The sequence below is a fragment of the Diuraphis noxia genome, unplaced genomic scaffold (assembly GCF_037042655.1).
Source record: "Diuraphis noxia isolate RWA-SAM2 unplaced genomic scaffold, SU_Dnox_SAM2 contig0012, whole genome shotgun sequence".
NCBI lineage: Eukaryota > Metazoa > Arthropoda > Insecta > Hemiptera > Aphididae > Diuraphis > Diuraphis noxia.
This window is the reverse complement of record NW_028301722.1, coordinates 1,649,703-1,721,791: the sequence shown is the minus strand read 5'-3', so window position 1 is coordinate 1,721,791 and position 72,089 is coordinate 1,649,703. Positions and strand designations below refer to the sequence as shown.

At 27.8% G+C, this 72,089-nt stretch overlaps 1 protein-coding gene and 1 pseudogene across 1 annotated transcript; both read left to right on the top strand.

Annotated features, from left to right (window-relative positions):
* Nucleotides 1-23,282: 23,282 nt before the first annotated feature.
* Nucleotides 23,283-24,437, top strand: LOC149054061 (uncharacterized; annotated as a pseudogene).
* Nucleotides 24,438-25,132: 695 nt separating this feature from the next.
* On the top strand, nt 25,133-27,177 carry LOC149054060 (uncharacterized). Its single transcript, XM_089230650.1, has one exon. The coding sequence runs from the start codon at nt 25,151-25,153 to the stop codon at nt 25,814-25,816; it is 666 nt and encodes a 221-aa protein (XP_089086776.1). The 5' UTR covers nt 25,133-25,150; the 3' UTR covers nt 25,817-27,177.
* Nucleotides 27,178-72,089: the final 44,912 nt, after the last annotated feature.

The following is a 72,089-nucleotide window of genomic DNA, read 5'->3' as shown; positions in this document are numbered from 1 at the left end:
ATTTTAAAAGTAGTATACAAGAGGAAAACCATTACCAATGCTGATGATTCCAGATTATGGACAACGCTCATAAACAGTGCAAGTCCGTTCATAGGTCGCAGTGGTATTATTGATGGTTCTGACTATTTAGACATGTTCGATATTATGCTGACGTATCCGTATGATATGAATGATTTAAAAAACAGACAGTTTTTAAATTGCGGTGCCATCATAAACAAGGTTATCGAACATAACTTGTCGCGGCGTAAGAAAAAGAAAAATGTTGGCGGTGTACGACTTTCGGAAATATTTGAAAATGCAAATTTTTTTAATATTTTAAGCAAAAAAAAACGCTTACAACGGTGACGGCTGGAATAAAAGTTATCCGCAAAATTACGATAGCACGTTGCACGAAGGTCGTAGTAATAAAACGGCCCATTATATATCGACTGTGACTCGTGCTTCAAACGAAGCTTTTAGAAATTCTTCTGCTCTCGTGTATCCACGTGATGCGTTTAATTATCTGTGTGCCATGAATACTAAAGATTTAAAATCTGCTGGTGAACAAAATGTTTTGGCCGATTTTGTTATGATGAGCGAAGAGAGCGACGAACAATTAGTTTTTTCGTATATGGATAGTATCTCTATAAAAAACGGAAAGAATATTATTATTTTAAATGGATTTTTGATAAACCTCCGTTGCTCGTGGACATTTCAAGAGTTTTTGAAAATGAAGCGTCAAGAATCTTGTAGGCACGTCACTACAAAATATTATTACCCGTACGTGTATATTTTTACAAAAGATTCCATACCGATTAAATATTCATCAGAACACGACGTTTATTTTTCTCCAGCCGAGACGGAGGAATACGACATAACTTTTGAAGAGGGTGCACAGTTATCCACTACTGTTAAGTGCTTGGACCCTTGGTCTTTGATAAAAAATCCTCCAGCAAAGACTACAGTAGCTATAAACAATATCAAAGGCAGTGTGGCGAACGTGACGTCGGATTTCCACAAACAGTTGATGTGTTCGTCTTTGGGTATTACGTGTTACATAGAGGTGAACGATACAGTTAAAGCAACTATTTTAAATTCATCTACCCTGGCTACCGGGCAAAAACCGTTTATAGAGTATTTCAATGAAGTTGACCAAATGTTCGGCAGTCATGTGCCGGTTGTCATTGACACGGACAGAGGTAAAGCAATGAAATCGCTATTAAACATGTACGATTTGATGTTTACGATGCTTTGTGAGTATTTTAATTTAATTTATATATTATGTAGGAAATAGGTAGAATATTATGTTTGTCCACTTTATATAGAACTAGAAATCAAATAATTAAACAATCGTAAAGCATCGCTGTATGTTAACGGATCGTGGTGTATGTTTGCATTGTTTTTGCCGATTTTCGATCTATAAATCTGCATGTAATTAGCATGGTATACCCATATTAAAAATATTGTTATTGCAGAAGTGATAAGAACGAATGTAAACGTAAACAAAACGACGATGGACCAGTTGAGAGAAAAAGATGACGCTGTCAAAACGGTTCCGAGAAATCTTCCACCGGCATTGCTTTTGGAACAATTCATACCACTTCCTAAATTTATATGCGGTTCTGAGGACTTTACTAATAATTATTCAGATAATAGCAAGTTTTGTAAATTGTTAAATACTTACAGAGGAGACTGTTTAATTTCCACTATATATGAAGCTTTCGACGAGTTAATTACTCTGGGTGTAATACAGTCAGTTGATTCCAACAACAAGTTATTAAATATAAACAGCCGCAGGTTGTCTACATTGGGTTACGTAATTGTTTTTGACATATATAAACAGTCTCCTGTATTTGTAAAATATCAACAACTATCGTATGTTTATAATATTCGACCTTATATAACACCTATTGTACCCTTTACCGTGTTAGAATCATATTGTTTGATCAAAATAAAACAAGGCTGTTCGTTTAAAAAATAAATTTATCTATTAATGTATTATGTATTTTTTATGTATTATAATACACACACACACACGCGCGCGCGCGAGCGCACACAAAATGTTTGATTTTATTATTTTCGGAGCATTTCTACTGTACCACGCACACTTTTTTGCAATTTTTTTTTAGTGCGTCACATCTTCCAAACCAATGATCTGCGCTGATTTTCGTTATAATATACCTTATTAAATAAAAACAACGTAAAAACGATCATCATGGCGTATATCATGATAACGAATAATTTCAAATAAGCTCCAACTCTTTTTTGACAAATTAATATAATTATGGGTATAGTAGTCAATACGAGCATGGTGTACGGATACAGTATTTGTTTGTTAATTTCTGCTTCTTGTATCCAATTTTTAAACCGCGTGCTTAGATCCGTGGACACGTCATTGGTTGCAATCTCTACGGATCGCTTTAATATTTTATCCGAATAGTATTTATTTTCACTTTTAGCATAACGCATATTTTCCCCCGGAGTAGACATAGTATCCGTCATTATAGTATTGTAAATAATAATATATACTTGTTTTCTTAATTTTTTAAAATGTTCGATTGGAACAGATTACTCAATATCTCCGTATTCGTACTCACGGCTATATTAATAATAGTTTCTATTTATATATGTGAAACTACCATAAGCCCTCTGAATTATGACGAAAAAGATATACCGAAATTTTCAACAGATGTATATCTTACACCGTTTCCAAAAAGTGTGAATATCAGAAACGTTAGTAAAAATTGTAATTTAAATACGTTGGAAAAATGTTTCATCTCAGATCCCACTACTTTGTTCGGATGTGCCGAGTTATTAGTACGTTGTCATCATTTTGATAGAGACACAACATTTATAAATAAATTAAACAAACCTATAATTATACCGGAAAACGATACACCCGATGAAGGTTACGCATTGGTGCTGAGTAATTTGGATCACGCGTGTAACCCATATCATGGCGATTTAGTCATAACATTAAAACACTCAAAATCAAACGAATTCATCAATCTATTCATATGCAAATGCAAATATCCCGGACTTGTGGGTAACGATCACGTGATGGGTAATTGTACGAAACTGCTTATATGCAACGGTAAAGTAAAAGATTTAAATAAACCTTTGAAATCGTTGGAGTGTTTGTGCAATGTACACGAAACATCACTCAGGTATAATTCGTTGATACCTGTTTGTAAACCATTGACTATTTTGGAAGCAAATAAAAAATTTTCAGATTGGCATCATATAGTAACATGGGTATCCGATGATCTACTACCAATAAATGTATTTAATTCCACTGTACAGAGCAACATAAAATGTTCAAAATTATTAAACCCCTGTTCTCACGATTTACGTGATTCGAAATTAAGAATTAAAAATGGGATATACGATTCGATATACAACACTTGCATGTTTAAAGATACAGGTATACCCGTACGAACTGGAATACTGAAACGTAATACCGGCAAGGTCGGTGCTACGTACAATAAATTTGATACAATTGACGGTGCGATTTATAGTGGAAATTATTCAAAAATAAGGATATTGGACGGTGTTTTAGAAAAACGACAAATGTGTGCAATAACGGCACCTATCGATATGGCAATAACACCGACAAAAAATCCAAAAATATCATATACTGTCGCTTTAGCTGAAAACGTCAGTGTTGGATCACCCGGTCAAGTACATATGACGAATATAGTTAAAAATTTATTCGCTCCTATATGTGAGGAATCATCAATTACCAATTACCTGTGTTATGTGGGTGAAAATTTCTACAAAATTAGAAACGGTATACCGAGACCTGTTGTAGTAGATCCGCCTACATTATTCTTATGGGGTACCGATGAATGGGTAGAAACGTATAATACATACGATAACGGTGTAGTCAATAGGGGTTATGGTTTAGAGTTGAATAAAAATTATTTAAATAGATTCCAAGATAAGATGAAATATTATGGATTACAGTTGACCGATGGTACTGAAAAAACAGCCACACATAACGGTATTGTTGGTTTTTTGAACAATAATAATTACCGTTTTCATGCGAATCTGTTGACGTAAACCCATTTAACGGGCAATGGTTTCCAACCTCGGGAACACGGACTATTGCCGACGTCAAAGAGTTAAGACATCGTTTATTGAATGTAAAAGAAAACATAAATCACATTGAAATAACGGTGTATATTATATTTTTTTTCAATACAGATCACAGTGACGTTGCCAATAGTCCGTGTTCCCGAGGTGGGAAACTATTGCCCGTTAAAGGGCTAATGTCCAGTACATTATCAGTATAATAATATCCTGTATGGTATGTAGCGACTATTAGAACGCGTTGTGCCGTCGGACTCCGGAAAAAAAGAAAATGCAGTTTTACGAAAAACGTACGATCCAAAAAAAAAAAACAAACTAATAAAATAAAATAGTGATATTGTGATCAATCGCGTTCAAGTGATATTGCATAATATAGTGGCCGTTCATATCGTAAACGGTATGGATAACCCTGTAACGGTTAGAAATTTACCAGGAGCTCGGATAGTCAAAACTAAAAAAATAGAAAACGAAAATTATCTAGTTAATCGTGGTTTCGTAGATGACGCGCCACTAGAAATTACAGAAAACATAAGAGCGTATCTCGACGAAGTGTTTGGATCGCTAATGCACAGATTGTCCGAAGAACCAGACCCCATGGTGTTTCTATTTATAGGCAGTACTGTGGATTGTATATTACGATATAACAATATACATTTTAGAGAAGTTACAGTGTACGAAGTTAAAGAAGACTTTAATATGCCAGAACCTCTGTGGTTCGATTTAGATTCAGAGATGGGAGTTTTAGATAAATTAAATATTTTTCTCAATTTTGAATGGTATAAGACTTATATATCTATAAATACAGATGTGCCGGTAGTGTGGCAAAATGGTAATATAACTATTGAACGTTTTAACACGTCAGAACAAGATTCGCAAATCGCTCCAATGGAAATCGCTAAAATAAAATGTGTAGTTGCTTGTGATCACTTGGCACAACACGTAATACACAGATATCATATCGATAGGCCGCAATTGTCCAATTGCGATATTCACGATTCTTGGACACGTCACGGTGCGACACTGCATTCATTTTTAGATTTGACAATTATTGCAAACAACACACTTCACTCAGATCAAAATAGACTTAACGAAAACGGTTGTGAACACCCCGGTTACGGTGTATTGAGTTCTTTTATGAATTGATAGTGGTTAGTTAGATCCATGGTGTGTACATACACCACTGATATCACGGTACTGAATATATAATATGATAGATAACCCATGTACACAATGGAACGATTACAAAATGTAAAAACCTGCGAGACTCGAGTATCCACCATGCGTGGTACTTTTTGTACGTTTGATCATTATTTCTTAGTTATAGATAATACGGAATATCATCTGGGGTATTACCCTAAAGGCACTTATACCAAAAGGTACTACTAAAAAAAATAATGTTACATTAAACTCGTTGTAGATATAGAAACAGGAAAATATAAACGTAATTTCAGTTTTTTCCCTTTCATAAATTGTGAAAAACAGATCCACGGATTTAGCGTACAATCACTGTTACGTTTTATCTGTACCTTTTGCTTATAGTTTATTGTATTCGTGTAGACCGATATGTGCATTAATTTTATTATTGGTCACCATAATCCTTCTACTGTGGACAAGTAAATACGTTTCCAGTAGAATACGTTATTCCAATTGTATACATATACATGGGATCGGTGTGAGACCAGAATATTAAAATATTAAATAATAAGAATCACCCCTCCACACAACCCCCCCCCCCAAAAAAAAAAAAAAACAACAACAAAAAAACATCCATAATAATAAAAATAATATCATGTCAATCAAACATACTTTTATGTCTGTACTACTGATGTCTACGGTTTATGTATCTAATATATGGTATTCGGGTAAAAATATATCTACAAACAAAGGGAACAGCAACAACAAAAATGACATTCGAACATGCTTGGAATGTCTAACCGATTATATTCATAATGATTACGGTCGTACCATCTATAGTGATAAATTAGGAAAACATTGTCGCACGAAATTGAACTTGACTACTTTGAACGATACTTCATTATTATTCGGCGATCACGTGTTATTGGATGTAACGTATTATAAATCAAGTAACGATGATTATAATAATAATATAGAGCCTGAAAACAATATACCGTTTGAATTTGAGATTATCGATAAATTACCAACATTTGATTATTTGGACAAAATAGCAATACAACTGTCATTCGCATCACATACATATGACGATGTTTCTTCTACGTCAGATTAGTTTCGAATGATTTGAATATTTATGCAATCATAGAAAAACTAAACATAATGATTTTAACATTATCAGATGTACCAAAAGTATATCACATACATTATACGGATTCTCGTGTACACAATTTAGCTTACGAAAGCGCACTTCAAAGAATAATGGTTCACGAAACGGACTGTATCCGTTATGTGAATTGTTTTACACGATTCTTTTTATCAAAACGTAATTATTAACTATTTGTGTACGTTTTAGTGTATATTATATTTTTTTCTAGCAAAAAAACTTAATACTACGTTATTTATAAATACAGTTTAAAATTGAAAATTCATAATTTTGCATGAAATCTGGAATTTCAGCTTCCAGTTTTGAAACATTTCCAATTTCTTGACATGATTTCAAATCGCTTGCGTTAACTACCCTGTAATACTCCAATAAATTTTCAGAGATTTGGAAATGTTTAGAAGTATCTAAAACACCATCAGACGTATACGGTACGTATATCGTTTCAAAACCGAAAAGTGATGCGAATATATAATAAGCCATAAATTGTGCAGACACGTACTGTAGTAATCTTCCTCGTAATGCGTCTCCGTTCTCACATCGACGTAACATACGTTCACGGTTGCGACTCGGATATGGATCTAAAAACACCACTACATCAAATCCCGCATGATAACGTATAACCAATTCATTGAACGTTTTTTCGAAAAACACCATCAACTTGTTGACCATGTTATCTGAATATTTTGGGTTGCACAATTCCATTATAGCTGACCATAGAGGGTTATCTATCGGACCACGGTCACCAATAATGTGTGGTGCACCCGCTCGATAAGTGTGATCCAAAGCCGCATGCAATGCTGCTATGTGAGCAGGCGATTTACTTTTACCTCCAAAAGTGCCGAGGTCTCCACGACTTTTAATCGTCCACCCGTATCGCTTCAATGTGTTTAATATTGTTGTTTTACAACAACACGCCACGCCTGTAATATATTTCGGCTTATTTTTACGTTCTTCTGCGGTAGTTGCGTGATTTGTAAATTGAGCGAAAGGAACACTAAACATAGTTTTAACTCGAATCATTGTTTGAAGATACGAATCGTTCGGTCCCCAACATTCAGATTGCAAATGACGATACACATCTTGAAAATGTAATAACAAGTCTTTGGACACGTACCGTTGTATTGAAAAATACGGCATGGGTGTTTTCGACACCGTCACACCTTTGATGTCAACGTCGTAACGCAAATGTGCCGTTAATATTTTGAATATATGCAATAACATAGGGTAACCTTTATACGACACTATGTGGATGGAAGGGCATGTAGATTATGTAATGCATATAATTATTGTAAATGTAAATGTAAATCTTATTATAAGTAAAATTAATATTAGATAATTCCTACTAACATTCTTTTACTAACTCAACTCCTATTAACCTTTCTTTTTTTCAAATGGTTTCCTTTTGAAAAAATTTTTAATTAAAACATAAATTCTCTTTAACCTTTGCTTCTGAGCAACAAACTATATTTTAATTTTCAAGAATTATTGATTAATCATCATGTATGGTTAACCCATTAAAAATTTAACTGGGTTAATGAACTCTGATATTCTCTTTCAAAATAATTTAATATAATATCATTACATTTTAAATAAAACACAGGAGATATCCAGGAGCTAAATCTAATATGTTCTTTACACACATACGTTCCAAGAAATTATTTTATTTAATTTTACATTTTTTTGAAAAAAAATTATTTATAAATAAAAATGTTACAAATATTATTAATAATTCTTTCAATAACATGTTCTTTTGGATTTAATACAAATAGTTCTTCAGAATTGATGATGTTTATGAATATTATTCCAAAAAGGAGGAGATTTACATAACCATTTATCAGGAGCTTTATTTTTTGAAGATTATATTAATATTTATACAAAATTTAATTATTGTATAGATAATATTACATTTCAAGTAAGTAAAAAATTTTCAGATAATTGTAAATCCTTTAAAACTTTAGATGAAAATTTATATAATGAAATGAGTAAAAGATGGTCAATATTAAATTATAAATCTGAAGAAATAAATGTACAAAAATTTTTTAACATTTTTAATTATATCAAACTTCCTATAGATTGTAAGAAAGAAGCATTATTAATTTTAAAATCAAGAGCTATAAATGAAAATGTACAATATATAGAATTAATGTTAGATATACATAATTTTATAACACAAGATTATTCAAAAAATATAGCTCTTGATTTTAAAGATATTAATATTTTAATAAAATTATTTGATAATGATAATATTAAACAATCTTATATTTGTGAAGCAATAAAAACAATAAATAATTTTAATATAAGTGATGAAAATTTTAAAGTAAAATATTTAATAACATTAAATAGAGTTCTAAATCCATATTTATTTTTTGAACAAATGTATTATGCATCAAAAATATATAATAAATCAAAAGAAGTTGTAGGTATAAATATTGTAAACCAAGAAGATAATAAATATTCATTAATGTATTATGATATTCAAATTAAAATCATTAAATATTTTAAAGATTTATTTAATATAAAAATATCTTTACATGCTGGAAAACTTAATATGAAAATAACTAAACCAGAAAATTTAAATCATATATCTTCTTCTATAGATATTGCAAATAGAATAGGTCATGGTGTTGATATAATTTATGAACCAAATCCATTTGATATAATGAGAATAATGAAAAATAAAAAAATTTCAGTCGAAATTAATTTATCAAGTAATAAATTTATATTGGGAATAAAACCTATTGATAATCCATTAAAACTTTATATGAAAAATAATGTTAGTATCGTTATTTCAAGCGATGATCCAGGTGTTTTAAGAACAACATTATCAGAACAATATTATAGTTTAATGAAAAATTTTAATTTATCTTTTTCAGAATTAAAATCTATAATTTATAATGGAATACATTATAGTTTTTTAAATGAAAAAGATAAAAAAGATCAAATAAATATTTTAGACACTAAATTTATAGAGTTTGAATCTAAATATCATTCATTCATTTCTGTTAAATAATTCTAACTTTATAATGTATGAATTCGAGTCGAACTACTTTTGTTCACGTGTACGCCGTTTTCATCGTTTTTGATTCAGAATAAAAACGGACGAAAAATACTGCCGTGGACCCGGATTTCGATACGATGTCGAAAAATTTTTACAAAAAATACTTGTGACGTAATCCACCCCGCTCCCGCCTTAAAGTGAAAAATATTGGGGGTGAAGTGGCGGGGTGGAAATCGTGAGGCTGACGGCGTTTTCACGTTTACCACGGTATTCTCTGTTTGTAAAGTAAAACGAGTATCTCCCCCCCCCCCCTATATTTATTGCTATGTACTGACGTCCCGCTGAGACATCTAAACACGCATATACACATAGATATGTATAAGTGACCCTGGGGCGTATGATTTCGCCAACCAATTATATTGTGTAGGACCTCAATAGTTATATCGAAGGCCAAACTTCTAGCCTTTCCAAAATATTACCATAATTGGAATTAAATATACGAAATATTAAATATGAAATCGTAGTCTTGGCAGGCGTATATAGAGATATGATTAATTTCGTCGGGTTATGGAGATTACGTATCGCGAATAACCAGGATGTGGACCGACCGGTCGCATGGGCGTGGGAAGCTGCGATATTAAAATAATACACGCGTACGCTTTTGCACGACTCGGCCATGGACACATACGTATCTTATCGATAGGAGAGGAAATGCAGAGAGTAGGACTATCTGGACTATATAGGAGAGCCCCGATTAGACCCAATTCAGACGTGAGCCACCAAAGTCAGAACAAGCACCTTCACGCCAGACACCAGTCCAATTTAATTATTCGGACTTAGAATATTTTACAACCAAATCATTTTGTGCAGTAAAAGTGTTTCATTTACATAGTAATCAAATAAATATCTAATAAATTAATCAAAAATTAAGTTGTTATACTTATTACACCCAATCCATCTACCTCAACACCAGTCGTTTGTCCTCCTGTATGCTAGGACGCTACAAATTTGGCGCAGTCGGTAGGATTTTCCATCAACGGGAAGCTGAAAATTTTTTGTTTTCAACTTCACGGAGGCAACTCACCCAAGAGTCACGTTTGGAGGACTGATCACCTTCCAGCAACTCCGGGAAAAAGAGAATCTACGTAGCAAGCAGCTAGAGCAGTCAGGACAACAACAAGAGCAACAATGGAAGCAACTCAAGCAGTGACAGTATTGTGAGTTGTAATTTAAGTTTTGGGGTACTTATTTATGTAGGAATTTTAATTATAAGGCTCTGTCACGTCTCCTTTGGATCTGTTAGGACCATCGTATAAAATTTATTGTGAAGGTGTATATATATATATTATCTACTTAAAGAAATAATATGGTAGGTAATGTATAAAAGTGTAGGAAAATTTTGAGAAATATATATATGTTATCTACTTAAAGAAATAATATGGTAGGTAATGTATAAAAGTGTAGGATAATTTTGAGTATATAAAGGGTATATGTACCGATAAAAGTGTTATAAAGAGAATAAATGAGTATAAAGTGAATTTAAATAAATGTTATATGAGAATAATTTTGTGGTATAAATTAAATATGAAATGAATATAAGTGAAAATAAATGAGAATAATTTTGAGATATAAAAGTGAATATAATATAATTGAGAAAATAATAAAGAGTATATATATAATTGGAATTACGAGCGTAATGTCATATAATGCAATGTCATATAATAGATTGAATTGAAATAAAGAGATATTGAGTTAAAAAAATAATTGAGAGTTTATTAAATGGTAGTTAAACCATAATTTTTGTGATTTTGAGAAATATTGATATAAATAGATAATTGAGTTTTAAAAAGAAGAAATAAATAAGTGAATAAATATTTGAAATAAATGTGCGCACATACATTATATAAGTTGAATTAAAAGAGAAATACTAAAGAGTAAAATTGAATAAAGTGTAATTGAGAAAAGATATATAATAGAGTAGCTTAGGGGCCCTAGAATAAGCATTATATTAAATAAATTAGTGAGAAATAAATCGTAGTGAATATTGGAGTATTGGGTAATAAATATTATAGTTACTTTTAGTAAGTAATTAAATTAAGAATTTCAAAATAAATATTTTGAACAGTTACAGAATTAATAATAAATAGTGGATATTAAATAAATAGTGATAGAATAGTTAGCGACATTAGAATACAATTTAGGTATTTAAATTTTAGGTACATAAAATAAATAAATAATTTTATTTAAATAATTTTACTAAATGAATAAAATATACATTGATGAATAAAAATTTGGGAGATACGTCAGAGAATCCGACAGGGAATTTAACGGAAATAAATAACGATAGTACTGCGGACATAGGCGTACAGGTAGGAGAGGCAAGCGGTGCTAGCGTAGTAGCTGCCGAAACAAATATAGTAAAAATCGAAGAGTTAATCGATTTGAATAAAACAATTGAATACCCGAGTCCACAATATTCTGACCAAGATAGGTATTTAAGAACAGCTAAGGGAATAGCTTGGGTAGATTTAATTGAAACACCGAGTAGTTTACCTAGAAGAGGAGGAACTCTATCTGATCCGGGGGTAGTACACACGGAATTAGTCGCAGAAAAACGAACCAGAAAAGTTAGTAACGCTACACTAGAAATGGAATTCGATAAAGCTACGTCCCTTATACCGATATGTACGGGCGCGAATAATGTCGCGGAATTTATTAATACGTGTGATATTATTGTAAAAGCAGTAGATAAGGATAAATTAGACTTGTTAGTTAAAGTAATAAATTCGAAGTTAGCCGGAAATGCTCTAGAAGCATGTAAATACCGCGAGACTAGTACATGGAATAGTATAAAGTCAATTTTAAAGGGAGCTTTTGAACATAAGTCATCTGAGAGGACACTGACTTTAGGGTTACACTTTGCGCGTATGAAAGAAAACGAGTGCGTCGCGGAGTACGCGAGTCGAATCGAAGAAATCTACTATAAATTATGTACAATTGCAACAGAGAAATTAAATGAAGCCGAAGCCAAAATCTATAAAAGTCAACTTAAAAATCAGGCATTAATAATTTTTGTTAACGGGTTACCGAAACATTTAAATCTTGCACTAAAAGCTAGGGATCCAAAAACTTTAGAGGATGCTATGCAGGTAGCGAAAGACGAAGAAACCGAATATAATGCTAATTTAGATGTAGAAAAATTACGGAAAAACTTGGAAAGACAAGATTTAAACGGGGGAAATGTACTTGAAAATAAGTTTAGGAAACAAGGAAATGATAATAATAGTAACAAACAAAATTTTAATCGCGGAAATAATAGATATAATAATTATAGCAATGGTATAACGATTCTAATAGGCGAACTAATAATAACGTATATAATAATACATTCGATAAAAATTTTAATCGGAACGGATATAATAACGGAAGACAAAACCAGAGCAATTTTAATCAGCGTAATAATAATCAAAACAGGATATCGCCAAATAACGCAGGATGTTATATCTGTGGCGGCACAAATCATTTCGCACGAGACTGTAGGCAGGCAGGTCAAAATCTGAGACAAAACATTAATATGAATAGACAACAAATTCCAAATTTCAATCCGCGTAGAAACAACAATAGTAATAATAACGTAGTGGAACCACTGAGTTGCACCTATTGCAATAAAAGAGGACACGAAATTTCGAGTTGTTACACAAAACAGCGAAACGATAGGAATAACGCAAATTCGTCGGGAAACGCTCAGATGCCAACCTCGAGTGGGGTGAGATTGGTACATCAAATAATCGATTCAGAACCCTCACAGAGCGATGCTTACGCATTTCAACAGCTATAATTCAAAATCATATAATGTTACAATCACCTAGTTTTAATACAGAAAACGTTCAATTACTATTAGACACGGGTAGTGATTTAAATTTAATAAAAATAAATAAATTAGCTAATAACACGATAATAAATGAAAATTAAAAAATTTATCTAAAAGGCATAAACGAAAAAATAGTTCCTACAATTGGACGTACAATAATTACATTAATAATAGATAAAAACGAATTTAAAACTGACTTTTTTGTAGTAGATAAACAGTTTCCGGTCGATAAGGACGGAATACTAGGACAGAAATTTCTGATAGAAAATAACGCTATAATCGATATCGCAAATAGTACATTAACAATAAAAGATAAAAATGACTTTAACGAAAATAAAATATGTTTCACATTAAAACCGCGAACGGAAACGGTGGTTTGCATATCGATTGCAGATCCCGATATGGAAAATAAAAATATTTTAATAAATAAACAACAATTATCAGAGGATGTGTATTGCGCAAATATATATAATACGGTTAAAAATGGCAAGATTACAGTTAGTGTATTAAACATATCAGAAGTAGCACAGGAAGTGAAATTAGCGCAGATTAATAAAATATCATATGAATATGACGTGGATACAGATAATCACGAAATAAAAAATATAGTTCATGATAATGCACGCGTAGATAAAATAAAAAGTCTTATTAGGAGTGACCATTTAAATACAGAAGAACGCGAAACGATAATAAAAATTTGTGAGCAATATGCCGACATATTTTATTTAGAGAACGATTATTTAACTATGACAACAGCGGCAGAACACGTAATTAAATTACCTGTTGACCAAGCCCCAGTTCATCGAAAACCATATAGGCTACCGCATGCGCAGTTACCTATAATTGAGGCAGAACTTGCGAAAATGGAAGAAAACGATATCATAGAACGGAGTATGAGTCCGTTTAACGCACCACTCTTATTAGTGAAAAAGAAGGCAGACGCGTCAGGGAAGGAAAAGTTTCGAGTAGTTATAGATTTCAGGGCATTAAATAATGTTACCTTAAACGAATTCCACCCTTTACCGAATATCACAGAGATTCTAGACCAACTAGGTCAATGTCAGCTTTTCACTCTACTCGACCTTCGAGCGGGATACCATCAGGTACCTTTAGCAAAAGATTCTAGAGAGCTTACGGCCTTTTCAACAGGTCAAGGTCATTACCATTTTAAGCGATTAGTGATGGGATTGGCGTCAGCACCCAGTACGTTCGCATGTATGATGGCAAACGTTTTATCGGGACTAATTGGAGTAAAGTGTTTAGTTTATTTAGATGACATAATAATATACGCGAAAAACTTAAGTGACCATAACAATAAATTAATTAGCGTATTCGAAAGATTACGTATACATAATCTAAAAATAGAACCAGACAAATGTGAATTTCTAAAACGAGAATGCCTGTTCCTAGGACATATAATTTCGGAACATGGAATTAAACCAGACCCAAAGAAAGTTACTGCAGTTCTAGATTTTCCAATACTAAAGAATGTAAAACAAATAAAAAGTTTTCTAGGACTTAGTGGATATTACCGGAAGTTTATAGAAAATTATAGTTCGATAGCTAGACCGATGACTAGGTTGTTAAAGAAAGATGTAAAGTTCGATTGGGACGATGATTGTCAACAAGCGTTTGATAAATTAAAAACATTACTTTGTTCAGAACCAATTTTGCAATACCCAGATTTTACGAAAGAATTTATACTTACGACCGACGCGAGTGGGAAAGCGCTAGGAGCAATATTATCACAAGGAAAGATAGGGAGCGATCTACCTATCTCATACGCATCTAGGACGTTGAGTCAGTCGGAAGCGAATTATTCAACAACGGAATTAGAATGTTTAGCAATTATATTTGGGGTTAAACATTTCAGACCATATCTCTACGGTAGAAAGTTCACGATTCTTACAGATCATCGACCATTATCTTGGTTGTTTAACTTAAAAGATCCTTTATCTAAATTAGCAAGGTGGAGAATCGAATTGGAACAATATACATATGAAATTAGGTATAAACCAGGTGTACAAAACGCGAATGTAGACGCGTTAAGTCGGATGTATAATATTAAAGAAATAAAAGATGAAAGTTACGCAAACTTTCTTGAAAAATCGGAAACTATGATAATAACCAATAGAAACGTGAAAGAGGTACACGGTGAACTAATAGAGTCACTAAATGAATACAATATAGTGTCAGAAATAGAAAGGTATTATAATTTTAGGTCAGGAATAAATTACGAACTAAAACAAAGATTCGGAAAGGATAAAACACTAAAATCGAATAAGGATATCGGGGGCGTTGTAAAATTTAATACGGACGATAGATATATAATATTTTTGATAACGAAAAGTAAACAAAAGCAATTAGCGACGTATGAAAATATGCATCTGGCATTATTGAATTTAAAATATTTCTGCGAAAAACATTCATTAACTAAGTTAGCTATGAACCAGTTAGGGCGGAAAGACGGTTTAGATTGGGCAAAAGTTCGATCTATGATACGATATGTATTTCGTAACACAAACATCGAGATAATAATCTGTACTAAATTAGAATACAGTAAGGAAGAAAAATTAGTTATTTTTAAACAATTTCACGATTCTTTACTAGGAGGTCACGCAGGAATACATAGAACATATAAAAAAATTAAACGGCAATTTAACTGGCCAAATTTAAAACAGGAGGTAAAAGATTACATAAAAGGTTGTGCTTCATGTCAGGCGAATAAAACTACTAACAAACATCATAGAAGTCCCATGGTAATCACTACGACAAGTTCTAAACCATTCGAAAAATTATTTATGGACATTGTAGGACCATTAATAGAAACTGAGTCGGGTTTCAAGTACATACTTACTTTTCAAGACGATTTGACAAAATATTCGTTGGGAGTCCCGTTACATGACCACACGGCGAATACGGTAGCGAAAGAATTTGTTACTAAGTTCGTATGCGTGCATGGAATACCTCAAACGATTTTAATAGATCAGGGCACTGATTTTCTTAGCAAAATCTTTTCCGAAGTATGTAAATTACTAAAGATTAACAAAATAAATACAAGTCCTTATCATCCACAAACCAACGGTAGTTTAGAAAGGTCACATAGAACTTTAGCCGAATATCTAAGACATTACGTAGATAAAGATTTAAATAATTGGGATCAGTTACTACCTTACGCACTATTCGTATATAACTCGACAGAACACACCGCAACTAATTACCAACCGTATGCGTTGTTATATGGAAGAGATTTAGATATACCAGTAAAATTAAAATGTAATCCAGAACCTAGGTATAATTATGACGATTATGTATTCGATCTAAAACAGAAAATGCAAGAGTCGCATAAAATCGCGAGAGAAAGGTTAATACAAAAGAAAATAAAATCTAAAAATCATTATGATAAAAAGGTTCACAGTGAGGACTTAAGGATAAAAGATTTAATATTACTTAAAGATAAAACCCAAAAGAATAAACTAAGCGCGTTATGGAAAGGACCATATGAAATTCTAGAAGTCCTAGATAGTGAAAACGTGGTAATAGCGCGAGGTAGACAGCGGGTCACCGTGCATAAGAACGATGTAAAGAAATATTATGAGACCATGGTATAAAGTAAATAAAAAAAAAATAATAGATAATTAAATATTGTATAAAGAAAAAGTAATAGACGTAAGTAATAATAGAGTAGTACGCAATTAGCGAAATTAGATATACAGGGTGATTTTTTTATCATGAACCAGTTAATATCTCGGTAAGTATTAGGAATTTTAAAATAATTTTTTTTTTAAACTTTCTAGGTTTTACTATTTTACACTGTGTTACAATTTTCATAATTTTAACTACCTCCCTTATTAGATAAAACACTATCAACTTTAGATTTTCAAATGGTAATACCTATTTTTAATAACGAAAATCTATAAACATACTGAAAAAAATAATTTTAACGTTTACAGAATTTTATTTGAGTAATTAGTTTGCGACTTATTAATGCTTAAATATTCGTTCAATTTGCTGCTACTGGGCAATTTTACAAACCCAACAGTAAAAACCAGAAGTCAAAATGAAATTTTATCTCAATTTAACAATACCCATAACGGTCATTATCGATAATAACAAGATAGATAAACAATACCAATAAAAGAAAAAAAAAAAAAAAAAAAAGGTGTCTTATCATCACTCCCACCCGAACGCCAAGTGTCGGTGAACGACTAGCCAGCAGAAGCGCAGCTGTATCAGCTATAAAGTATAAAAATTGTTGTGAAATTTAGCTTCATCAGTCCAACATATTCTTTCCAAGAATTGAGGATTATCCTCAATTTCAACAAGTACCTTATGTTTGATAAGACATAAGTAAATATTAAAAAAGGAAAAACTTTTAAAAATAGAATTCAAATAAGCACCTTTGCAATCCAAACTATACGACGCTCATAATCATCAAATCTTAAATGCTGTACAGTAGTTCTTTTATATGGATGATATTTATTTTTTTTGGCAATTTTCTGTACTGAACTATAAGAAATTCCTACTTCTTCTAAACAAATAATAATAAAACAAGATAATTAATAAATAACAATAATTTTATGCTTGATTCACAAAAAAATGAGATATAGTTTGGCAGAATTGCATCAATGTTTATGTGAAATAAACACAAAACACAACTAATAAAATTGCATAAAACATAATTGAACTGAATCAAATCATACTCGGGGTACATAGATTATCAGTTACGATTATATGGGCCTAAAAAATTAACTGGAGTACACATTTGATCATAATATGGAAACCAGGCAATAAGTGTTTGAGAATTTACTGTGCCAGAGAAGACCTCAAGCTCAAATATATAAATGTATATGTGTCAACTTACTCGATACTATTCTTAAAGATGTATTAGGATTTTCTTCTAATTTTTGCAATACAATTTGGGAATATTCTTCCGTAGTTTTAGTACATTTCCTATTTTTATTTTTATTGAAACTTCCAGTAGATTTTAAGTTTTTTTCCAATCTTGAAAAAATACTAGAATTTGGAACTTGCCTCTCAAGCCCAAATCGTTGGCTGTACAATAAAGCGGCCTTGCTTTTATTTTTTCCACATTCGATGAAGCATGATCACATATCCATTTTTTCAGGTATAGAGTAGAACATTGTAGTATTTATATTTAACAGAAAAGTAATATATTTAAAAGTAACTCTGTGAGATGTTAACTCAACGGAGAACAGATAAAATGTGAAAAACCAATAGTACTATAAATGTATGAGATAGATAGGTACCTTTATCTTTTTTATGTGTGTGAAACATGTCATATTCATCATTAAATCAATTATGTTTTATATTGATATGTAGGTATACATATAGGTATGTAACTTAGATAACTAAAATTAAATAAATTTGGAAAACCCAATGCTTTATGTTAAGAAGATATTATGTTGTATATTTTGTTAATTTATTTAAGTTTATTATTTGTTAATTATACATAATACATATGTGTTTATTTAATATAATTTATATTTCTATATCAGATTGACGAGTAAATTACAAAATAAATATTTTTTAAAAACAGTATGGTGTATCTTAATTTCTATAGTAAATGATTATACTAAACAGATAACATATATTCATTTTAAAACAAAGTAAATCAACAATTTCTATGTATTTAGAAAAATAATTTATAAATATGCAGATAAAAATGTATTATTTATGTACTTGGATTCAAGATTTAGAGCCAAGACTAAAGTAGTTAAAGGTCTATTCACACATTCCTTTTTTTTTTTTTTTTAAGTTATATAATATGTTTACAAAGCTCCTGTCATTTAAGGTTTTCATTTCATTAAAAATAAATAATTACAAATCAATCTGTGTATACTAAAAAAAAAAAAATAGAATAGGTAAGTCATTTTGATTACATGTTTTGTGCATTGAGGAAGTGAGTCAATCTGATGCGAGGCTATAGGCCCAGGGCCTGTTGTTCATAGTGCCTACCCGACTTTCCATTTATAAATATTAAATATTCAGGGATATTTTTTTTATATAGTGTATAATTTGCATTTCATATTAAAAATAACTTGTGTAGTTGTGTGTGAATAGACAAATAATGGACATTAATTCATTACTAAATTATCTAAGGAAATAAACACATTAGTTATCAATAATTTTACTAGAGTATGAACAAATTTCCGTAGTGCAAGTTATTGCAGGATTTGGGTAAGGTCATAACTAATAAAAAATATTAACACTTAACATGTCCACTACCCTAGATAAATTAATAAAAATTAAATGAACATTAAACATACTTTATATGTATTATCTACTCTAGATTGCAACATATTTTTAGGGCTATGGATGTTTTAAAAAATTATTCAATTTTACACTTATTTTTGAAATTATGTTAATTTTTAATTAATATTTTATGATATAAAAATCTTTTAATATTACGTAAAACTGGCACTACCGTATTCAAAAAAAATTTTCAATTTACCAATTTAGGTTAATAAAAACTCCATAGCCCTAATTATAGAAAATAGTAAATCAATAACTTAACTTAACTTAATTATTTAAACATAAAATTAACAATTAATGTGACAATCAACAAATGTTACAAATATAGAAGTAGTTGCGGTCTTGATGCTGCGCTGTTTTCTTTTTTCATCTGAATGAAACTGAAAAAAAAACATTAAGTTATTTATAGAAATGATTTATTGTATAAAAAAATTGTTTATCCATACTTATTAAGTTATCAGTTGAGATGTACTATGCTGTGACTAACCACAATAACAAATTGTATTTGTTCATCCAATCTTGTTATAAATATTTGAATTAAAAGTTAGTACTACAAATTGCAATTGAAATTTGAAAGAAAACAAAATTAATTTTCTAAAATATAAGCAAAAATTATGATAAATATCAAATTATTTATTTTATAAAAAAAATTCATACTTACATAATAATTTGTTTAGATTGTTTAAAGATTAAAATATAATATGTAAAGAAATATGGATATTTTATTCTTTTATTCCATATTAATTTATAGTCATCGGATACCAGTAGCAAGCAATGTAAATTTGCATTAATTGCTGGTCAAATTAAGCTTTCTAGTCATATAGTTCATTGTATTTTTTGATTAATCATATAAACTCTACTAATTGCCACTGAAATAAAATTAAAATATTTGAACCATGGTTATTATTTGTCAATAATATGTATAAATCATTTAATAAAAAAATAAATAAAATTCTAATATATTAAATTTGGATTGAACTTACCAATAAATTATACAAATAAGGTGTCGGCAAAGTACGAAATCTGATTCCCAAATACCTTATAATATTACTGATTGGAAAGAGGTATATTTTTAATTAAATTCAAATTTGTTAACCAAAATACAACATTAAAACACGATCAAAAAATATAACAGGTATGCATCACGAATTAAGATACGTATTATTATTCGTGGTATGGTATGCATTGGAATAATTGGCTTAACCTTTAAATTTATATTTTAAATAATACACATAACGACATAACATAGTATTTACTTAAAACGTTTTCTTTGGTTAAACAGTCAAAGAATAGTAATTAATTTATAATTAATATTCCATACTTGATAATGGAAAACTAACATTAACGAATAACGATTAACCACATGTTTTCAGAAACGGTTTACCGACATTTATTATCGTCTATCTACTAATACGTGATAAGATCGTATACCAGGAATCAGTAACCAGTGATATATTTTGTAACCATGATGGTAAAGTGTAAAATGTTAAAATGTTATTTTTATACTTTATAGCTGATACAGCTGCGCTTCTGCTGGCTAGTCGTTCACCGACACTTGGCGTTCGGGTGGGAGTGATGATAAGACACCTTTTTTTTTTTTTTTTTTTTTTTTTTATTGGTATTGTTTATCTATCTTGTTATTATCGATAATGACCGTTATGGGTATTGTTAAATTGAGATAAAATTTCATTTTGACTTCTGGTTTTTACTGTTGGGTTTGTAAAATTGCCCAGTAGCAGCAAATTGAACGAATATTTAAGCATTAATAAGTCGCAAACTAATTACTCAAATAAAATTCTGTAAACGTTAAAATTATTTTTTTCAGTATGTTTATAGATTTTCGTTATTAAAAATAGGTATTACCATTTGAAAATCTAAAGTTGATAGTGTTTTATCTAATAAGGGAGGTAGTTAAAATTATGAAAATTGTAACACAGTGTAAAATAGTAAAACCTAGAAAGTTAAAAAAAAAAATTATTTTAAAATTCCTAATACTTACCGAGATATTAACTGGTTCATGATAAAAAAATCACCCTGTAGATATAAGTAGTAAATAAGTGAAGAAATGGAATAATCATAAGAAGAAGATATTTGCATAAATAAATAGGTATAAACCCAAAATAGTAATAAGAAAATGTACTATTATAGATTAATGATCGTAATGGCAGCCCACGGGGACTCAGACATTCCGGACGAGTCAAGTGTGCAAACTAAAATATATTATAAATACACGGCGGGTAACGTAGTTATCAAAAATGTGACGGAAACTCAACATACTGATATATTAATACCTTATATGTATGGACGGAGGTGTAACTTAAACAAGTTGCGAATTAAGTGTACTACGTCAAGTGGCGATGACATGGAAGTAGGAGTAAGAGAGCACCCAAGAATGATGGTGCTAGAAAGGAAGTGTGTGTTGGTTATAATGAGTTTAGATGGTAAAGAGGATACGACCGTTATTGCTAATAACCTTTACTTAATGCACCACATATTGGATTTGGAACCGGTAATGGAAATACAGACTACAGAAGCAACAGAAGTGACACAAGGGGGAACTGAAGTGAAGAAGAGATCACTACCTGATAGTTTGAACTCTACCACCGCTACGAATAATATGAATGAAACAGCAAGGACAGAATCAATCATCAATTCGACATTATCAATAACTGAAGCAACGAGACCAGTTAATGGAACGAGTTTGGTTAAGCAAGACAACGCGACGACCACTACTATGACGACACGAACGGATAATGCCACTAAACTTACGACCGATAATCCACCCACAACTAGAGTAAAGAGGGGGACCACGCAATATACGCCAAGTTTTATGATCAAGGTACCACAAAGAACCACGGACGCTGGACAGAACAGTCACAAGCATACTAAATTTTACGACGCATCTGATGATGAAATAATTAATAAATTGAATACGGACGACAACGGTATCAATAACACGAATAGTATATTCGAAACTGTGTATACAGAGAAAGAAAAGAGCGATAAAAAGACAAAAACTAATGGGAATATAAATCTTTTAAACTACATGGTCTATGTTTTAACAGGATCATTGTTAATGACGACTATATTATCAGCACTTTTTATTAAATGTAATTATAGATGTGTACATAAAAGTAGGTACAGATATATGGTACAAACACTAAGTGAAGGTCAGGAAATGAGACAAACAGAATGCTGAATAAAATATGAAAGTAACACGAAAGATAGTATAATATAAGAAATAAACTATAAGTTAATCACGTAGATAAATAAATTAATAAAGGAAGTAGAATTAGTAAATATTGATAGAGATGTACAATAGGTACACTGTAGGAAGTAATTGAAAAAAAAAAAAAAGAAGTAATAAAGTAAATAAACAAATAAATAATAATGGCGGGAATATAGGAATTAATTAAGTTACTAAATATAAGGTATATGTATATTAACATGTACTAATAAGTATATTATTACGTAGGTTAACACTAGTGACAATGAGTCAAGGACAACTTCCGTATACCATCGAAGAATTTAAAAATCAAACAACAATGTTTTGCGAAAATCGAGGGGTAGTTAGAATCGAAGGGGCTATGTGGGAGTTCGTAACATATGTACCATTAGAAAATTACGATGCTAGGCATGATAAACTATATAATGAAATTATGTCAATGACCAGCCATTGCAAGGATAAGCTGATGGAATATGAAATCTGTTCACGGTTTGATAATATATTGAAAACGATGTTCCAAGAAATCTCTATACAACGAGAGCAAATGTACGAATCTATAGGCAGATATGTGTCCGATAGCAAGGGGGAGTCGACTACGAAAGGTCATAGGACTAAGCGAGGTTTAGTAAACTTTATAGGATCGGCTATGAAAACGTTATTCGGAGTATGCGATGACGACTGTACGAAGGAAACAACCGAACACATAGGTCAGATAGAACATAGTAATGAGAATATGATCCATATACTTAAAAATCAAACGACAGTAGTAAAATCAGCCATAATAGGTGTAAGTACGGCTGCCGTCGAAATAAATAAATTATATGGGGAGTTGGAAGAAAAACAAGGGATGTTATATAAAAAGATTAGCGAATTAGCAAACAATACACACACACTAGAAACTCTGATTCTCACGAATAGAATACACAGTATTTTCACGGCATTACTAACACAATACGCATACGAAACCACCACGATCAGTGCGATTATAAACGCAGCTAGAACGGGGGTACTTCATCCGTCGCTTATAACGCCACGGGAACTTGCAAAACATCTAACTGAAATTAAGTTAGTTTTACCACTCAATTTTAATTTACCAATGGGTACAAAACCGAGCGAGATATATGAACTAAGCAAAATTACTAAAATGGCAGTTTTTTATAGCGGTAATCAAATAGTTTTTCTAATTAGAATACCTTTGATCACGGAAATAGAATTAACATTATACAGGATTTTACCTATACCACACCCGATAGAAACACAATTAAACGGAAATATAGATTATAAACACAGTATTATTCTAAAACCAGAATTCCAATACATCGGTATTACTAGAAATCGTAGGCAATACACCACGTTTACGGAAACGCAATTACTTCAATGTAAGGAAACCGAAGTTTTTACAATTTGTCCAGAATTTCAACCTATTCAACATGAGTCGGAAAACCAACCATGTGAAATAACGTTATTTAAAAATCCGGACACTCTACCAAGCTCATGCGAGGCAGGTATTATCATATTATCTAAAAATATATTTCATAAATTAAAATATGCAAATGCATGGATCTATACAACTAGTGGGGAAACCTTAACAATAACATGCCAAGGAAATAGAGAACCATATATAGTAAAGCTAAAACATCAGGGGTTAATCAAACTAAATCAAGACTGTAGGGCATATGCCGAAGATATCATATTGAATCCAACGAGAGATATTAAATCTAAATACTACGTTAACTTTATACCGCGAGTAGGGGAAGGGAAGTTAGTAGCAACGCTTCCTAGGCAAATTAAAAACTTGAATCTACCTAATATAAAGACCAGACATGATTCACATAAATTAGATAACGTAAACGATTTAACACATTCTTTAGACGACGTACAAAGTATGATCGATGACGAAATATTTAGGCAATCAGGACATGTGACGAAAATGAAAATAATAATTACTTGATATATATAATAATAGGATTGATGACCTTTGCGACAATACTATTGTTATTTATATATATAACGTATAAGTGTAGATTAAACACTTGGGAACCGATTAAACCACGATATAATATAACTCCACACCCTATACCAACAAGTCGAAGTACATTTTATGTTGATACACCGATAATTGCGGAAGAAAGACCTAAAAGTCCACTACTGGGGGATACACCGGACAGATTGTCCTTATGTCCACCAAGAATAAAAGATTAAATTACTGTAAGGGAAATGTAAAATAATTAATATTAGAAAGTAATAAAAATATAAAAATAATAATTAAGTATAATTCGTAAATAAGATATAAGTATAATATAATAAAGTATAGTATAAAATAGGGGGTAAAAATAGATTTAAAACTATACATATTAAAAATAATGACCTATTAAATTAATCAACAGAAAAGAAACACACAAGTTTGTCATCATGGATTTTGAATTTTCGATGATAAATAAGACTGATATGGTTCTGATATCCGGGGCCATATCCAATAGTTTGGACAGATACAAAATAAGGAAATTGGAGGGAAGACCGTTAGTACTACCAACCAACACGGAGGTCAGACCTATATTGGACCGAGAGGTTGTGGTAGTAAGAAAAGAAATTAAACGTATTTTTAGATGTAAAGAAGTGTTGAGAGATACTTGTTTAGGACAGTTAGAGTTAAGTTTAAACACAGAATTAAATAATTTAGATAAGGAATATATAGAGGAATATTTAGCACATGGAGATAAAATTAATATAATCGTACTATGGAACGGACATTCGGATGTAAGAGTATTACATAAATTAAAAATAAACCAGGTTCCGATTCTTAACATTACTTGTTACGACACGAGGTTCGACCAAAATTTCAGCATAAGGTTAGAAAAACTAGCAAATAAAGAGATAATATTCGAAACCGATATCGGAAAGTTCGATAAAATAGGGAGATTGCTGAACCTCCAAGAAACGCATGATGCAGTTTGTAAAAAGACACATAATATAACACATGCCCACGATCCTCGGACGGATGTACAATTTACAAAATGTATGTTTGACCACGTGATAAGAAAAATGGGGTATGATAATTTAATTAAACATTTTAGATAACTATAGGTAGATAATAGAAAACTATGGATGGACCGCTACGACTTGAGACCTATGCAAAAGAGTCGTAACGCATATGTCCATAGGTTGGAATAGATAAAGAACACCGGAAAAACCGGATAGTACCTATAAACTAGAATATATATATATACACTTAGAACGTATAGAATGTATGGTTAAGGGAATTAAATTAAAGGGATAAGTTAGTTAAAGGAACTTTATTAATATTGTTATAAAAAAAAAAAAAAAAAAAAAAAAAATAATGTAAACTATGGTTATGGGAAAATATTATTATAGGACAATTATGTTAATCAAATAAATAAACAATTAATGGAATATACATGTACTACTAACATAATCTTTATTATTATATAAGTACAAACAAAAAAAAAAAAAAAAAATATATATTATAAATATAACTATTAACCAAAAATATATCATATTATATAAAACATTATTATTATTGTAATCTAATTATTGTAAATGCGATAAGCATATAGATATATTTATACATTATAATCATTGCATGTAAAATTACGAAATTGTAAGAACTTGTAAAACATATAACATTTGAATTTGTACACAAGCTAAAGCTTGTAAATGTAAAAATGTAAAGTAACTGTTACAGATACTATTTAAAGATTTCTGTCTTGAGGACAGAAACCTTTTTTTTAGGGGGGAGGTGCTATGTACTGACGTCCCGCTGAGACATCTAAACACGCATATACACGTAGATATGTATAAGTGACCCTGGGGCGTATGATTTCGCCAACCAATTATATTGTGTAGGACCTCAATAGTTATATCGAAGGCCAAACTTCTAGCCTTTCCAAAATATTACCATAATTGGAATTAAATATACGAAATATTAAATATGAAATCGTAGTCTTGGCAGGCGTATTTAGAGATATGATTATTGTCGTCGGGTTATGGAGATTACGTGTCGCGAATAACCAGGATGTGGCCGACCGGTCGCATGGGCGTGGGAAGCTACGATATTAAAATAATACACGCGTACGCTTTTGCACGACTCGGCCATGGACACATACGTATCTTATCGATAGGAGAGGAAATGCAGAGAGTAGGACTATCTGGACTATATAGGAGAGCCCCGATTAGACCCAATTCAGACGTGAGCCACCAGAGTCAGAACAAGCACCTTCACGCCAGACACCAGTCCAATTTAATTATTCGGACTTAGAATATTTTACAACCAAATCATTTTGTGCAGTAAAAGTGTTTTATTTACATAATAATCAAATAAATATCTAATAAATTAATCACAAATTAAGTTGTTATACTTATTACACCCAATCCATCTACCTCAACACCAGTCGTTTGTCCTCCTGTATGCTGGGACGCTACATTATATTTTTAAAAGACGACGTCAGGTTATAGATATAGTTACGAGAGGACTTCTGTCCTCTCCGATTGAACACTGGACAGAGTCTCTACGCGCGCGCCGGCGGAATCGACCCCCTCGACCTATCTTTTTTACCCCTTCCACTTTCCTTTTTACAAAAAGTCCTAAGCCAATCGCAGCGCTACAAATTCTACTAGTGTCGTCTACGGTGTCAATAACTTTAACTACAATTTAATATAAAAATAATAATAATATAATTTATTAAAGGTATTTAGAATAACGATAAAAATGTCGTGTGATATGGGCGCTAGCTATTTTTTTTTCTTATGACGATGGTGTAAGTATGGCACGCTAATTTTTTTATAAAGATATTCTAGAAAAAAAAATATAGCGAATAAACACACTTTTTTAGCGTTGTTCAATAACCTACCTCCCTCGTATATGTTCTGGCTGACTTCGTTAAAGGTATAGTTTTTCTAGAATATGATAATATACCGAATAACGAGCTTTTTTTAGTTTTTTTTCAAAAAACTACACCCCTCGTATCCCTTCGGGCAGATTTCGGTACACCCGTAGGTTGCAGGAGGTAAACACGAATTAAAATTACAGATGTTATGCAATTCGGTATAATAGTGTTATAAGTGTTATTTTTGTTTTGAATTTCCTCTATTTTAAAAATAATAATTATGACATCTACCGCTAACGGTCTGTTAGAAACACATAAACACGAAGATATAACTGCTCTCACCATCGCCAATGCTGTAAACATTAAAACCGTAGAACAATTAATTCCAAACCTACCTAGAATAATGAATTCTATGAAAGACGGCGAATCTTTAAAAACAGTTGTGATTGATGAAATCAAATTGGCTATCATGCACAATCTAAGTGATTTTATAATATTAAACACTGCAGTCACAAATACTAGCGGTAAATTACAAATGTATAGGAATCTAGGAATCGAAGCTAGAAAAAATCAAAAAGAACTAGAACAACAAACGTATAAATTATGGACCATTTTAAAAAAAATAGAGATATCGGAACACGACGACGGTGTTGGTGCGAAATTGTCAACAAAAGTATTATTAGTAGATATAAAAAATCATTTTCACAAGTTAAACAGTGAATTACAAAATTACGTGATGGAAAATAAAAAATTATCCGAAATTACTAAAAAAACAAAAACTACCCAAATTTTGTACGACCGTGCAAAAAAAAACCACAAAAAAGCAGTTCGTACCATTGTAGAATTAAAATCCAAGTTTAAGACAAAAAATCAAGAATTAGAAACTTTAAAAAAGAATTATGATTTTGTATTGCGTTTCAACAGCAAGAGTGTTGAAAATTTAAATGCGAAAAATTCAAATTTAGAATATGAAATTTCCAACCTTAAAGAAAGTAAACAAAACATTGAAAACATACAAGAAGAGTTAGAAAAACGTATAGGTGAAAAAATGAACAACATATCGATGCTGAACGAATTGATTAGAGACCGTGAACAAGAAATGATTGCGACAAAAAATAATTTTATGGAATTCTATAACATGTTAAATGATATGGTACTGAGTACAGACGAGGTAAAAAATAAACATTTACGCCTCACGTGGAAAGTATCGAAAATGTTTGCGCTTCTTTCACGCGAGGAAGGTGTCTTCAAAGATTATATTATAAATTTTACTAACACCGTATTGAACGTTGATCGACCGGATGATGAAATTAGAGAGTTGGTCGAAGATGTTCGAGGTGTGAATGAGTTTTTAAACAAAAATCAATACCTGTATCACAAGTTTCTGTCATATTTAGAATTTCGAAATTTGATAAAAACCGATCCGGGATCGAATGAAGGAGAAAGAGAAGTCGTAGACATCACGGAAAACCAGTTTTCGAATTCCGATCATGAGATGAGCGCGTCTTGAAACCTATAAAATACCGACATTTATACGGACAAAGAATGAACACACATACCACAAACCACACATGACAAGTTCAAGGTTACGATAATCAAATTTTTGATTTAATTTTTTTATTTTACATACAACCATGACGTAAAAAAAAAACGAAGTAATTAACATAATTCCGTTTCATCCGAGTGGTGATTTCAGTTTCGTCGTATCCGTGGATACTGGTGATTGGTTGCCCGGAATAGGTTTATCTCTTCGGCGTTTAACGGCAGATAATATTCGTCTACTGCCGTCAGGCATAGGCTGCGGTACTTTTGTCTGAAACCGTATTTCATCTCGGGATAACTTTGGGTTTTCAATGGGTTTATGTAATTTCGGGACTTTTATGTGGTTGCTCACTTGGACCTGTGATGGATTTTCCATAACACTATTAAATGTTTTCTCCATAGTATTACGTGTACCCAAATCGTAGTTCGTAATTGTCATGTTTATGTTCGAATGGGCGTTTACGAATTGTGCCAACGTATGTCCACCGCCACCGATCAAAAGAGTAGTTATGTATTTTCTGAATCTATTGAACCCCAAATTTGTGAGGTTTATAGAAAACATAACGGCAAATTGTTTTAACCTCTTGCGTAACTGCGATACGGACGTGACAAACAAGTATCCATCGTGTACCCTACCAGTTTTATATTCAGGATGGCGGTTCGAAAAACGAGAAGCGTTTACGGCAGCTACTAGTTTCGATCGGTTTTGTTTTGCGTTGGTTATACACGCCATAAGTATTTCATTTGGTACTATTTCACATTTCGTAGTGGTCGATTTGTTACCTTTAACGTGTATGAATATTGGCCGATTTTCAGCTATTAGATCTAAATCGGACATGGTTATTTGATGTAATTCCGATATCCTACGACTCGTACAACTCGTCATTATCGTGGCCAGAGCCGCATCGTATAGCGATAAGTCATCGGAGAGCGTGGGTTGCGTGTGCAATTGTATTAAAATTTCTGCTGCTTTTTTTATCAACTCTTTCAAACCGTCCATGTACTCGTAACTTTCCATATTTGAGGGTTTTCTTTTGATCTGCGACAAGTACGGAGTCATGTTTAGTTGCATGCTTTTGCTGCCGTATAGACGTTTTAACGTAGCCGCTATTTGTATTTTATAATCCGGTGATAATTTCTGGTTTTTTACAGTGACTAAGCTGTCCAGTAGAGTGTTCATATCCAGGTCCATTTCCCCAGCCCCCCCATTTTGGAATTTCGAACTTTTTTTTTTTTTATTCGATTGTGCTACGTTAGTGCCGTTTGTTCTACATGGTCTCGCGTTTGTGCTGACTTCCTAGCCCTATGAAATTAAATTTTAAGTATAGCGGGGCTGACGAAATGTTAGCCCCCCCATTTTGGAATTTCGAACTTTTTTTTTTATTATTCGATTGTGCTACGTTAGTGCCGTTTGTTCTACATGGTCTCGCGTTTGTGCTGACTTCCTAGCCCTATGAAATTAAATTTTAAGTATAGCGGGGCTGAAGAAATGCTTACGTCGCAATATTGGCGTTTAAAAAAAAAATAACACAGTTGATTCTTGATAAACACTATCAATTAGTTGCTTAGTAAGATCACTAAAAATTTCAGTTACTTAATTAAATTATAGTATAGTGTTAATACCTTTTATTATTTTATTATTTTCCCATTTTCATGTCCTTATATCAATCACTTAATTAATATATTACTATAATAATTTCTAATTAAATATAGAGCCTCCTATATCTATATTATATACAAACAAAACTGATATGCCTAATCAACTTATAAACTTCCGATATTTGGAGGTGTTTATTTTTATCATTTTAGTATCGTCTGTTTATCAGTTCCAAAATATCGTACATCAAATGTACATCAATATTCCGAACATTAAAAGGGTATAAAAAATGGTATTACATGATGTATAATATTATATAGATAATGAATGATTAAAGATTTTTAAACTTAAAAATAATAAAGATACATAAACATTTTAAGTTGAATTTTGACAAAACTCATTAAAAACTCGAAAACTTAATTTTAATTGAACACCCTGTGGTGGCTAATCTGATGCACGATTCTAAAGACGAATCGTGAATACGGTTTCTTGATTTGGTTTTATTAAATTCATTGTAGAAAATGCTGATTCACAAATATACGTACTGCCAAATATTGACAAAATTTCAAGAGAAAAATTCCGTAATGTATAAATTCGTAATAAGATCGTATAAATTGTATAACCTCTTATTGCGACTTTGTTATAATATTATTGTGATTTAAAATTTAAATTTTTGGAGGGGCCAAAAAAAAGCTTCGCGGGCCGCGGGTCTATATGATCAAATACTATTGGTTTATCAGGTTAAATACGTTTATATGCGTTCTGTAATTTATATGTTATGCGTAAACAAAATAAATATATACTACTATGGTGGCAGACTTTTCTTGACTGCCGCAGAACAGGGGGTCTGCAATCCACCGCAGGTGGATTGCCTACCTGACAAGCTGCTTCACATATGTTAATCGATATTCACTTGAGGGGACTTTCTTGCTGGACACTGAAACACGGATTCAAATTGACGGTTTTTATATACGAAAAAGCACCAGAAATGCGACGAGAGACCGTATTATTCAATGACCAATTTTCATGGGCAATATGAGATTTCTAGATAGGTACTCACACTTGTTTTTCAAACAGTTCCAGCTTCGAAACTAAATGGCAGCGATATATACATAAAATATTAAGTACTAAGTATAAACTCAATGGTTTATACTATCTAAGTATCCGAGTTTCATTTATCGCCGCGGAACAGGGGGTCTGCAATCCACCGCAGGTGGATTGCCTACCTGACAAGCTGCTGCACACATATTAATCGATATTCACTTGAAGAGACTTACTTGCTAGACACCGAAACACGGATTAAAAAATGACGGTTTTATAGATACGAAAAATCACTGGAAATGCAACGGGAGGCCGTATTATTCAGTGGCCGATTTTCATAGGCAATGTTAGATAGGAAAGCTCTACAGTCTACACTTTAAAGTCACTGTACACGCATGAAGGCATTACATATCTAGCCACTTAAGGCAAGAGTGGATTGCCCAGCCGGCTATCGACTAACACCGGTGATGACTGATAGCTAGACAAACGCCGTACACATTTTCATATACGAAATAGTACATGTGAAATGCTGGGAGATTTTAACCAACCAACTTATAATGGTTGAGGCGGATTGCTAGATGCTGAAACTTTCAAACGTTGCCTCCAAACCTCCAAGCCTTATCACCAATTCTTATCATTCTTATCACAAATCCTAACCTCAATCACCTCCACAAACTTTCGACTTTTATAAATCCAACGACTTGGCCCCAAAATCAATATCCACTTTCAGCGAATCCACAGGGCCTCCGAGTTTCCGATGTCAGCTAGTTTGATAATAATCTAATCTAATCTAATATAATAATAATTAATAATTGTAATATTAATTCGAGGTCTGTGGTTCGACCGTTGTCTCTTATCATTGATTTTCACACGATTGTCTCGTATGAAAAACAGAAGACTAGACTTTGTATTATAAATTATAATTATAATAAAATTATTTTATAACATGAATTATACTATATTATTAAATTAAACAATAATTTCTTTTTTATGTACCTATTAAAATGTTTTATGTAATAGGTATCTGGTATTTTACTAGAATACAATTTCCGTTAAGTTAGATTAGCTGTGACGTAAATTTTTAAGAAATTTTAAGATTAGGTAAAAATATATTTCACCCCCCTCCCCCCCCCCCCCCCGTAAGAGAGGCCTAGGTATGCCACTGGACTGAAACATCGGAGGAAAATAGACATAATTTTAGTCAAAAATTCTGTGTCAAGGAAAATGAACAGGGGAGAAAAACGATATCTCGTTTTTGGAGGAAAATGGAACCACCCTTTATTCTAACACATAATATATAATATATAATTATAGAACATATGCCATAAAATATGTAGTTAAAACAATATTGTGTTTGAATTATAATATTAATAAATATTTTTTCTCGTACAATCTTTATACAATTTTTTCTGAGCCATTTTTGGAACCATTTTGGAGTCGATAAAACGATTGCATATATTAAGAATGGTATTGGTTTAAGGTTACACTAGTAACACCACGGGAAAATTTATTTTTCCGAGATTGGGGAGATGAAAAAATGTTTAAATTATGATTACACATAAATACAAATGAAATAACAATCGATAAAATATTTTTTTTACGTGTATCTATATATGTATACTTTGGTAGTACCTACTGAGGTAACAGGCCTGATCCGCTCTATATAAAATTTAATTTCATAGGGCTAGGAAGTGAGCACAAACGCGATACCATGTAGAACAAACGGCACTAACGTAGCACAATAGGTATTAAATATAAATATACATATACTTTAACAAAAAATATTTAAAAATGATCTTATATTATTAGTCATGTACGGCCTTGAGAAATTTCCTGATTAACATCTTTATACTTTATTGCTGTAGTTATATCACCTTCTAATTTCTATACCTAATCATAATATTGCTAATACAGAAAGCCTATGTTGGATAATAATAATGCATTTTTAATTATTATTATAAAAAAATAATGCAAGTTGTCGTTTGCGCATTACTATTGTCTATTGTTAATATAGTATAGTACTATAATTGTGAGACAGTTGCGTATAATTCAATTTTTGAATTATACAATGTTTGCGCTGGACCATTTTAATGTTTTACATCATTTGTGCATCAATATTATTTAACAACAGAATTTAAAAAAAGGTGCTCACCTAAAAGCGAAAGTTATTTTCTAACTTTAATCTTAAAATTAGCTTATCTCTAAATTTACTCACTCAATATTAAATTCTCAGTTATTGCATATTTATTTCTGTTTTAAAATATATAGGTATGCACCAATGTACTGTATTAATCAGTTGCTAATAACACGGCAAAATCATTTATAACTGTCTCCTGAACGTTAAAACCTTGACTACATTGAACAACATTGTCTTAAGTACACCACCAGTGAGATAAAAAGATTTAATTATAAAAATAATAACGGGCATCACAATATTACCAAGAATTGAATTATAAAATTATTTTAAGAGTTTAATTAACTAATTTATTTATTTGTATATATTTTATTTTCAATTTATTTATTTATTTATTCAAACTATATGTATATTTGGGATTTTTTGGTTTAGTAAACATTTAACTATATACAATTAAGTTTTCGAGTTTTTAATGAGTTTTGTCAAAATTCAACTTAAAATGTTTATGTATCTTTATTATTTTTAAGTTTAAAAATCTTTAATCATTCATTATCTATATAATATTATACATCATGTAATACCATTTTTTATACCCTTTTAATGTTCGGAATATTGATGTACATTTGATGTACGATATTTTGGAACTGATAAACAGACGATACTAAAATGATAAAAATAAACACCTCCAAATATCGGAAGTTTATAAGTTGATTAGGCATATCAGTTTTGTTTATATATAATATAGATATAGGAGGCTCTATATTTAATTAGAAATTATTATAGTAATATATTAATTAAGTGATTGATATAAGGACATGAAAATGGGAAAATAATAAAATAATAAAAGGTATTAACACTATACTATAATTTAATTAAGTAACTGAAATTTTTAGTGATCTTACTAAGCAACTAATTGATAGTGTTTATCAAGAATCAACTGTGTTATTTTTTTTTTAAACGCCAATATTGCGACGTAAGCATTTCTTCAGCCCCGCTATACTTAAAATTTAATTTCATAGGGCTAGGAAGTCAGCACAAACGCGAGACCATGTAGAACAAACGGCACTAACGTAGCACAATCGAATAAAAAAAAAAAAGTTCGAAATTCCAAAATGGGGGGGCTAACATTTCGTCAGCCCCGCTATACTTAAAATTTAATTTCATAGGGCTAGGAAGTCAGCACAAACGCGAGACCATGTAGAACAAACGGCACTAACGTAGCACAATCGAATAAAAAAAAAAAAGTTCGAAATTCCAAAATGGGGGGGCTAACATTTCGTCAGCCCCGCCATACTTAAAATTTAATTTCATAGGGCTAGGAAGTCAGCACAAACGCGAGACCATGTAGAACAAACGGCACTAACGTAGCACAATCGAATAAAAAAAAAAAAAGTTCGAAATTCCAAAATGGGGGGGCTGGGGAAATGGACCTGTGTTTTAGATGTAAAATAATGTGAACTTAACGATAAAAATATAAAAAGTATGATTAGTTCAATACAAATGACTTTAATCGATATTTAGCGGAATTATCACCATTTTTTACCAAATTTTTTTTCTATTTTTTGTATTCACCCAAATGTATTGTAAAAACGTGTTTTAGATGTAAAATAATGTGAACTTAAAGTTAAAAATATAAAAAGTATGATTAGTTTAATACAAATGACTTAGGACGATATTTAGCGGATTCATCACCTGTATTTCAAAATTTTTTTACGACCTTTTATATTCACCCAAATGTATTGTAAACACGTGTTTTAGATGTAAAATAATGTGAACTTAACGTTAAAAATATAAAAAGTATGATTAGTTTAATAGAAATGACTTAAGACGATATTTAGCGGATTCATCACCCGTATTTCAAAATTTTTTTACGACCTTTTATATTCACCCAAATGTATTGTAAAGACGTGTTTTAGATGTAAAATAATGTGAACTTAACGATAAAAATATAAAAAGTATGATTAGTTCAATACAAATGACTTTAAACGATATTTAGCGGAATTATCACCATTTTTTACCAAATTTTTTTTCTATTTTTTGTATTCACCCAAATGTATTGTAAAAACGTGTTTTAGATGTAAAATAATGTGAACTTAAAGTTAAAAATATAAAAAGTATGATTAGTTTAATACAAATGACTTAGGACGATATTTAGCGGATTCATCACCTGTATTTCAAAATTTTTTTACGACCTTTTATATTCACCCAAATGTATTGTAAACACGTGTTTTAGATGTAAAATAATGTGAACTTAACGTTAAAAATATAAAAAGTATGATTAGTTTAATAGAAATGACTTAAGACGATATTTAGCGGATTCATCACCCGTATTTCAAAATTTTTTTACGACCTTTTATATTCACCCAAATGTATTGTAAAGACGTGTTTTAGATGTAAAATAATGTGAACTTAACGATAAAAATATAAAAAGTATGATTAGTTCAATACAAATGACTTTAAACGATATTTAGCGGAATTATCACCATTTTTTACCAAATTTTTTTTCTATTTTTTGTATTCACCCAAATGTATTGTAAAAACGTGTTTTAGATGTAAAATAATGTGAACTTAAAGTTAAAAATATAAAAAGTATGATTAGTTTAATACAAATGACTTAGGACGATATTTAGCGGATTCATCACCTGTATTTCAAAATTTTTTTACGACCTTTTATATTCACCCAAATGTATTGTAAACACGTGTTTTAGATGTAAAATAATGTGAACTTAACGTTAAAAATATAAAAAGTATGATTAGTTTAATAGAAATGACTTAAGACGATATTTAGCGGATTCATCACCCGTATTTCAAAATTTTTTTACGACCTTTTATATTCACCCAAATGTATTGTAAAGACGTGTTTTAGATGTAAAATAATGTGAACTTAACGATAAAAATATAAAAAGTATGATTAGTTCAATACAAATGACTTTAAACGATATTTAGCGGAATTATCACCATTTTTTACCAAATTTTTTTTCTATTTTTTGTATTCACCCAAATGTATTGTAAAAACGTGTTTTAGATGTAAAATAATGTGAACTTAAAGTTAAAAATATAAAAAGTATGATTAGTTTAATACAAATGACTTAGGACGATATTTAGCGGATTCATCACCTGTATTTCAAAATTTTTTTACGACCTTTTATATTCACCCAAATGTATTGTAAACACGTGTTTTAGATGTAAAATAATGTGAACTTAACGTTAAAAATATAAAAAGTATGATTAGTTTAATAGAAATGACTTAAGACGATATTTAGCGGATTCATCACCCGTATTTCAAAATTTTTTTACGACCTTTTATATTCACCCAAATGTATTGTAAAGACGTGTTTTAGATGTAAAATTATGTGAACTTAACGATAAAAATATAAAAAGTATGATTAGTTCAATACAAATGTCTTTAAACGATATTTAGCGGAATTATCACCATTTTTTACCCAATTTTTTCCCAAATTTTTTTTCTATTTTTTGTATTCACCAAAATGTATTGTAAATACGTGTTTTAGATGTAAAATAATGTGAACTTAACGATTAAAATATAAAAAGTATGATTAGTTCAATACAAATGACTTTAATCGATATTTAGCGGATTCATCTAACGTATTTCAAAATTTTTTTACGACCTTTTATATTCACCCAAATGTATTGTAAAGACGTGTTTTAGATGTAAAATTATGTGAACTTAATGATAAAAATATAAAAAGTATGATTAGTTCAATACAAATGACTTTAAACGAAATTTAGCGGAATTATCACCATTTTTTACCCAATTTTTTCCCAAATTTTTTTTCCATTTTTTGTATTCACCCAAATGTATTGAAAATACGTGTTTTAGATGTAAAATAATGTGAACTTAACGATAAAAATATAAAAAGTATGATTAGTTCAATACAAATGACATTAATCGATATTTAGCGAAATTATCACCATTTTTTACCAAATTTTTTCCCAAATTTTTTTTCTATTTTTTGTATTCACCCAAATGTATTGTAAACACTTGTTTTAGATGTAAAATATTGTGAACTTAACGTTAAAAATTTAAAAAGTATGATTAGTTTAATAGAAATGACTTAGGACGATATTTAGCGAATTCATCACCTGTATTTCAAAATTTTTTTACGACCTTTTATATTCACCCAAATGTATTGTAAACACGTGTTTTAGATGTAAAATAATGTGAACTGAACGTTAAAAATATAAAAAGTATGATTAATTTAATAGATATGACTTAAGACGATATTTAGCGGATTCATCACCCGTATTTCAAAATTTTTTTACGACCTTTTATATTCACCCAAATGTATTGTAAAGACGTGTTTTAGATGTAAAATTATGTGAACTTAACGATAAAAATATAAAAAGTATGATTAGTTCAATACAAATGTCTTTAAACTATATTTAGCGGAATTATCACCATTTTTTACCCAATTTTTTCCCAAATTTTTTTTCTATTTTTTGTATTCACCCAAATGTATTGTAAATACGTGTTTTAAATGTAAAATAATGTGAACTTAACGATAAAAATATAAAAAGTATGATTAGTTCAATACAAATGACTTTAATCAATATTTAGCGAAATTATCACCATTTTTTACCAAATTTTTTCCCAATTTTTTTTTCTATTTTTTGTGTTCACCCAAATGTATTGTAAACACGTGTTTTAGATGTAAAATAATGTGAACTTAACGTTAAAAATATAAAAAGTATGATTAGTTTAATAGAAATGACTTAAGACGATATTTAGCGGATTCATCACCTGTATTTCAAAATTTTTTTACGACCTTTTATATTCACCCAAATGTATTGTAAAGACGTGTTTTAGATGTTAATATATGTGAACTTAACGTTAAAAATATAAAAAGTATGATTAGTTCAATACAAATGACTTTAAACGATATTTAGCGGAATTATCACCATTTTTTACCAAATTTTTTTTCTATTTTTTGTATTCACCCAAATGTATTGTAAACACGTGTTTTAGATGTAAAATAATGTGAACTTAACGTTAAAAATATAAAAAGTATGATTAGTTTAATAGAAATGACTTAAGACGATATTTAGCGGATTCATCACCTGTATTTCAAAATTTTTTTACGACCTTTTATATTCACCCAAATGTATTGTAAAGAAGTGTTTTAGATGTTAAACTATGTGAACTTAACGATAAAAATATAAAAAGTATGATTAGTTCAATACAAATGACTTTAAACGATATTTAGCGGAATTATCACCATTATTTACCCAATTTTTTCCCAAATTTTTTTACGACCTTTTATATTCACCCAAATGTATTGTAAACACGTGTTTTAGATGTAAAATAATGTGAACTTAACGTTAAAAATATAAAAAGTATGATTAGTTTAATAGAAATGACTTAAGACGATATTTAGCGGATTCATCACCCGTATTTCAAAATTTTTTTACGACCTTTTATATTCACCCAAATGTATTGTAAAGACGTGTTTTAGATGTAAAATAATGTGAACTTAACGATAAAAATATAAAAAGTATGATTAGTTCAATACAAATGACTTTAAACGATATTTAGCGGAATTATCACCATTTTTTACCAAATTTTTTTTCTATTTTTTGTATTCACCCAAATGTATTGTAAAAACGTGTTTTAGATGTAAAATAATGTGAACTTAAAGTTAAAAATATAAAAAGTATGATTAGTTTAATACAAATGACTTAGGACGATATTTAGCGGATTCATCACCTGTATTTCAAAATTTTTTTACGACCTTTTATATTCACCCAAATGTATTGTAAACACGTGTTTTAGATGTAAAATAATGTGAACTTAACGTTAAAAATATAAAAAGTATGATTAGTTTAATAGAAATGACTTAAGACGATATTTAGCGGATTCATCACCCGTATTTCAAAATTTTTTTACGACCTTTTATATTCACCCAAATGTATTGTAAAGACGTGTTTTAGATGTAAAATTATGTGAACTTAACGATAAAAATATAAAAAGTATGATTAGTTCAATACAAATGTCTTTAAACGATATTTAGCGGAATTATCACCATTTTTTACCCAATTTTTTCCCAAATTTTTTTTCTATTTTTTGTATTCACCAAAATGTATTGTAAATACGTGTTTTAGATGTAAAATAATGTGAACTTAACGATTAAAATATAAAAAGTATGATTAGTTCAATACAAATGACTTTAATCGATATTTAGCGGATTCATCTAACGTATTTCAAAATTTTTTTACGACCTTTTATATTCACCCAAATGTATTGTAAAGACGTGTTTTAGATGTAAAATTATGTGAACTTAATGATAAAAATATAAAAAGTATGATTAGTTCAATACAAATGACTTTAAACGAAATTTAGCGGAATTATCACCATTTTTTACCCAATTTTTTCCCAAATTTTTTTTCCATTTTTTGTATTCACCCAAATGTATTGAAAATACGTGTTTTAGATGTAAAATAATGTGAACTTAACGATAAAAATATAAAAAGTATGATTAGTTCAATACAAATGACATTAATCGATATTTAGCGAAATTATCACCATTTTTTACCAAATTTTTTCCCAAATTTTTTTTCTATTTTTTGTATTCACCCAAATGTATTGTAAACACTTGTTTTAGATGTAAAATATTGTGAACTTAACGTTAAAAATTTAAAAAGTATGATTAGTTTAATAGAAATGACTTAGGACGATATTTAGCGAATTCATCACCTGTATTTCAAAATTTTTTTACGACCTTTTATATTCACCCAAATGTATTGTAAACACGTGTTTTAGATGTAAAATAATGTGAACTGAACGTTAAAAATATAAAAAGTATGATTAATTTAATAGATATGACTTAAGACGATATTTAGCGGATTCATCACCCGTATTTCAAAATTTTTTTACGACCTTTTATATTCACCCAAATGTATTGTAAAGACGTGTTTTAGATGTAAAATTATGTGAACTTAACGATAAAAATATAAAAAGTATGATTAGTTCAATACAAATGTCTTTAAACGATATTTAGCGGAATTATCACCATTTTTTACCCAATTTTTTCCCAAATTTTTTTTCTATTTTTTGTATTCACCCAAATGTATTGTAAATACGTGTTTTAAATGTAAAATAATGTGAACTTAACGATAAAAATATAAAAAGTATGATTAGTTCAATACAAATGACTTTAATCAATATTTAGCGAAATTATCACCATTTTTTACCAAATTTTTTCCCAATTTTTTTTTCTATTTTTTGTGTTCACCCAAATGTATTGTAAACACGTGTTTTAGATGTAAAATAATGTGAACTTAACGTTAAAAATATAAAAAGTATGATTAGTTTAATAGAAATGACTTAAGACGATATTTAGCGGATTCATCACCTGTATTTCAAAATTTTTTTACGACCTTTTATATTCACCCAAATGTATTGTAAAGACGTGTTTTAGATGTTAATATATGTGAACTTAACGTTAAAAATATAAAAAGTATGATTAGTTCAATACAAATGACTTTAAACGATATTTAGCGGAATTATCACCATTTTTTACCAAATTTTTTTTCTATTTTTTGTATTCACCCAAATGTATTGTAAACACGTGTTTTAGATGTAAAATAATGTGAACTTAACGTTAAAAATATAAAAAGTATGATTAGTTTAATTGAAATGACTTAAGACGATATTTAGCGGATTCATCACCTGTATTTCAAAATTTTTTTACGACCTTTTATATTCACCCAAATGTATTGTAAAAACGTGTTTTAGATGTAAAATAATGTGAACTTAAAGTTAAAAATATAAAAAGTATGATTAGTTTAATACAAATGACTTAGGACGATATTTAGCGGATTCATCACCTGTATTTCAAAATTTTTTTACGACCTTTTATATTCACCCAAATGTATTGTAAACACGTGTTTTAGATGTAAAATAATGTGAACTTAACGTTAAAAATATAAAAAGTATGATTAGTTTAATAGAAATGACTTAAGACGATATTTAGCGGATTCATCACCCGTATTTCAAAATTTTTTTACGACCTTTTATATTCACCCAAATGTATTGTAAAGACGTGTTTTAGATGTAAAATAATGTGAACTTAACGATAAAAATATAAAAAGTATGATTAGTTCAATACAAATGACTTTAAACGATATTTAGCGGAATTATCACCATTTTTTACCAAATTTTTTCCCAAATTTTTTTTCTATTTTTTGTATTCACCCAAATGTATTGTAAACACTTGTTTTAGATGTAAAATAATGTGAACTTAACGTTAAAAATATAAAAAGTATGATTAGTTCAATACAAATGACTTTAAACGATATTTAGCGGAATTATCACCATTTTTTACCAAATTTTTTTTCTATTTTTTGTATTCACCCAAATGTATTGTAAAAACGTGTTTTAGATGTAAAATAATGTGAACTTAAAGTTAAAAATATAAAAAGTATGATTAGTTTAATACAAATGACTTAGGACGATATTTAGCGGATTCATCACCTGTATTTCAAAATTTTTTTACGACCTTTTATATTCACCCAAATGTATTGTAAACACGTGTTTTAGATGTAAAATAATGTGAACTTAACGTTAAAAATATAAAAAGTATGATTAGTTTAATAGAAATGACTTAAGACGATATTTAGCGGATTCATCACCCGTATTTCAAAATTTTTTTACGACCTTTTATATTCACCCAAATGTATTGTAAAGACGTGTTTTAGATGTAAAATAATGTGAACTTAACGATAAAAATATAAAAAGTATGATTAGTTCAATACAAATGACTTTAAACGATATTTAGCGGAATTATCACCATTTTTTACCAAATTTTTTCCCAAATTTTTTTTCTATTTTTTGTATTCACCCAAATGTATTATAAACACGTGTTTTAGATGTAAAATAATGTGAACTTAAAGTTAAAAATATAAAAAGTATGATTAGTTTAATAGAAATGACTTAAGACAATATTTAGCGGATTCATCACCCGTATTTCAAAATTTTTTTACGACCTTTTATATTCACCCAAATGTATTGTAAAGACGTGTTTTAGATGTAAAATTATGTGAACTTAACGATAAAAATATAAAAAGTATGATTAGTTCAATACAAATGTCTTTAAACGATATTTAGCGGAATTATCACCATTTTTTACCCAATTTTTTCCCAAATTTTTTTTCTATTTTTTGTATTCACCAAAATGTATTGTAAATACGTGTTTTAGATGTAAAATAATGTGAACTTAACGATAAAAATATAAAAAGTATGATTAGTTCAATACAAATGACTTTAATCGATATTTAGCGGATTCATCTAACGTATTTCAAAATTTTTTTACGACCTTTTATATTCACCCAAATGTATTGTAAAGACGTGTTTTAGATGTAAAATTATGTGAACTTAACGTTAATAATATAAAAAGTATGATTAGTTTAATTGAAATGACTTAAGACGATATTTAGCGGATTCATCACCTGTATTTCAAAATTTTTTTACGACCTTTTATATTCACCCAAATGTATTGTAAAGACGTGTTTTAGATGTAAAATAATGTGAACTTAAAGTTAAAAATATAAAAAGTATGATTAGTTTAATAGGAATGACTTAAGACGATATTTAGTGGATTCATCACCCGTATTTCAAAATTTTTTTACGACCTTTTATATTCACCCAAATGTATTGTAAACACGTGTTTTAGATGTAAAATAATGTGAACTTAACGTTAAAAATATAAAAAGTATGATTAGTTTAATAGAAATGACTTAAGACGATAATTAGCGGATTCATCACCCGTATTTCAAAATTTTTTTACGACCTTTTATATTCACCCAAATGTATTTTAAAGACGTGTTTTAGATGTAAAATTATGTGAACTTAACGGTAAAAATATAAAAAGTATGATTAGTTCAATACAAATGTCTTTAAACGATATTTAGCGGAATTATCACCATTTTTTACCCAATTTTTTCCCAAATTTTTTTTCTATTTTTTGTATTCACCCAAATGTATTGTAAATACGTGTTTTAAATGTAAAATAATGTGAACTTAACGATAAAAATATAAAAAGTATGATTAGTTCAATACAAATGACTTTAATCAATATTTAGCGAAATTATCACCATTTTTTACCAAATTTTTTCCCAATTTTTTTTTCTATTTTTTGTGTTCACCCAAATGTATTGTAAACACGTGTTTTAGATGTAAAATAATGTGAACTTAACGTTAAAAATATAAAAAGTATGATTAGTTTAATAGAAATGACTTAAGACGATATTTAGCGGATTCATCACCTGTATTTCAAAATTTTTTTACGACCTTTTATATTCACCCAAATGTATTGTAAAGACGTGTTTTAGATGTTAAAATATGTAAACTTAACGATAAAAATATAAAAAGTATGATTAGTTCAATACAAATGACTTTAAACGATATTTAGCGGAATTATCACCATTTTTTACCAAATTTTTTCCCAAATTTTTTTTCTATTTTTTGTATTCACCCAAATGTATTGTAAAGACGTGTTTTAGATGTAAAATTATGTGAACTTAACGATAAAAATATAAAAAGTATGATTAGTTCAATACAAATGTCTTTAAACGATATTTAGCGGAATTATCACCATTTTTTACCCAATTTTTTCCCAAATTTTTTTTCTATTTTTTGTATTCACCAAAATGTATTGTAAATACGTGTTTTAGATGTAAAATAATGTGAACTTAACGATAAAAATATAAAAAGTATGATTAGTTCAATACAAATGACTTTAATCGATATTTAGCGGATTCATCTAACGTATTTCAAAATTTTTTTACGACCTTTTATATTCACCCAAATGTATTGTAAAGACGTGTTTTAGATGTAAAATTATGTGAACTTAACGTTAATAATATAAAAAGTATGATTAGTTTAATTGAAATGACTTAAGACGATATTTAGCGGATTCATCACCTGTATTTCAAAATTTTTTTACGACCTTTTATATTCACCCAAATGTATTGTAAAGACGTGTTTTAGATGTAAAATAATGTGAACTTAAAGTTAAAAATATAAAAAGTATGATTAGTTTAATAGGAATGACTTAAGACGATATTTAGTGGATTCATCACCCGTATTTCAAAATTTTTTTACGACCTTTTATATTCACCCAAATGTATTGTAAACACGTGTTTTAGATGTAAAATAATGTGAACTTAACGTTAAAAATATAAAAAGTATGATTAGTTTAATAGAAATGACTTAAGACGATAATTAGCGGATTCATCACCCGTATTTCAAAATTTTTTTACGACCTTTTATATTCACCCAAATGTATTTTAAAGACGTGTTTTAGATGTAAAATTATGTGAACTTAACGGTAAAAATATAAAAAGTATGATTAGTTCAATACAAATGTCTTTAAACGATATTTAGCGGAATTATCACCATTTTTTACCCAATATTTTCCCAAATTTTTGTATTCACCCAAATGTATTGTAAATACGTGTTTTAGATGTAAAATTATGTGAACTTAACGTTAATAATATAAAAAGTATGATTAGTTTAATTGAAATGACTTAAGACGATATTTAGCGGATTCATCACCTGTATTTCAAAATTTTTTTACGACCTTTTATATTCACCCAAATGTATTGTAAAGACGTGTTTTAGATGTAAAATAATGTGAACTTAAAGTTAAAAATATAAAAAGTATGATTAGTTTAATAGGAATGACTTAAGACGATATTTAGTGGATTCATCACCCGTATTTCAAAATTTTTTTACGACCTTTTATATTCACCCAAATGTATTGTAAACACGTGTTTTAGATGTAAAATAATGTGAACTTAACGTTAAAAATATAAAAAGTATGATTAGTTTAATAGAAATGACTTAAGACGATAATTAGCGGATTCATCACCCGTATTTCAAAATTTTTTTACGACCTTTTATATTCACCCAAATGTATTGTAAAGAAGTGTTTTAGATGTTAAACTATGTGAACTTAACGATAAAAATATAAAAAGTATGATTAGTTCAATACAAATGACTTTAAACGATATTTAGCGGAATTATCACCATTATTTACCCAATTTTTTCCCAAATTTTTTTACGACCTTTTATATTCACCCAAATGTATTGTAAACACGTGTTTTAGATGTAAAATAATGTGAACTTAACGTTAAAAATATAAAAAGTATGATTAGTTTAATAGAAATGACTTAAGACGATATTTAGCGGATTCATCACCCGTATTTCAAAATTTTTTTACGACCTTTTATATTCACCCAAATGTATTGTAAAGACGTGTTTTAGATGTAAAATAATGTGAACTTAACGATAAAAATATAAAAAGTATGATTAGTTCAATACAAATGACTTTAAACGATATTTAGCGGAATTATCACCATTTTTTACCAAATTTTTTTTCTATTTTTTGTATTCACCCAAATGTATTGTAAAAACGTGTTTTAGATGTAAAATAATGTGAACTTAAAGTTAAAAATATAAAAAGTATGATTAGTTTAATACAAATGACTTAGGACGATATTTAGCGGATTCATCACCTGTATTTCAAAATTTTTTTACGACCTTTTATATTCACCCAAATGTATTGTAAACACGTGTTTTAGATGTAAAATAATGTGAACTTAACGTTAAAAATATAAAAAGTATGATTAGTTTAATAGAAATGACTTAAGACGATATTTAGCGGATTCATCACCCGTATTTCAAAATTTTTTTACGACCTTTTATATTCACCCAAATGTATTGTAAAGACGTGTTTTAGATGTAAAATTATGTGAACTTAACGATAAAAATATAAAAAGTATGATTAGTTCAATACAAATGTCTTTAAACGATATTTAGCGGAATTATCACCATTTTTTACCCAATTTTTTCCCAAATTTTTTTTCTATTTTTTGTATTCACCAAAATGTATTGTAAATACGTGTTTTAGATGTAAAATAATGTGAACTTAACGATTAAAATATAAAAAGTATGATTAGTTCAATACAAATGACTTTAATCGATATTTAGCGGATTCATCTAACGTATTTCAAAATTTTTTTACGACCTTTTATATTCACCCAAATGTATTGTAAAGACGTGTTTTAGATGTAAAATTATGTGAACTTAATGATAAAAATATAAAAAGTATGATTAGTTCAATACAAATGACTTTAAACGAAATTTAGCGGAATTATCACCATTTTTTACCCAATTTTTTCCCAAATTTTTTTTCCATTTTTTGTATTCACCCAAATGTATTGAAAATACGTGTTTTAGATGTAAAATAATGTGAACTTAACGATAAAAATATAAAAAGTATGATTAGTTCAATACAAATGACATTAATCGATATTTAGCGAAATTATCACCATTTTTTACCAAATTTTTTCCCAAATTTTTTTTCTATTTTTTGTATTCACCCAAATGTATTGTAAACACTTGTTTTAGATGTAAAATATTGTGAACTTAACGTTAAAAATTTAAAAAGTATGATTAGTTTAATAGAAATGACTTAGGACGATATTTAGCGAATTCATCACCTGTATTTCAAAATTTTTTTACGACCTTTTATATTCACCCAAATGTATTGTAAACACGTGTTTTAGATGTAAAATAATGTGAACTGAACGTTAAAAATATAAAAAGTATGATTAATTTAATAGATATGACTTAAGACGATATTTAGCGGATTCATCACCCGTATTTCAAAATTTTTTTACGACCTTTTATATTCACCCAAATGTATTGTAAAGACGTGTTTTAGATGTAAAATTATGTGAACTTAACGATAAAAATATAAAAAGTATGATTAGTTCAATACAAATGTCTTTAAACGATATTTAGCGGAATTATCACCATTTTTTACCCAATTTTTTCCCAAATTTTTTTTCTATTTTTTGTATTCACCCAAATGTATTGTAAATACGTGTTTTAAATGTAAAATAATGTGAACTTAACGATAAAAATATAAAAAGTATGATTAGTTCAATACAAATGACTTTAATCAATATTTAGCGAAATTATCACCATTTTTTACCAAATTTTTTCCCAATTTTTTTTTCTATTTTTTGTGTTCACCCAAATGTATTGTAAACACGTGTTTTAGATGTAAAATAATGTGAACTTAACGTTAAAAATATAAAAAGTATGATTAGTTTAATAGAAATGACTTAAGACGATATTTAGCGGATTCATCACCTGTATTTCAAAATTTTTTTACGACCTTTTATATTCACCCAAATGTATTGTAAAGACGTGTTTTAGATGTTAATATATGTGAACTTAACGTTAAAAATATAAAAAGTATGATTAGTTCAATACAAATGACTTTAAACGATATTTAGCGGAATTATCACCATTTTTTACCAAATTTTTTTTCTATTTTTTGTATTCACCCAAATGTATTGTAAACACGTGTTTTAGATGTAAAATAATGTGAACTTAACGTTAAAAATATAAAAAGTATGATTAGTTTAATTGAAATGACTTAAGACGATATTTAGCGGATTCATCACCTGTATTTCAAAATTTTTTTACGACCTTTTATATTCACCCAAATGTATTGTAAAAACGTGTTTTAGATGTAAAATAATGTGAACTTAAAGTTAAAAATATAAAAAGTATGATTAGTTTAATACAAATGACTTAGGACGATATTTAGCGGATTCATCACCTGTATTTCAAAATTTTTTTACGACCTTTTATATTCACCCAAATGTATTGTAAACACGTGTTTTAGATGTAAAATAATGTGAACTTAACGTTAAAAATATAAAAAGTATGATTAGTTTAATAGAAATGACTTAAGACGATATTTAGCGGATTCATCACCCGTATTTCAAAATTTTTTTACGACCTTTTATATTCACCCAAATGTATTGTAAAGACGTGTTTTAGATGTAAAATAATGTGAACTTAACGATAAAAATATAAAAAGTATGATTAGTTCAATACAAATGACTTTAAACGATATTTAGCGGAATTATCACCATTTTTTACCAAATTTTTTCCCAAATTTTTTTTCTATTTTTTGTATTCACCCAAATGTATTGTAAACACTTGTTTTAGATGTAAAATAATGTGAACTTAACGTTAAAAATATAAAAAGTATGATTAGTTCAATACAAATGACTTTAAACGATATTTAGCGGAATTATCACCATTTTTTACCAAATTTTTTTTCTATTTTTTGTATTCACCCAAATGTATTGTAAAAACGTGTTTTAGATGTAAAATAATGTGAACTTAAAGTTAAAAATATAAAAAGTATGATTAGTTTAATACAAATGACTTAGGACGATATTTAGCGGATTCATCACCTGTATTTCAAAATTTTTTTACGACCTTTTATATTCACCCAAATGTATTGTAAACACGTGTTTTAGATGTAAAATAATGTGAACTTAACGTTAAAAATATAAAAAGTATGATTAGTTTAATAGAAATGACTTAAGACGATATTTAGCGGATTCATCACCCGTATTTCAAAATTTTTTTACGACCTTTTATATTCACCCAAATGTATTGTAAAGACGTGTTTTAGATGTAAAATAATGTGAACTTAACGATAAAAATATAAAAAGTATGATTAGTTCAATACAAATGACTTTAAACGATATTTAGCGGAATTATCACCATTTTTTACCAAATTTTTTCCCAAATTTTTTTTCTATTTTTTGTATTCACCCAAATGTATTATAAACACGTGTTTTAGATGTAAAATAATGTGAACTTAAAGTTAAAAATATAAAAAGTATGATTAGTTTAATAGAAATGACTTAAGACAATATTTAGCGGATTCATCACCCGTATTTCAAAATTTTTTTACGACCTTTTATATTCACCCAAATGTATTGTAAAGACGTGTTTTAGATGTAAAATTATGTGAACTTAACGATAAAAATATAAAAAGTATGATTAGTTCAATACAAATGTCTTTAAACGATATTTAGCGGAATTATCACCATTTTTTACCCAATTTTTTCCCAAATTTTTTTTCTATTTTTTGTATTCACCAAAATGTATTGTAAATACGTGTTTTAGATGTAAAATAATGTGAACTTAACGATAAAAATATAAAAAGTATGATTAGTTCAATACAAATGACTTTAATCGATATTTAGCGGATTCATCTAACGTATTTCAAAATTTTTTTACGACCTTTTATATTCACCCAAATGTATTGTAAAGACGTGTTTTAGATGTAAAATTATGTGAACTTAACGTTAATAATATAAAAAGTATGATTAGTTTAATTGAAATGACTTAAGACGATATTTAGCGGATTCATCACCTGTATTTCAAAATTTTTTTACGACCTTTTATATTCACCCAAATGTATTGTAAAGACGTGTTTTAGATGTAAAATAATGTGAACTTAAAGTTAAAAATATAAAAAGTATGATTAGTTTAATAGGAATGACTTAAGACGATATTTAGTGGATTCATCACCCGTATTTCAAAATTTTTTTACGACCTTTTATATTCACCCAAATGTATTGTAAACACGTGTTTTAGATGTAAAATAATGTGAACTTAACGTTAAAAATATAAAAAGTATGATTAGTTTAATAGAAATGACTTAAGACGATAATTAGCGGATTCATCACCCGTATTTCAAAATTTTTTTACGACCTTTTATATTCACCCAAATGTATTTTAAAGACGTGTTTTAGATGTAAAATTATGTGAACTTAACGGTAAAAATATAAAAAGTATGATTAGTTCAATACAAATGTCTTTAAACGATATTTAGCGGAATTATCACCATTTTTTACCCAATTTTTTCCCAAATTTTTTTTCTATTTTTTGTATTCACCCAAATGTATTGTAAATACGTGTTTTAAATGTAAAATAATGTGAACTTAACGATAAAAATATAAAAAGTATGATTAGTTCAATACAAATGACTTTAATCAATATTTAGCGAAATTATCACCATTTTTTACCAAATTTTTTCCCAATTTTTTTTTCTATTTTTTGTGTTCACCCAAATGTATTGTAAACACGTGTTTTAGATGTAAAATAATGTGAACTTAACGTTAAAAATATAAAAAGTATGATTAGTTTAATAGAAATGACTTAAGACGATATTTAGCGGATTCATCACCTGTATTTCAAAATTTTTTTACGACCTTTTATATTCACCCAAATGTATTGTAAAGACGTGTTTTAGATGTTAAAATATGTAAACTTAACGATAAAAATATAAAAAGTATGATTAGTTCAATACAAATGACTTTAAACGATATTTAGCGGAATTATCACCATTTTTTACCAAATTTTTTCCCAAATTTTTTTTCTATTTTTTGTATTCACCCAAATGTATTGTAAAGACGTGTTTTAGATGTAAAATTATGTGAACTTAACGATAAAAATATAAAAAGTATGATTAGTTCAATACAAATGTCTTTAAACGATATTTAGCGGAATTATCACCATTTTTTACCCAATTTTTTCCCAAATTTTTTTTCTATTTTTTGTATTCACCAAAATGTATTGTAAATACGTGTTTTAGATGTAAAATAATGTGAACTTAACGATAAAAATATAAAAAGTATGATTAGTTCAATACAAATGACTTTAATCGATATTTAGCGGATTCATCTAACGTATTTCAAAATTTTTTTACGACCTTTTATATTCACCCAAATGTATTGTAAAGACGTGTTTTAGATGTAAAATTATGTGAACTTAACGTTAATAATATAAAAAGTATGATTAGTTTAATTGAAATGACTTAAGACGATATTTAGCGGATTCATCACCTGTATTTCAAAATTTTTTTACGACCTTTTATATTCACCCAAATGTATTGTAAAGACGTGTTTTAGATGTAAAATAATGTGAACTTAAAGTTAAAAATATAAAAAGTATGATTAGTTTAATAGGAATGACTTAAGACGATATTTAGTGGATTCATCACCCGTATTTCAAAATTTTTTTACGACCTTTTATATTCACCCAAATGTATTGTAAACACGTGTTTTAGATGTAAAATAATGTGAACTTAACGTTAAAAATATAAAAAGTATGATTAGTTTAATAGAAATGACTTAAGACGATAATTAGCGGATTCATCACCCGTATTTCAAAATTTTTTTACGACCTTTTATATTCACCCAAATGTATTTTAAAGACGTGTTTTAGATGTAAAATTATGTGAACTTAACGGTAAAAATATAAAAAGTATGATTAGTTCAATACAAATGTCTTTAAACGATATTTAGCGGAATTATCACCATTTTTTACCCAATATTTTCCCAAATTTTTGTATTCACCCAAATGTATTGTAAATACGTGTTTTAAATGTAAAATAATGTGAACTTAACGATAAAAATATAAAAAGTATGATTAGTTCAATACAAATGACTTTAATCAATATTTAGCGAAATTATCACCATTTTTTACCAAATTTTTTCCCAATTTTTTTTTCTATTTTTTGTGTTCACCCAAATGTATTGTAAACACGTGTTTTAGATGTAAAATAATGTGAACTTAACGTTAAAAATATAAAAAGTATGATTAGTTTAATAGAAATGACTTAAGACGATATTTAGCGGATTCATCACCTGTATTTCAAAATTTTTTTACGACCTTTTATATTCACCCAAATGTATTGTAAAGACGTGTTTTAGATGTTAAAATATGTAAACTTAACGATAAAAATATAAAAAGTATGATTAGTTCAATACAAATGACTTTAAACGATATTTAGCGGAATTATCACCATTTTTTACCAAATTTTTTCCCAAATTTTTTTTCTATTTTTTGTATTCACCCAAATGTATTGTAAAGACGTGTTTTAGATGTAAAATTATGTGAACTTAACGATAAAAATATAAAAAGTATGATTAGTTCAATACAAATGTCTTTAAACGATATTTAGCGGAATTATCACCATTTTTTACCTAATTTTTTCCCAAATTTTTTTTCTATTTTTTGTATTCACCAAAATGTATTGTAAATACGTGTTTTAGATGTAAAATAATGTGAACTTAACGATTAAAATATAAAAAGTATGATTAGTTCAATACAAATGACTTTAATCGATATTTAGCGGATTCATCTAACGTATTTCAAAATTTTTTTACGACCTTTTATATTCACCCAAATGTATTGTAAAGACGTGTTTTAGATGTAAAATTATGTGAACTTAACGATAAAAATATAAAAAGTATGATTAGTTCAATACAAATGACTTTAAACGAAATTTAGCGGAATTATCACCATTTTTTACCCAATTTTTTCCCAAATTTTTTTTCCATTTTTTGTATTCACCCAAATGTATTGTAAATACGTGTTTTAGATGTAAAATAATGTGAACTTAACGATAAAAATATAAAAAGTATGATTAGTTCAATACAAATGACTTTAATCGATATTTAGCGGATTCATCTAACGTATTTCAAAATTTTTTTACGACCTTTTATATTCACCCAAATGTATTGTAAAGACGTGTTTTAGATGTAAAATTATGTGAACTTAACGTTAATAATATAAAAAGTATGATTAGTTTAATTGAAATGACTTAAGACGATATTTAGCGGATTCATCACCTGTATTTCAAAATTTTTTTACGACCTTTTATATTCACCCAAATGTATTGTAAAGACGTGTTTTAGATGTAAAATAATGTGAACTTAAAGTTAAAAATATAAAAAGTATGATTAGTTTAATAGGAATGACTTAAGACGATATTTAGTGGATTCATCACCCGTATTTCAAAATTTTTTTACGACCTTTTATATTCACCCAAATGTATTGTAAACACGTGTTTTAGATGTAAAATAATGTGAACTTAACGTTAAAAATATAAAAAGTATGATTAGTTTAATAGAAATGACTTAAGACGATAATTAGCGGATTCATCACCCGTATTTCAAAATTTTTTTACGACCTTTTATATTCACCCAAATGTATTTTAAAGACGTGTTTTAGATGTAAAATTATGTGAACTTAACGGTAAAAATATAAAAAGTATGATTAGTTCAATACAAATGTCTTTAAACGATATTTAGCGGAATTATCACCATTTTTTACAAAATTTTTTCCCAAATTTTTTTTCTATTTTTTGTATTCACCCAAATGTATTGTAAATACGTGTTTTAAATGTAAAATAATGTGAACTTAACGATAAAAATATAAAAAGTATGATTAGTTCAATACAAATGACTTTAATCAATATTTAGCGAAATTATCACCATTTTTTACCAAATTTTTTCCCAATTTTTTTTTCTATTTTTTGTGTTCACCCAAATGTATTGTAAACACGTGTTTTAGATGTAAAATAATGTGAACTTAACGTTAAAAATATAAAAAGTATGATTAGTTTAATAGAAATGACTTAAGACGATATTTAGCGGATTCATCACCTGTATTTCAAAATTTTTTTACGACCTTTTATATTCACCCAAATGTATTGTAAAGACGTGTTTTAGATGTTAAAATATGTAAACTTAACGATAAAAATATAAAAAGTATGATTAGTTCAATACAAATGACTTTAAACGATATTTAGCGGAATTATCACCATTTTTTACCAAATTTTTTCCCAAATTTTTTTTCTATTTTTTGTATTCACCCAAATGTATTGTAAAGACGTGTTTTAGATGTTAAAATATGTGAACTTAACGATAAAAATATAAAAAGTATGATTAATTCAATACAAATGACTTTAATCAATATTTAGCGAAATTATCACCATTTTTTACCAAATTTTTTCCCAATTTTTTTTTCTATTTTTTGTGTTCACCCAAATGTATTGTAAACACGTGTTTTAGATGTAAAATAATGTGAACTTAACGTTAAAAATATAAAAAGTATGATTAGTTTAATAGAAATGACTTAAGACGATATTTAGCGGATTCATCACCTGTATTTCAAAATTTTTTTACGACCTTTTATATTCACCCAAATGTATTGTAAAGACGTGTTTTAGATGTTAAAATATGTAAACTTAACGATAAAAATATAAAAAGTATGATTAGTTCAATACAAATGACTTTAAACGATATTTAGCGGAATTATCACCATTTTTTACCAAATTTTTTCCCAAATTTTTTTTCTATTTTTTGTATTCACCCAAATGTATTGTAAAGACGTGTTTTAGATGTTAAAATATGTGAACTTAACGATAAAAATATAAAAAGTATGATTAGTTCAATACAAATGACTTTAAACGATATTTAGCGGAATTATCACCATTATTTACCAAATTTTTTCCCAAATTTTTTTTCTATTTTTTGTATTCACCCAAATGTATTGTAAACACGTGTTTTAGATGTAAAATAATGTGAACTTAACGTTAAAAATATAAAAAGTATGATTAGTTTAATAGAAATGACTTAGGACGATATTTAGCGGATTCATCACCTGTATTTCAAAATTTTTTTACGACCTTTTATATTCACCCGAATGTATTGTAAACACGTGTTTTAGATGTAAAATAATGTGAACTTAACGTTAAAAATATAAAAAGTATGATTAGTTTAATAGAAATGACTTAAGACGATATATAGCGGATTCATCACCCGTATTTCAAAATTTTTTTACGACCTTTTATATTCACCCAAATGTATTGTAAAGACGTGTTTTAGATGTAAAATTATGTGAACTTAACGATAAAAATATAAAAAGTATGATTAGTTCAATACAAATGACTTTAATCGATATTTAGCGAAATTATCACCATTTTTTACCAAATTTTTTTCTATTTTTTGTATTCACCCAAATGTATTGTAAACACGTGTTTTAGATGTAAAATAATGTGAACTTAACGTTAAAAATATAAAAAGTATGATTAGTTTAATAGAAATGACTTAGGACGATATTTAGCGGATTCATCACCTGTATTTCAAAATTTTTTTACGACCTCTTATATTCACCCAAATGTATTGTAAACACGTGTTTTAGATGTAAAATAATGTGAACTTAACGATAAAAATATAAAAAGTATGATTAGTTCGATACAAATGTCTTTAAACGATATTTAGCGGAATTATCACCATTTTTTACCCAATTTTTTCCCAAATTTTTTTTCTATTTTTTGTATTCACCCAAATGTATTGTAAATACGTGTTTTAATTGTAAAATAATGTGAACTTAACGATTAAAATATAAAAAGTATGATTAGTTCAATACAAATGACTTTAATCGATATTTAGCGAAATTATCACCATTTTTTACCAAATTTTTTCCCAATTTTTTTTTCTATTTTTTGTATTCACCCAAATGTATTGTAAACACGTGTTTTAGATGTGAAATAATGTGAACTTAACGTTAAAAATATAAAAAGTATGATTAGTTTAATAGAAATGACTTAAGACGATATTTAGCGGATTCATCACCTGTATTTCAAAATTTTTTTACGACCTTTTATATTCACCCAAATGTATTGTAAAGACGTGTTTTAGATGTTAAAATATGTGAACTTAACGATAAAAATATAAAAAGTATGATTAGTTCAATACAAATGACTTTAAACGATATTTAGCGGAATTATCACCATTTTTTACCAAATTTTTTCCCAAATTTTTTTTCTATTTTTTGTATTCACCCAAATGTATTGTAAAGACGTGTTTTAGATGTTAAAATATGTGAACTTAACGATAAAAATATAAAAAGTATGATTAGTTCAATACAAATGACTTTAAACGATATTTAGCGGAATTATCACCATTATTTACCAAATTTTTTCCCAAATTTTTTTTCTATTTTTTGTATTCACCCAAATGTATTGTAAACACGTGTTTTAGATGTAAAATAATGTGAACTTAACGTTAAAAATATAAAAAGTATGATTAGTTTAATAGAAATGACTTAGGACGATATTTAGCGGATTCATCACCTGTATTTCAAAATTTTTTTACGACCTTTTATATTCACCCAAATGTATTGTAAACACGTGTTTTAGATGTAAAATAATGTGAACTTAACGATAAAAATATAAAAAGTATGATTAGTTCAATACAAATGTCTTTAAACGATATTTAGCGAAATTATCACCATTTTTTACCAAATTTTTTCCCAAATTTTTTTTCTATTTTTTGTATTCACCCAAATGTATTGTAAACACGTGTTTTAGATGTAAAATAATGTGAACTGAACGTTAAAAATATAAAAAGTATGATTAATTTAATAGATATGACTTAAGACGATATTTAGCGGATTCATCACCCGTATTTCAAAATTTTTTTACGACCTTTTATATTCACCAAAATGTATTGTAAAGACGTGTTTTAGATGTAAAATAATGTGAACATAACGATAAAAATATAAAAAGTATGATTAGTTCAATACAAATGACTTTAAACGATATTTAGCGGGATTATCACCATTTTTTACCAAATTTTTTTTCTATTTTTTGTATTCACCCAAATGTATTGTAAACACGTGTTTTAGATGTAAAATAATGTGAACTTAAAGTTAAAAATATAAAAAGTATGATTAGTTTAATAGAAATGACTTAAGACGATATTTAGTGGATTCATCACCCGTATTTCAAAATTTTTTTACGACCTTTTATATTCACCCAAATGTATTGTAAATACGTGTTTTAGATGTAAAATAATGTGAACTTAACGATAAAAATATAAAAAGTATGATTAGTTCAATACAAATGACTTTAATCGATATTTAGCGAAATTATCACCATTTTTTACCAAATTTTTTCCCAAATTTTTTTTCTATTTTTTGTATTCACCCAAATGTATTGTAAACACATGTTTTAGATGTAAAATAATGTGAACTTAACGTTAAAAATATAAAAAGTATGATTAGTTTAATATAAATGACTTAGGACGATATTTAGCGGATTCATCACCTGTATTTCAAAATTTTTTTACGACCTTTTATATTCTTCCAAATGTATTGTAAAGACGTGTTTTAGATGTAAAATAATGTGGACTTAACGATAAAAATATAAAAAGTATGATTAGTTCAATACAAATGACTTTAAACGATATTTAGCGGAATTATCACCATTTTTTACCAAATTTTTTTTCTATTTTTTGTATTCACCCAAATGTATTGTAAACACGTGTTTTAGATGTAAAATAATGTGAACTTAACGATAAAAATATAAAAAGTATGATTAGTTCAATACAAATGACTTTAAACGATATTTAGCGGAATTATCACCATTATTTACCAAATTTTTTCCCAAATTTCTTTTCTATTTTTTGTATTCACCCAAATGTATTGTAAACACGTGTTTTAGATGTAAAATAATGTGAACTTAACGTTAAAAATATAAAAAGTATGATTAGTTTAATAGAAATGACTTAAGACGATAATTAGCGGATTCATCACCCGTATTTCAAAATTTTTTTACGACCTTTTATATTCACCCAAATGTATTGTAAAGACGTGTTTTAGATGTAAAATTATGTGAACTTAACGATAAAAATATAAAAAGTATGATTAGTTCAATACAAATGACTTTAAACGATATTTAGCGGAATTATCACCATTTTTTACCAAATTTTTTTTCTATTTTTTGTATTCACCCAAATGTATTGTAAACACGTGTTTTAGATGTAAAATAATGTGAACTTAAAGTTAAAAATATAAAAAGTATGATTAGTTTAATAGAAATGACTTAAGACGATATTTAGTGGATTCATCACCCGTATTTCAAAATTTTTTTACGACCTTTTATATTCACCCAAATATATTGTAAAGACGTGTTTTAGATGTAAAATTATGTGAACTTAACGATAAAAATATAAAAAGTATGATTAGTTCAATACAAATGTCTTTAAACGATATTTAGCGGAATTATCACCATTTTTTACCCAATTTTTTCCCAAATTTTTTTTCTATTTATTGTATTCACCCAAATGTATTGTAAATACGTGTTTTAATTGTAAAATAATGTGAACTTAACGATAAAAATATAAAAAGTATGATTAGTTCAATACAAATGACTTTAATCGATATTTAGCGAAATTATCACCATTTTTTACCAAATTTTTTCCCAATTTTTTTTTCTATTTTTTGTATTCACCCAAATGTATTGTAAACACGTGTTTTAGATGTGAAATAATGTGAACTTAACGTTAAAAATATAAAAAGTATGATTAGTTTAATAGAAATGACTTAAGACGATATTTAGCGGATTCATCACCTGTATTTCAAAATTTTTTTACGACCTTTTATATTCACCCAAATGTATTGTAAAGACGTGTTTTAGATGTTAAAATATGTGAACTTAACGATAAAAATATAAAAAGTATGATTAGTTCAATACAAATGACTTTAAACGATATTTAGCGGAATTATCACCATTTTTTACCAAATTTTTTCCCAAATTTTTTTTCTATTTTTTGTATTCACCCAAATGTATTGTAAAGACGTGTTTTAGATGTTAAAATATGTGAACTTAACGATAAAAATATAAAAAGTATGATTAGTTCAATACAAATGACTTTAAACGATATTTAGCGGAATTATCACCATTATTTACCAAATTTTTTCCCAAATTTTTTTTCTATTTTTTGTATTCACCCAAATGTATTGTAAACACGTGTTTTAGATGTAAAATAATGTGAACTTAACGTTAAAAATATAAAAAGTATGATTAGTTTAATAGAAATGACTTAGGACGATATTTAGCGGATTCATCACCTGTATTTCAAAATTTTTTTACGACCTTTTATATTCACCCAAATGTATTGTAAACACGTGTTTTAGATGTAAAATAATGTGAACTTAACGTTAAAAATATAAAAAGTATGATTAGTTCAATACAAATGTCTTTAAACGATATTTAGCGGAATTATCACCATTTTTTACCCAATTTTTTCCCAAATTTTTTTTCTATTTTTTGTATTCACCCAAATGTATTGTAAATACGTGTTTTAATTGTAAAATAATGTGAACTTAACGATAAAAATATAAAAAGTATGATTAGTTCAATACAAATGACTTTAATCGGTATTTAGCGAAATTATCACCATTTTTTACCAAATTTTTTCCCAATTTTTTTTTCTATTTTTTGTATTCACCCAAATGTATTGTAAACACGTGTTTTAGATGTGAAATAATGTGAACTTAACGTTAAAAATATAAAAAGTATGATTAGTTTAATAGAAATGACTTAAGACGATATTTAGCGGATTCATCACCTGTATTTCAAAATTTTTTTACGACCTTTTATATTCACCCAAATGTATTGTAAAGACGTGTTTTAGATGTTAAAATATGTGAACTTAACGATAAAAATATAAAAAGTATGATTAGTTCAATACAAATGACTTTAAACGATATTTAGCGGAATTATCACCATTTTTTACCAAATTTTTTCCCAAATTTTTTTTCTATTTTTTGTATTCACCCAAATGTATTGTAAAGACGTGTTTTAGATGTTAAAATATGTGAACTTAACGATAAAAATATAAAAAGTATGATTAGTTCAATACAAATGACTTTAAACGATATTTAGCGGAATTATCACCATTATTTACCAAATTTTTTCCCAAATTTTTTTTCTATTTTTTGTATTCACCCAAATGTATTGTAAACACGTGTTTTAGATGTAAAATAATGTGAACTTAACGTTAAAAATATAAAAAGTATGATTAGTTTAATAGAAATGACTTAGGACGATATTTAGCGGATTCATCACCTGTATTTCAAAATTTTTTTACGACCTTTTATATTCACCCAAATGTATTGTAAACACGTGTTTTAGATGTAAAATAATGTGAACTTAACGTTAAAAATATAAAAAGTATGATTAGTTCAATACAAATGTCTTTAAACGATATTTAGCGGAATTATCACCATTTTTTACCCAATTTTTTCCCAAATTTTTTTTCTATTTTTTGTATTCACCCAAATGTATTGTAAATACGTGTTTTAATTGTAAAATAATGTGAACTTAACGATAAAAATATAAAAAGTATGATTAGTTCAATACAAATGACTTTAATCGATATTTAGCGAAATTATCACCATTTTTTACCAAATTTTTTCCCAATTTTTTTTTCTATTTTTTGTATTCACCCAAATGTATTGTAAACACGTGTTTTAGATGTGAAATAATGTGAACTTAACGTTAAAAATATAAAAAGTATGATTAGTTTAATAGAAATGACTTAAGACGATATTTAGCGGATTCATCACCTGTATTTCAAAATGTTTTTACGACCTTTTATATTCACCCAAATGTATTGTAAAGACGTGTTTTAGATGTTAAAATATGTGAACTTAACGATAAAAATATAAAAAGTATGATTAGTTCAATACAAATGACTTTAAACGATATTTAGCGGAATTATCACCATTTTTTACCAAATTTTTTCCCAAATTTTTTTTCTATTTTTTGTATTCACCCAAATGTATTGTAAAGACGTGTTTTAGATGTTAAAATATGTGAACTTAACGATAAAAATATAAAAAGTATGATTAGTTCAATACAAATGACTTTAAACGATATTTAGCGGAATTATCACCATTATTTACCAAATTTTTTCCCTAATTTTTTTTCTATTTTTTGTATTCACCCAAATGTATTGTAAACACGTGTTTTAGATGTAAAATAATGTGAACTTAACGTTAAAAATATAAAAAGTATGATTAGTTTAATAGAAATGACTTAGGACGATATTTAGCGGATTCATCACCTGTATTTCAAAATTTTTTTACGACCTTTTATATTCACCCAAATGTATTGTAAACACGTGTTTTAGATGTAAAATAATGTGAACTTAACGTTAAAAATATAAAAAGTATGATTAGTTTAATAGAAATGACTTAAGACGATATATAGCGGATTCATCACCCGTATTTCAAAATTTTTTTACGACCTTTTATATTCACCCAAATGTATTGTAAAGACGTGTTTTAGATGTAAAATTATGTGAACTTAACGATAAAAATATAAAAATATAAAAAGTATGATTAGTTCAATACAAATGACTTTAAACGATATTTAGCGGAATTATCACCATTATTTACCAAATTTTTTCCCAAATTTTTTTTCTATTTTTTGTATTCACCCAAATGTATTGTAAACACGTGTTTTAGATGTAAAATAATGTGAACTTAACGTTAAAAATATAAAAAGTATGATTAGTTTAATAGAAATGACTTAGGACGATATTTAGCGGATTCATCACCTGTATTTCAAAATTTTTTTACGACCTTTTATATTCACCCAAATATATTGTAAACACGTGTTTTAGATGTAAAATAATGTGAACTTAACGTTAAAAATATAAAAAGTATGATTAATTCAATACAAATGACTTTAAACGATATTTAGCGGAATTATCACCATTATTTACCAAATTTTTTCCCAAATTTTTTTTCTATTTTTTGTATTCACCCAAATGTATTGTAAACACGTGTTTTAGATGTAAAATAATGTGAACTTAACGTTAAAAATATAAAAAGTATGATTAGTTTAATAGAAATGACTTAAGACGATATATAGCGGATTCATCACCCGTATTTCAAAATTTTTTTACGACCTTTTATATTCACCCAAATGTATTGTAAAGACGTGTTTTAGATGTAAAATTATGTGAACTTAACGATAAAAATATAAAAATATAAAAAGTATGATTAGTTCAATACAAATGACTTTAAACGATATTTAGCGGAATTATCACCATTATTTACCAAATTTTTTCCCAAATTTTTTTTCTATTTTTTGTATTCACCCAAATGTATTGTAAACACGTGTTTTAGATGTAAAATAATGTGAACTTAACGTTAAAAATATAAAAAGTATGATTAGTTTAATAGAAATGACTTAGGACGATATTTAGCGGATTCATCACCTGTATTTCAAAATTTTTTTACGACCTTTTATATTCACCCAAATGTATTGTAAACACGTGTTTTAGATGTAAAATAATGTGAACTTAACGTTAAAAATATAAAAAGTATGATTAATTCAATACAAATGACTTTAAACGATATTTAGCGGAATTATCACCATTATTTACCAAATTTTTTCCCAAATTTTTTTTCTATTTTTTGTATTCACCCAAATGTATTGTAAAGACGTGTTTTAGATGTAAAATTATGTGAACTTAACGATAAAAATATAAAAAGTATGATTAGTTCAATACAAATGTCTTTAAACGATATTTAGCGGAATTATCATCATTTTTTACCCAATTTTTTCCCAAATGTTTTTTCTATTTTTTGTATCCACCCAAATGTATTGTAAATACGTGTTTTAGATGTAAAATAATGTGATCTTAACGATAAAAATATTAAAAGTATGATTAGTTCAATACAAATGACTTTAATCGATATTTAGCGAAATTATCACCATTTTTTACCAAATTTTTTCCCAAATTTTTTTCTATTTTTTGTATTCACCCAAATGTATTGTAAACACGTGTTTTAGATGTAAAATAATGTGAACTTAACGTTAAAAATGTAAAAAGTATGATTAGTTTAATAGAAATGACTTAGGACGATATTTAGCGGATTCATCACCTGTATTTCAAAATTTTTTTACGACCTTTTATATTCACCCAAATGTATTGTAAACACGTGATTTAGATGTAAAATAATGTGAACTTAACGATAAAAATATAAAAAGTATGATTAGTTCAATACAAATGTCTTTAAACGATATTTAGCGAAATTATCACCATTTTTTACCAAATTTTTTCCCAAATTTTTTTTCTATTTTTTGTATTCACCCAAATGTATTGTAAACACGTGTTTTAGATGTAAAATAATGTGAACTGAACGTTAAAAATATAAAAAGTATGATTAATTTAATAGATATGACTTAAGACGATATTTAGCGGATTCATCACCCGTATTTCAAAATTTTTTTACGACCTTTTATATTCACCCAAATGTATTGTAAAGACGTGTTTTAGATGTTAAAATATGTGAACTTAACGATAAAAATATAAAAAGTATGATTAGTTCAATACAAATGACTTTAAACGATATTTAGCGGAATTATCACCATTTTTTACCAAATTTTTTCCCAAATTTTTTTTCTATTTTTTGTATTCACCCAAATGTATTGTAAACACGTGTTTTAGATGTAAAATAATGTGAACTTAACGTTAAAAATATAAAAAGTATGATTAGTTTAATAGAAATGACTTAAGACGATATTTAGCGGATTCATCACCTGTATTTCAAAATTTTTTTACGACCTTTTATATTCACCCAAATGTATTGTAAAGACGTGTTTTAGATGTTAAAATATGTGAACTTAACGATAAAAATATAAAAAGTATGATTAGTTCAATACAAATGACTTTAAACGATATTTAGCGGAATTATCACCATTTTTTACCAAATTTTTTCCCAAATTTTTTTTCTATTTTTTGTATTCACCCAAATGTATTGTAAAGACGTGTTTTAGATGTTAAAATATGTGAACTTAACGATAAAAATATAAAAAGTATGATTAGTTCAATACAAATGACTTTAAACGATATTTAGCGGAATTATCACCATTATTTACCAAATTTTTTCCCAAATTTTTTTTCTATTTTTTGTATTCACCCAAATGTATTGTAAACACGTGTTTTAGATGTAAAATAATGTGAACTTAACGTTAAAAATATAAAAAGTATGATTAGTTTAATAGAAATGACTTAGGACGATATTTAGCGGATTCATCACCTGTATTTCAAAATTTTTTTACGACCTTTTATATTCACCCAAATGTATTGTAAACACGTGTTTTAGATGTAAAATAATGTGAACTTAACGTTAAAAATATAAAAAGTATGATTAGTTCAATACAAATGTCTTTAAACGATATTTAGCGGAATTATCACCATTTTTTACCCAATTTTTTCCCAAATTTTTTTTCTATTTTTTGTATTCACCCAAATGTATTGTAAATACGTGTTTTAATTGTAAAATAATGTGAACTTAACGATAAAAATATAAAAAGTATGATTAGTTCAATACAAATGACTTTAATCGATATTTAGCGAAATTATCACCATTTTTTACCAAATTTTTTCCCAATTTTTTTTTCTATTTTTTGTATTCACCCAAATGTATTGTAAACACGTGTTTTAGATGTGAAATAATGTGAACTTAACGTTAAAAATATAAAAAGTATGATTAGTTTAATAGAAATGACTTAAGACGATATTTAGCGGATTCATCACCTGTATTTCAAAATGTTTTTACGACCTTTTATATTCACCCAAATGTATTGTAAAGACGTGTTTTAGATGTTAAAATATGTGAACTTAACGATAAAAATATAAAAAGTATGATTAGTTCAATACAAATGACTTTAAACGATATTTAGCGGAATTATCACCATTTTTTACCAAATTTTTTCCCAAATTTTTTTTCTATTTTTTGTATTCACCCAAATGTATTGTAAAGACGTGTTTTAGATGTTAAAATATGTGAACTTAACGATAAAAATATAAAAAGTATGATTAGTTCAATACAAATGACTTTAAACGATATTTAGCGGAATTATCACCATTATTTACCAAATTTTTTCCCTAATTTTTTTTCTATTTTTTGTATTCACCCAAATGTATTGTAAACACGTGTTTTAGATGTAAAATAATGTGAACTTAACGTTAAAAATATAAAAAGTATGATTAGTTTAATAGAAATGACTTAGGACGATATTTAGCGGATTCATCACCTGTATTTCAAAATTTTTTTACGACCTTTTATATTCACCCAAATGTATTGTAAACACGTGTTTTAGATGTAAAATAATGTGAACTTAACGTTAAAAATATAAAAAGTATGATTAGTTTAATAGAAATGACTTAAGACGATATATAGCGGATTCATCACCCGTATTTCAAAATTTTTTTACGACCTTTTATATTCACCCAAATGTATTGTAAAGACGTGTTTTAGATGTAAAATTATGTGAACTTAACGATAAAAATATAAAAATATAAAAAGTATGATTAGTTCAATACAAATGACTTTAAACGATATTTAGCGGAATTATCACCATTATTTACCAAATTTTTTCCCAAATTTTTTTTCTATTTTTTGTATTCACCCAAATGTATTGTAAACACGTGTTTTAGATGTAAAATAATGTGAACTTAACGTTAAAAATATAAAAAGTATGATTAGTTTAATAGAAATGACTTAGGACGATATTTAGCGGATTCATCACCTGTATTTCAAAATTTTTTTACGACCTTTTATATTCACCCAAATATATTGTAAACACGTGTTTTAGATGTAAAATAATGTGAACTTAACGTTAAAAATATAAAAAGTATGATTAATTCAATACAAATGACTTTAAACGATATTTAGCGGAATTATCACCATTATTTACCAAATTTTTTCCCAAATTTTTTTTCTATTTTTTGTATTCACCCAAATGTATTGTAAACACGTGTTTTAGATGTAAAATAATGTGAACTTAACGTTAAAAATATAAAAAGTATGATTAGTTTAATAGAAATGACTTAAGACGATATATAGCGGATTCATCACCCGTATTTCAAAATTTTTTTACGACCTTTTATATTCACCCAAATGTATTGTAAAGACGTGTTTTAGATGTAAAATTATGTGAACTTAACGATAAAAATATAAAAATATAAAAAGTATGATTAGTTCAATACAAATGACTTTAAACGATATTTAGCGGAATTATCACCATTATTTACCAAATTTTTTCCCAAATTTTTTTTCTATTTTTTGTATTCACCCAAATGTATTGTAAACACGTGTTTTAGATGTAAAATAATGTGAACTTAACGTTAAAAATATAAAAAGTATGATTAGTTTAATAGAAATGACTTAGGACGATATTTAGCGGATTCATCACCTGTATTTCAAAATTTTTTTACGACCTTTTATATTCACCCAAATGTATTGTAAACACGTGTTTTAGATGTAAAATAATGTGAACTTAACGTTAAAAATATAAAAAGTATGATTAATTCAATACAAATGACTTTAAACGATATTTAGCGGAATTATCACCATTATTTACCAAATTTTTTCCCAAATTTTTTTTCTATTTTTTGTATTCACCCAAATGTATTGTAAAGACGTGTTTTAGATGTAAAATTATGTGAACTTAACGATAAAAATATAAAAAGTATGATTAGTTCAATACAAATGTCTTTAAACGATATTTAGCGGAATTATCATCATTTTTTACCCAATTTTTTCCCAAATGTTTTTTCTATTTTTTGTATCCACCCAAATGTATTGTAAATACGTGTTTTAGATGTAAAATAATGTGATCTTAACGATAAAAATATTAAAAGTATGATTAGTTCAATACAAATGACTTTAATCGATATTTAGCGAAATTATCACCATTTTTTACCAAATTTTTTCCCAAATTTTTTTCTATTTTTTGTATTCACCCAAATGTATTGTAAACACGTGTTTTAGATGTAAAATAATGTGAACTTAACGTTAAAAATGTAAAAAGTATGATTAGTTTAATAGAAATGACTTAGGACGATATTTAGCGGATTCATCACCTGTATTTCAAAATTTTTTTACGACCTTTTATATTCACCCAAATGTATTGTAAACACGTGATTTAGATGTAAAATAATGTGAACTTAACGATAAAAATATAAAAAGTATGATTAGTTCAATACAAATGTCTTTAAACGATATTTAGCGAAATTATCACCATTTTTTACCAAATTTTTTCCCAAATTTTTTTTCTATTTTTTGTATTCACCCAAATGTATTGTAAACACGTGTTTTAGATGTAAAATAATGTGAACTGAACGTTAAAAATATAAAAAGTATGATTAATTTAATAGATATGACTTAAGACGATATTTAGCGGATTCATCACCCGTATTTCAAAATTTTTTTACGACCTTTTATATTCACCCAAATGTATTGTAAAGACGTGTTTTAGATGTTAAAATATGTGAACTTAACGATAAAAATATAAAAAGTATGATTAGTTCAATACAAATGACTTTAAACGATATTTAGCGGAATTATCACCATTTTTTACCAAATTTTTTCCCAAATTTTTTTTCTATTTTTTGTATTCACCCAAATGTATTGTAAACACGTGTTTTAGATGTAAAATAATGTGAACTTAACGTTAAAAATATAAAAAGTATGATTAGTTTAATAGAAATGACTTAAGACGATATTTAGCGGATTCATCACCCGTATTTCAAAATTTTTTTACGACCTTTTATATTCACCAAAATGTATTGTAAAGACGTGTTTTAGATGTAAAATAATGTGAACATAACGATAAAAATATAAAAAGTATGATTAGTTCAATACAAATGACTTTAAACGATATTTAGCGGAATTATCACCATTTTTTACCAAATTTTTTTTCTATTTTTTGTATTCACCCAAATGTATTGTAAACACGTGTTTTAGATGTAAAATAATGTGAACTTAAAGTTAAAAATATAAAAAGTATGATTAGTTTAATAGAAATGACTTAAGACGATATTTAGTGGATTCATCACCCGTATTTCAAAATTTTTTTACGACCTTTTATATTCACCCAAATGTATTGTAAACACGTGTTTTAGATGTAAAATAATGTGAACTTAACGTTAAAAATGTAAAAAGTATGATTAGTTTAATAGAAATGACTTAGGACGATATTTAGCGGATTCATCACCTGTATTTCAAAATTTTTTTACGACCTTTTGTATTCACCCAAATGTATTGTAAATACGTGTTTTAAATGTAAAATAATGTGAACTTAACGATAAAAATATAAAACGTATGATTAGTTCAATACAAATGACTTTAATCGATATTTAGCGAAATTATCACCATTTTTTACCAAATTTTTTCCCAATTTTTTTTTCTATTTTTTGTATTCACCCAAATGTATTGTAAACACGTGTTTTAGATGTGAAATAATGTGAACTTAACGTTAAAAATATAAAAAGTATGATTAGTTTAATAGAAATGACTTTAGACGATATTTAGCGGATTCATCACCTGTATTTCAAAATTTTTTTACGACCTTTTATATTCACCCAAATGTATTGTAAAGACGTGTTTTAGATGTTAAAATATGTGAACTTAACGATAAAAATATAAAAAGTATGATTAGTTCAATACAAATGACTTTAAACGATATTTAGCGGAATTATCACCATTATTTACCAAATTTTTTCCCAAATTTTTTTTCTATTTTTTGAATTCACCCAAATGTATTGTAAACACGTGTTTTAGATGTAAAATAATGTGAACTTAACGTTAAAAATATAAAAAGTATGATTAGTTTAATAGAAATGACTTAGGACGATATTTAGCGGATTCATCACCTGTATTTCAAAATTTTTTTACGACCTTTTATATTCACCCAAATGTATTGTAAACACGTGTTTTAGATGTAAAATAATGTGAACTTAACAATAAAAATATAAAAAGTATGATTAGTTTAATAGAAATGACTTAAGACGATATTTAGTGGATTCATCACCCGTATTTCAAAATTTTTTTACGACCTTTTATATTCACCCAAATGTATTGTAAACACGTGTTTTAGATGTAAAATAATGTGAACTTAACGTTAAAAATGTAAAAAGTATGATTAGTTTAATAGAAATGACTTAGGACGATATTTAGCGGATTCATCACCTGTATTTCAAAATTTTTTTACGACCTTTTGTATTCACCCAAATGTATTGTAAATACGTGTTTTAAATGTAAAATAATGTGAACTTAACGATAAAAATATAAAACGTATGATTAGTTCAATACAAATGACTTTAATCGATATTTAGCGAAATTATCACCATTTTTTACCAAATTTTTTCCCAATTTTTTTTTCTATTTTTTGTATTCACCCAAATGTATTGTAAACACGTGTTTTAGATGTGAAATAATGTGAACTTAACGTTAAAAATATAAAAAGTATGATTAGTTTAATAGAAATGACTTTAGACGATATTTAGCGGATTCATCACCTGTATTTCAAAATTTTTTTACGACCTTTTATATTCACCCAAATGTATTGTAAAGACGTGTTTTAGATGTTAAAATATGTGAACTTAACGATAAAAATATAAAAAGTATGATTAGTTCAATACAAATGACTTTAAACGATATTTAGCGGAATTATCACCATTATTTACCAAATTTTTTCCCAAATTTTTTTTCTATTTTTTGAATTCACCCAAATGTATTGTAAACACGTGTTTTAGATGTAAAATAATGTGAACTTAACGTTAAAAATATAAAAAGTATGATTAGTTTAATAGAAATGACTTAGGACGATATTTAGCGGATTCATCACCTGTATTTCAAAATTTTTTTACGACCTTTTATATTCACCCAAATGTATTGTAAACACGTGTTTTAGATGTAAAATAATGTGAACTTAACAATAAAAATATAAAAAGTATGATTAGTTCAATACAAATGTCTTTAAACGATATTTAACGAAATTATCACCATTTTTTACCAAATTTTTTCCCAAATTTTTTTTCTATTTTTTGTATTCACCCAAATGTATTGTAAACACGTGTTTTAGATGTAAAATAATGTGAACTGAACGTTAAAAATATAAAAAGTATGATTAATTTAATAGATATGACTTAAGACGATATTTAGCGGATTCATCACCCGTATTTCAAAATTTTTTTACGACCTTTTATATTCACCCAAATGTATTGTAAAGACGTGTTTTAGATGTTAAAATATGTGAACTTAACGATAAAAATATAAAAAGTATGATTAGTTCAATACAAATGACTTTAAACGATATTTAGCGGAATTATCACCATTTTTTACCAAATTTTTTCCCAAATTTTTTTTCTATTTTTTGTATTCACCCAAATGTATTGTAAACACGTGTTTTAGATGTAAAATAATGTGAACTTAACGTTAAAAATATAAAAAGTATGATTAGTTTAATAGAAATGACTTAAGACGATATTTAGCGGATTCATCACCCGTATTTCAAAATTTTTTTACGACCTTTTATATTCACCAAAATGTATTGTAAAGACGTGTTTTAGATGTAAAATAATGTGAACATAACGATAAAAATATAAAAAGTATGATTAGTTCAATACAAATGACTTAAGACGATATTTAGTGGATTCATCACCCGTATTTCAAAATTTTTTTACGACCTTTTATATTCACCCAAATGTATTGTAAATACGTGTTTTAGATGTAAAATAATGTGAACTTAACGATAAAAATATAAAAAGTATGATTAGTTCAATACAAATGACTTTAATCGATATTTAGCGAAATTATCACCATTTTTTACCAAATTTTTTCCCAAATTTTTTTTCTATTTTTTGTATTCACCCAAATGTATTGTAAACACATGTTTTAGATGTAAAATAATGTGAACTTAACGTTAAAAATATAAAAAGTATGATTAGTTTAATAGAAATGACTTAAGACGATATTTAGTGGATTCATCACCCGTATTTCAAAATTTTTTTACGACCTTTTATATTCACCCAAATGTATTGTAAAGACGTGTTTTAGATGTAAAATTATGTGAACTTAAGGATAAAAATATAAAAAGTATGATTAGTTCAATACAAATGACTTTAATCGATATTTAGCGGAATTATCACCATTTTTTACCCAATTTTTTCCCAAAATTTTTTTCTATTTTTTGTATTCACCCAAATGTATTGTAAATACGTGTTTTAGATGTAAAAATGTGTGAACTTAACGTTAATAATATAAAAAGTATGATTAGTTTAATAGAAATGACTTAAGACGATATTTAGCGGATTCATCACCTGTATTTCAAAATTTTTTTACGACCTTTTATATTCACCCAAATGTATTGTAAACACGTGATTTAGATGTAAAATAATGTGAACTTAACGATAAAAATATAAAAAGTATGATTAGTTCAATACAAATGTCTTTAAACGATATTTAGCGAAATTATCACCATTTTTTACCAAATTTTTTCCCAAATTTTTTTTCTATTTTTTGTATTCACCCAAATGTATTGTAAACACGTGTTTTAGATGTAAAATAATGTGAACTGAACGTTAAAAATATAAAAAGTATGATTAATTTAATAGATATGACTTAAGACGATATTTAGCGGATTCATCACCCGTATTTCAAAATTTTTTTACGACCTTTTATATTCACCCAAATGTATTGTAAAGACGTGTTTTAGATGTTAAAATATGTGAACTTAACGATAAAAATATAAAAAGTATGATTAGTTCAATACAAATGACTTTAAACGATATTTAGCGGAATTATCACCATTTTTTACCAAATTTTTTCCCAAATTTTTTTTCTAT

Coding starts and splice junctions, on each gene's coding strand:
- LOC149054060 (XM_089230650.1), top strand. CDS start 25,151: ATGGATTTTGAATTTTCGATGATAAATAAGACTGATATGGTTCTGATA.